This window comes from Parasteatoda tepidariorum, chromosome 5 (assembly GCF_982258835.1).
Source record: "Parasteatoda tepidariorum strain Cologne lab strain chromosome 5, Ptep-v5.0, whole genome shotgun sequence".
Lineage (NCBI taxonomy): Eukaryota > Metazoa > Arthropoda > Arachnida > Araneae > Theridiidae > Parasteatoda > Parasteatoda tepidariorum.
This window is the reverse complement of record NC_141759.1, coordinates 75,375,245-75,439,289: the sequence shown is the minus strand read 5'-3', so window position 1 is coordinate 75,439,289 and position 64,045 is coordinate 75,375,245. Positions and strand designations below refer to the sequence as shown.

The window sequence follows — 64,045 nt, the reverse complement described above, 5'->3', positions numbered from 1 at the left end:
TTATGAATTTTTACTCAAATTAATATTTTTAAACTTAAAAAACTTCCATTTTGGATTTAATTGCTTTTATAAGTAAATTAATTAGATAATTTGTTTTATGTTTTGTCTAAATTCGTTCCGTGATTTGGGGCTAGTGTGGACAAAAAATAACAATTTTTTGAAAAAAAGATCATTAAAAAGGTATATATCCAAATAAGCTACTGTATCATTCAACGTTTAATAAAAAAAACTACTAGATATGTTCAAAACTGTATAGTAAAAGATATTTTGGCTGATCGTATGTCCATACTAGCTCCTCTTTCCTGTAATAATCAGATTTATTAAAAAAAAATTTTTTTTGAAGCACTTTCTTAAAACATTTATATTCACTATGTTTTTGTAAAACTATATTATCAAAGTCTGTATATAAACTCAGAGTCAGAGGTAAATTTGAAAAAAATATTTATGTAAAGTGGGAACTGGCATACGGATGCACTTCATCTTAAATTTTGTTCCATTTCTTGGAAGAGAAGTTCACTTCTTCCTACTTTCTTAAATTGATCTTCACGATGATAAATCCATTTTCTAACTATTCAGCGCACATAAATAATCATTCGGACACATAAAATCAATCCCTATTTATTATCATTGTTACAACAAGTTTCTTTAAATAGTGAATGTTTATTAAAAGCGACAATTAGGTATGCAACAATTCTTTTTATTTCTTCTATTTCTAATTATTTATTTTTCATTTATTTCATTCATTTTCCTCTTTTCATATGATTTTTTTTTGCATCTTAAATCTTTAAAAGTTTTATTTTTAAACTTTTTCTGTTTTCTTCTCTAATCCTTGTTTTTTGTGTTTTATCTTTTTCTTTGTGAATTTATTTTACTATTAATAATAATAATACTAATAATACATATACTTATATTTTATATAAAAGTATAAAATCTGTCGAGTCTCAAGTGCTCCATGTTCCCATAGTGTTTTTAGTTTAGTTGAATCTTTGTCTCAACGTACAAGTTTATAAAGAACGTATAGATTTATATAGATACATATATATATCTACCTCTTTGAAAATAACGAAGACTAAATACACATGACCTTAAACATAGCATTCCACACAGAAATGTATTATCGCCTACTTCCTACCACTCCCCACATAACAGAGAATCAGGAGACCTTTGTATTTGCCCGAGGGAATTGAATTTTTAAAAAACTAGAGGGCTCCGCCCCCTGCTCGCTGACGCTCGCCAACCCCCGGAGAATTGCTTCGCAATTCTTGCTTGGTTTGCTTCGCAAAACCAAGAATGCTTTGATTTCATATATTTCAATATTAAACTGAATATTAACTGTTATCATCGAAAAGAATTAATTTTCTTAAATGCAGAATAAGCAGTGTGTCAATATCAATGTCACTTTTTTTCGTTGACTACAGTTCCTTCTATGTCCTATTTGTTCTCTAAATGAGCCAAAATTGTCAGAAATTAACATCAATGTGCAGATATAATCTTAATATGAAACTTGTTTAAAAAAAATGATAATCACAATAATACAGACTTTGTCCCAAAGAAATGAATATATTTTTAACACATTTAATTCAATATATATATATATATATATATATATATATATATATATATATATATATATATATATATATATATATATATATATGCAAACACTATAATATTTTTCAATAAGCAATATTGTTAAGAACAGGGTAATTTTTAAAAAAATATTTTTAGGCATTACTTGTAAATAAACAAATCGAATTAAGATTTAAAACCAGATTAAACTTACGAATTAACGTTTTAGAAAACAAATAATCAGATTAATCAACATATCAATACGAAATAAGTTGAGATGTTGTAAAACTGAAGAATGAAATTCTAACTATTTTGTGATTGGTTGCATCTCTGAAAAAGAAAATTCAGACTTGTAAATCGCTTTTTTAAGCTTGCCGTTTTCAGACATGTGATTGGCTGTTGTGAACGGCGGTTATTCTTCATTATTAACTGCAAAATCGTGCTTTAAAACTAAAATAAATAAAAATTTAAAATTATGTAAAAGATTTGAATGCCCTAAATGTCTTCCCTGAAAGATTCTGAATGAATTGATTCCTTAATCTTAGATTTTCATCACGTAGTTAAAAAGTTTTTCAGGGGACAAAATTAACTGCAAAAACTTTTTTTTAGAATAGAGAGAAAAATCCTGGTTAGGAATGCATTTTCATAAAAACTGAAGAAAAACCGATTGCAGATTTGAAATCAGCGACGCAAAAATGTCTAAAATCTGTTCAAAGAACTCATGCAACAGAAAAAAGATAGAATTTGTTACCCGGTGTAGCCCTTGTGTCTCCCATAGAAATAAAAAATACAGATTGTTTTGCAAGAGAAAACTAAATACCAAGAAACCAACATATACGAATTATTGTGCAAAAAAATTAGAAATATAAAATAAGAACTAAAAGTTTACTCAAATTGACTGAAAAGGAAATAATTACTTCATTTTTTTTCATTTCTGATACAGAAAAATATTAAGAGCAACACTTTTGAAAGGCGTTTTTAATTTTGGTGGTTCACTGTTGGTTTTTTTTTCGTGTTTTGGTGCATCTTCTTTTTTCTTCTTTGCTTACAAAAAAAAAATCCTTTTATCTTTTTTAGACTACTAAAACAAAAGTTGCTAATTTCATTTTTGTTCTGTTTTATTGCATTTTCTTTTTAATGTCGTGTTTGCTACTCCCGAAAATTGTAGAAATTCCAATTGACAATTAATTCAATTTGACGATGAAATGAAGTTTTAAAGTCTTCCTTTAGGTATAAAACATTAAATGATAGAAACTTGAATTGTCGGGAAGCAAAGAGCTCCAGTTCAGTTTTAAATACTCTAGCTAGTCTAAAAGTGGTCAATATCTTATGAATTTTATTTGCAACACGAAACAAAGACTGATGCTTGTATTTTATGTAGATACAGTAGATACAGAGCTTAGGTGGAGATTTAGTTTGTCGGTGTGTCAAGTTTGATTGCAAGATAACCCCACCACAGACACGTATATATATATATATATATATATATATATATATATATATATATATATGCATTTTACAACAACTTCATAATAAACTTCTGTTGTGCGTCTGAATGCTGATATTTAGAACAAAATTAAGGTTTAGAATTGCCTCGGAGAAATTTGAATTTTTAACAATGACTTAAACAAAAAGTTTTATTTTAACTGACAAATACTATACTATAATTTTAACTTTTTCTATGACTATACTCATTTTCTTACTCATTTCTTTGTTTTTTATACATTTTATATTTTTGTGATAAAATAAAAAACTTATAGTTGTTCTGCTTCTGAACACTGATGAAAACACAAAATGATGGACTTCATCAACAATCAAAAATATATACATTTATTTTGCAAATTCCATATTATTAGGGTGGCGCCCTTCCGAGAATTATAAATACAAAATTATCTTTATCGAAGCCGATGCTTTACATCCGGCGTTCAGTGGCAGACTACTATTTCATATTGTTTCACAACACATGGCTTTAGCCCTCTGGTGGGAAAGACTTTAAAACAAAACTTATAACAGTTACTTTTCTCAGCAACTGAAATTTAGAATTGTGTGATTAAGCAAAATATGTGAACTGTTTCCAATTTCAAATTAATATTGAAATGTACAGGTTTAGAATTTTCCACAGTGAAAAGTTTTCGGAACTCCAGTATTCAAAAAAGTATACAAAAGCTAGACGTTAAGAACGTAACCAATGAGCGAGCATTGGATTGCGAAGCAATCCGAAATGAACTGCGAAAGCAGTTCCGGGGGTTGGCGAGCACCAGCGAGCAGGGGGTGAAGCCTCCTAGTTACTGTATATTTGCTTAAAAATATGTACTTAAATTTATTAATGTACTTAATCATACATTATATGTAATAATTTATGTAATCACACATTATATGTACTTCAGTTCAATCAAAAAATTTTAATTCTAACGAAATTACTTTCTTAATGTAGTTATAATCTATTATGCAACAGTAATGAAAGTGCCTAATTAAATGTGTCACTACAGTTTTAGAAAAATAAACACGAGTCGTCATTAACAAGGTAAAAAAAGAGCATTGATTTTAATAATACGTATCTTATTAAATGGATATAAATATAGCTATTATTCAATTCATGTCTCACTTGTAGCCTTGAAGCTGCAAATTATCAACTTACTTGACCAAAGAGAAATCTTACCCGATCCGGTTTTGATATTTTATTTAGCTTGGAATTACCCCAGAACATGAATTACTTTCTTCTCTGAAGTATGTTCTTTATTAAACCATCTCGTTCGTAAATTGGAATTGGATACGCTTCAAACACTAAACTATGCTCTTTTACTTTGAATCTAATTAAAGGTATGTTTAAAGCTCATTATTTTTATAGTGAAACAATTTATGTCAAATTAAAAATCAGGAATCGCATGTACCTCAGAAAAATTATATAATGTTAACAAAAAGTAGGCAATACTCGATCATTTAATTATCTTTTGATCAACACGATATGTCTTTCTGTAAAGCAAATATATCTTTAAAAGAACTTGGCCAAATCATACCTCTAAATTTTGTGGCAATATCTTAACCCTTTCGCGCCGACTGTCACAAACACGTGCCAGCATAAAACCGTATCAATCAGGGTAAAAAGATAAAACTGGTAATCAAAGTAATTCTTTAGCAGTTTATTTGTGGGCGGAGGTATAATTGTTTGATTTATTTAATTCACCATTACTTTGTTCAAAATAAAACTATTTAGTTATACTTTGAATTAACATTGATTATATATATATATGACTAAACTAACAATAATTAAAGTAAAAGCAAATTAAGTTTATAAAATTAGCAACTACTACATTTAAGTTACCGTTTTTTATTTAATTACATCCTGATTCTGATTTTGTACGAATACTTTTCTGAATCACCCGTCCCCAAGGGGTTAAAGAACAAATTGTGACTAATGTTTATGTTTTACTTCTATTAAATAGTTTCATTAAAAGCTCTAGTTCTAATGTTTATGTTTTACTACTATTAAATTTGCCCCAATACTGTGGGGAGGTTAAAATTCAATTGTGCAGTAGTGGCTCTGGAAGATTAATAAATAAAATTGCAAGAGTAGTAAATTAGTATACTATTGGTTCGTTCGGAAAGTTATTGCATTTTTTTCCCAACGGAGGACATCATTGTATTTCTTCACAACCAACTTCACACTTAAGTAATAAAATCAATAAAAAAAATTTTAAGCTGATGTAGGAAGGGTTTCGGCATATTTTATATATTTTACGATCGAAAAGTTAAAAATATTGTTCAATCAAGAAAAACATTATCCGATCTGTATGGAGAGGATGCATTGATACCATATATGGCAACGTTGCTTTTAAAAAGTAACGAGTAAAAGTACAAGTATTTTTAAAAAAAGTAACGAGTAAAAAGTAAAAAGTTCTTATTTTAAAAAGTAGCGAGTAAAAAGTGCAAGTAAAAGTACAAGTACTAAAAAAAAAAGTAACGATTTAAAAGTACATTTCTAGGAAATCGAAAATTCAAAGTATCCTAAAATTTTATTGAATAATATTCTTATGTTCTTTAATGTTTTCGCAAAATTGCTGTTATTTATTTAATTATTTTTAATTTTGAAAGTTATGAACATCAATTTATTTTTAAATTCGGAAGCATATTATAATATAATTTTATATTATAATCGTATAATATTATAATTTTAAAATCAAATATAATTTTAATATCAAACTCTTTATGGATTTGCACGAAAAAAATTTTTTATCTATTGATTTTAATTTTTAGTTATTTAAATTACCATTGATTTAAAATTGTTTTACTCTATAGAAACGTGTTTTAAAAGCACAAACATGAACAAAGCAAACACTTTCAGATAGCTTTGTGATTTTTGAGCTAATAAAAAATAATTGAATTAGCAGTGTAAGTTGAAACAGAAGGTATTTGAACACGAAGTTAGCTGTGAATGCATATATATTGCACATTAATCTTATAAATTAAAAAAATATAAGGATTTTTTTTTAATAAATTTTTTTTTAGAAAGCTTACCGAGCTTTAGAAAAAAGTAACGATTTCATTCGACATTTCCGTTACAAATACTTGAACTTTTTCCCTAAAAAAGTAACGAAAGTACAAGTAAAAGTACTAAATTTAAAAAGTAACGAAGTACAAGTAAAAGTACTAAATTTAAAAAGTAACGAAGTACAAGTAAAAGTACGTACTTTTTACTTGTACTGGCGGTACAAGTAACGAAAGTAAAAGTACTGCCATATATGATTGATACTAAGTAAGTGCCAACACCGGTTTACGAACAAAGCATTGAACATTGGTGGCCGTAAACTCAAAATTGGGTTCAACGAAGGTTATAAGAAATGAGGTCAAAAATCAAACTCGATTAGTTTTTTGCCAGTAAAGAACACAAATGTTTTAACCAAGAGAATACTGCCAGAAGGTTGGGAAAAGATATTGAACCAGAATGGATAATTTAAAATTCAATAAAATAATCATTCACCATAAGAAAATCGCATTTAATTTTCATAAAAAAAGAAAAAAATTCCGAAGAACCCAAAATCCCATATTACAGCCGTACCCAGGATTAGTAAGCTTTGTTGACGACAAAAGAAATTAAAATGCAACAAAACTAATTAAAACTTGTTAAAGATATTATTAAATTATTTGTTAAAATTATTGTTGAAATGTTATTAATATAATTAAAAATATTATTAAATAACTTGTTGAAATTATTGTTGAAATGTTATTAATATAATTAAAAATATTATTAAATAACTTGTTGAAATTATTGTTAAAATATTATAATTATAATTAAACACATTATTAAAACTTGTTTTTAATATTATTTTTACACTAAACCGCCAGAATAATATGATGGTGACCAACACAAATACCATTTCAACACTCAAAAAAATTAAAAAAATTCAACATTTTTTTATTTTTCATTAAAATAACCAGAAATTAAGATAATTTTCTTTTACATTAATTAAATTATATTTTTCTAATCACAATTTTGTGAAATGAGTTTTTAATTTTATAACTGGAATATATTTTTAAGAGAAACTTTCCAGTTTAATTCTTCATATGCTTTTACAATTTCAAAATTTCCTGATGTTCAAAAAACAATTTTACTAGTTGTATCAAATATTTTTAAAATTAGATTTAAAAGTATTTTCTCCACCATAACATATAAGTTTTAATAGATAATGAAAGGGAGAATTTTTGTTTTAACTGTACATCATTGATTATGCAAAACTTGTTGGTAGTTACAAATGAATGGTTAAATAAAAGAATGATAGTCTAGATTAGGCTTCTACTATGATTTTTTTTCTTGCATAGTGAGCAAAATTAAAAAAAAAATACGCTGGATAACTTTTGATTTAATGGTCGGATGTTGACGTTCTAGGGCTTAATTTTAATGATTCGAGGGTATGACCTCATATATGCTAATTAATTAGTGCAGACCTTACTTAAGTTACGAAAAATGACACAAAAACGTACTTTCTCTGAATAAACATGCCTTTTTTTAGACGAATTAGGATTTCGGACCCCCAAAATAATGGGGTATTCGCAAACTGAAAAATATGGTTCTAAAAGTTTGTTCAGGAGAGCAATCCAAAGTTAGAAATACAATAAGGGGTATTGTTAATTTTACTTTTTGCGAATTTCGTCATATCTCAATTTTCTTTAAAGCGAATTGGAAACATTTTACGCACCATTATAAAATACGTTTATATAAAGATAATTCCACACAAAAAGTAAATTTCAATAAATATTTATTATTTTTATTTATATAATATTTATTTATATAATAAATATTTTATTTATATAATATATAAATATTTATAATAGTCGATGAAATTTTGAATTATAAGGTATCCAATTTTTACATCATTTTAAGCCATTTTTTACATTACAATAGTTCCTGAGAAATCGAATTTTAAAAAAGTCGTATATTTAAAATTCGATTTCTCAGGGACTATTCAACCGATTTCGCTCAAATTTTGTATTTTGACACGCGAAATTAGATATTTGCTTACGTTCAAATTGCATACCTCCCAATTCAATTATTAAATAAAATATTTAATTATTAAATAACTATTATTAAATGAAATAAAAAATTTTCTCCGCAAATTATTTTCAGCGTGGATTTGTTTTTGTAGAAGCGAATTTTTTAATTGAGTGCTAAAATTTTCCATTTCTTTTAAAAACATTTCTCGAGATATGATAAAATACACATAAAATAAAATTAACATTAAGGGCTCAAAACTTTGTATTGCTCTCCGGACCAAAATTATCGGACCATATTTCTCAGATTGCGAATACCCCTATATTTTGGGGGTGGGAAATCCAAATTCGTCGAAAGAAAAAGGCATGTTTATTCAGAGAAAGTACGTTTTTGTGTCTGATTTCGTAACTTAAAACATCGTCTGCGCTAATTAATTGAGGTCACCCATCGAACCATAAAGATGGAGTTCTAGAACATGAAGATCCGATCACTAGAAAAGTTATTCGAGGTGATCCTTTTTTTTTTCCGTCGCATTATGCGTATCATCACCATATATGGCAGTACTTTTACTTTCGTTACTTGTAAAAGTACGTACTTTTACTTGTACTTCGTTACTTTTTAAATTTAGTACTTTTACTTGTACTTTTTTAAGAAAAAAATACAAGTATTTGTAAAGGAAATGTCGAATGAAATCGTTACTTTTTTCTAAAACTCGGTAAGCTTTCTAAAAGAAAAAAAATGCGTTCAAAATGCTATTATTTTGCAAAATGAATAAAAATATTAATTAGCAAGTTATTTTCATTCATTTTCGAGTTTATGCATTTGTTTAACACATTTTAAATAAAAAATGTTGAATTTTGTTATTACGCTTTTCAATTTTCTTTTTGAACTCACTAATAATACATTTTTGTCTAATACATTTTTACCTAGTACATTTTTTACTAAAATTATGTTTATGCCCGACCTTGTCAAACAACGCCCAGTCAAATCTCTAAAAACTTCAGAACTATTTGTGCTATAGAAAACAATTATAATTACTATTTTAACTCTTGAAAATTCGAAGGTACTAATTTAGCTGCTGATACTAAAATTCGTACACAAATTTTAATTATTCCGTTAGGCAGAAATGTTCGGAAAATGATTTTCTCGCATGACTTCAGCATTAGCCATTGTTACAAATAAAACTGTAGACTGTTCTGTTTCAACTTATACTGCACATTCAATTATCTTTTACTAGCTCAAAGATCAGAAAGCTATCTGAAACCCCGTGTGTGGTTTGTTTATGTTTGTGCTTTTAAAACGCGTTTCTATTGAGTAAAACAATTTTAAATCAATGGTAATTTAAATAAATAAAAATAATGAACTAAAAATTAAAATCAATAGATAAAATTTCTTTTGCGTGCGAATCCATATACTATTTCATTTCAAAATTATATTATACGAATATATTATATAATTATATTATAATATTCATCCGAATTTAAAAATAAATTAATGTCCATAACTTTCAAAATTAAGAATAATTAAATAAATAACAAAAATTTTGCAAAAACATTAAAGAACATAAGAATATTATTCAATAAAATTTTAGGTTACTTTGAATTTTCGATTTCTTAGAAATGTACTTTTAAATCGTTGCTTTTTTTGTTTAGTACTTGTACTTTTACTTGTACTTTTTACTCGTTACTTTTTAAAATTAGAAATTTTTACTCGTTACTTTTTTAAAAAATACTTGTACTTTTACTCGTTACTTTTTAAAAGTAACGTTGCCATATATGATCATCACTGATATACTTAAAATGTTACAGAAAGCCTTCGTTAATATCAAATGTAAAATTATTTTCGGCGCCCCAACTTTGCTTCAAAATTAACTGTAAACAAAAATATTATTAAAATTTAGTGGCAGTCAAAATTTCTTATTCCTTAATAATTAGTAACTACATTATTTTAAGAATTTAAAATATATATAAAAAGGGTATTATATTTTTTTAGTGTTTCTTTTAGTTCAAAATAATTAATTGAAATGCAAAGGGACATAATCTAACCAACACTTAAAAACAGGCTTATTGAATATATGTTTAAATTATTTAAATATAATGATAATTCAAATCATTTCAATCAGCATTTATCTAAACAAGAATAAAGAGTGAAAATTTAAATTTAGCTTCTATACAATGCATGAAAATAAAATCTTCCGGAAAATAAAGAAAAGTCCAGAATTGGCAGGTATGATGCTAAATAACATAAAAAACAGGATATACTTGAAATGCGTATAAGTTGACATTAAATTGCTGTTAGCATTACAAATGCAATGGAAACAAAAGATTATATTAACAGTAACTACAATTTGAATCTTACGTGGCTCCCAAATTTTGGCTGAAGTACTTTGTACAACTAAATAAAATTCTTTTCACAACAGTTAAATATTTACTTTATTTTCTTCATTCATAGAGAAAACAGTCGGCAAAGGATTCCGTTAGGTTAAAAAACATTTCGCTAAAAAAATAACGAATTCTAAAAGAAATAAAAATAAACAACTTAAAAAATAAAAATGCTGTTGCCAGCCATAGAATTTTTTGAAAATTAGCATAGCAGCATAAATCAAAATGACATAGAAGCGCAACTAGATCAAAATTATGATACCTGAGCGCTTGACGTAACAAATCCTTAAATTCTAAAAGTGTTGTATCGCCAAATGCCCAAATTAACAATTGTGTTCTTAAAGAAATTCTATAAAAAGTTTTAAATAAAAAACCTACTTCTACAACTGCTACCTGAAGAACTTGGCTCATTGATTAAAAATATTGTTTTAATTTTACAGTACTAACTTTACTTCCACTTTCATTACTGCTATGACCCTCTTTCAATACATTTTACAACTTCATGCTAAATTTGAGAACTTTAAGTTGTTTTGTGGTTGAATACTGACATTTAGAAATGTGTACATAAAAAAATAATATTTAGAGGTTAAGAGTTGCCTCAGAAAAATTTGAATTGTTGACATTGAACTTAACAATGGAAACAATCGTTTTTGTGAAAAATTGAATTGTATTGTACATCAAAACTAAAAATATTGTGTTTCAACTTAACAATACTACCTTAATTTATACTTTAGAATTGCCTCGGAGAAATTTGAATCGTTAGCAATGACTTAAACAAAAAGTTTTAGTTTAACTAACAAATACTATATTATAATTTTAACTTTTTCTATGACCATACTCATTTTCTTACTCTTTTCTTTGTTTTTTATACATTTTATTTTTTTGTGATAAAATAAAAAACTTATAGTTGTTCTGCTTCTGAACACTGATGAAAACACAAAATGATGGGCTTCATCAACAATCAAAAATATATACATTTATTTTACAAATTCCATATTATTAAGGTGGCGCCCTTCAGAGAATTAAAATACAAAATTATCTTCATCAAAGCCGATGCTTTACATCCGGCGTTCAGTGGCAGACTACTATTTTATATTGTTTTGCAACACATGGCTTTAGCCCTCTGGTGGGAAAGACTTTAAAACAAAACTTACAACAGTTACTTTTCTCAACAACTGAAATTTAGAATAGTGTGATTAAGAAAAATATCTCAACTGTTTGCAATTTCAAATTAATATTGAAATGCACAGGTTTAGAATTTTCTGCAGTGAAAAGTTTTCGAAACTTCAGTATTCAAAAAAGTATACAAAACTAGACGTTAAGAACGTATCCAATAAGCGAGCAAAGCGAGCATTGGATTGCGAAGCAATCCGAAATGAACTGTGAAAGCAGTTCCGGGGGTTGGTGAGCGCCAGCGAGCAGGGGGCGAAGCCTCCTAGTATATATATATATATATATATATATATATATATATATATATATATATATATATATATATATATATATATATATATATATATATATATATATATATACTAGAGGGCTCTGCCCCCTGCTCGCTACCTCTCGCCAACCTCCAATAATTACTACGCAATTGCATTTTTGGTCGCTTCGCGAACGAACTTAAAGTCGAAGATGTCGAAGATGAATACTTAAAGAAAGATGAAAAAACTATAAAATATGGCAAACAAATTATGATGTGTAATGTTAATAAATTGATGCTAAGTCAGCGATTCTCAACCTGTGGGGCGCGCCCCCCTAGGAGGGCGCGAGCACACCAGAGGGGTGGCGCGAGAATATTCAAGAGAAAATATTATTAAAAAAAATTGATTAATTGGATGAAAGGAAGGCACACATATACATAGAAAACAAAATACATTTTGACATATTTAATAACTTATTAAAGTGAAACAACTTATTAAATCAAATTTTAAGGTGGGGAGCCAAGAGTGGCTTGGTCTTAAGGATTTTTTTATAATTTTCTGATTAAGTCTGTGTATCTGAATTTTTTCTGTAACATCTTACACCTATCTCTAATATATATCACGTATACTTTTAATTGTAAAATAAAATTTCATTTATTTTATAGCACAATTTTAAAATTTTAGCTTCTGCACCTAAGGTTTCGCACAGATTCCAAAGGTGAACCTTGTTTTGAAATCACTTTTTCACTTACACAAATTATCTTTAGAAAAAACACTTCGACTGGCAAACTTCTTTTAAAAAGGCACTTTAAGTGTCTTGCTGGTAGGAACAAGTTTCCCGACTTTAAAAAAGTTATTTGTTTTCAGAGTGTATAATTTGTTTATTGATTTTACTTTGATAATTCTTGTGTGAAGTCACTAGCGATTCTTTTGAGTTCACTCATTGGAATTAATCAAGAATTATTGAGTTAATTTTTTCAGAAGGATTAGCCAACAAGTAAGAGTTAAATAACCATACTAGAGTTAGCTAACTAAACCCATAACTAATCTGAAAATACCCAAATTTGCAAGAAAATACCAGAATCGAAAACAAAAACACTCATAACTACCACAAAAATAAAAAAATACCTGAAAAATGACTTTAAAATGCAAACAAAAATGACGTGCAGAGAACGTCAAAATATTATAAAAATTTAAAAAATACCAAAGTTCCACATTTGCTTAAAATGAAATAAATCAATTGGCATTTAATTCAAGCATTCCTTTTTGAGAAATAATATGCTACGTAATGATTTATAAATAACTCTTTTATAGATTTCACGTTTGCTTTCGAAGGTGACCCGAGTGTCGCGCCACTTGGGAACATACATAAAGTCTCTCTTACCACTTGCACGGCATAAAACTATTAATCTGATAGATTAATTCGAATTAAAGTAATGTGGTTAAATAAAAAGAAATACACTTTCAGAAAACATATTATAACTCAAAGTTTTAAGAATTTAAACATATTATCTTCTCACCTGGAAATTAGAACGACTACTGCAAATAGTTAAATCACTTCATACAATGGAGGCCATTCAAGGAAATATCTTCCAATTCAGCCTCGTACACCTCAGATACAAAATTTACAATGCAGAAGGGACATCTTATGATTCAAAATAAATTTCATTTTACTTTGGGGGGGGGGCTACGTTAGGAGCACTGGCCACCTTTGGCTTACCCACCTTACTTAAACAAACATAATCAGTTTTTAAAAAAAATTAATAATTTTTAGTGACTTCCTTGGGCATGTCCTGCAGAGCAAAGTTTTTTTGAGGTGAGCCTTAATATTAGAAATAGCCATTTTCAGTCCTGTTTCTATATTTAGCCGTGATCTATATTTTGTCTTCAAAGAAGCCACAGCAGAAAATCCAGTTTCACAAAGGTAGGATATTGAAAACGGTAATAGAATGCGAAATGCCCTTTGTTTCAGTGCAGAAAAATCCTCCTCCTGCCAAAATTCAAATAGTGATTTATTACTAAATTGCATTTCAGTTTCGCCACTTGTCGTGAAGGCTATGAATTTTTCTTCCTCATCAATTGAGAGTCCTTCGGGAGTCTTATGAAATGGATTCCTAACCCACTCGTATCTTGCTAGCAGTTTGTCATGAGCAGGAAAATGCTTTTTAAAATTCTTTGCCAGCATGGCTAAATGATTTTCAATGGTTACAAACGTAACTTTCATATATTCTTCTTCAGCCTTATAAGTTTTAGTACAATTATCCACATTTACAAACATTGTTAGGTTTTTTTGCTTTAAATTTCTGCCCCACAATTCTAATTTTCTACAAAAAGCATTAACTTCATCACTCGTATCCAACGTATATGTATTTGCTCCTTGGAGTTTAAGATTCAAGTTATTTAATTTCTCTAATATGACGACCAAGTATCTCAATTTCATCACAAATAAACAATAGTGTAAATTCCCGGTTATCTTCTAAGAAAATGACGATTTCTTCTCTTAATTCATGAGCACGTTGCAAAAATTTCTCACGTGATAAACATCTTGCCTCACATTTAAATAGTAACTCTGAATGTACTGAACCCATGTCATTACAAAGAGCAGAAAAGATTCTCGATCTCAGGGTTCTCATTTTTATATAATTTGAAATGGTTACAACCGCAGTTAATACAATATTTAAACCAGGACGTATTTCTTTCGAACCCAAAGCTTCTCTGTGGATCATGCAATGTGTCCAGACGCATTGAGGCGATTTTTGTTTTACTAGTGCTTGTATACTTTCGAACCTTCCGGATATTGAACAAGCATATTCCAGTGCATATTCCGATGCAATTTTTGCATTCTGTGTTTGCATCATTCATAACATCATTTAAAATAGCAAATAATATTAGCGCTGTTGTTTTGAGTTCTATTGATTTGCAGAAAAGTAGTTCTACTACTGACATATTATCACAAAATCAAACATAGGCAATGAAATGGGCATCTTTATTAATATCTCTTGCTTCAAAGTTTATTGAAAACATTTTGTCACGCAACATCGAGAAAAGCTGACACTACATTTTCAGCTGTATCACCAATTCGACGAGCAACAGTATCATTTGAAAGAGGTATGGACTGTAATTGTTTTGAAAAATTAACTCCAAACATAGTTTCTACAATCTCAATTGCTGCTGATTTTTACTTTACTTTTGTTTTGGTAGTTAGTTAAAAATAATTTAAAGACAGAATTTAAAATACTCAATATACATTATTGTTGTATACATTTTACTGCAAGTGGGGGGCGCGATGAAAATTATGATTGAAAACTGGGCCGCGAATACTGAAAGGTTGAGAAACGCTGTGCTAAGTAATATTTCAAAAGCAAATACCATTGCAAGTAATGGCCCAATTAACTTCAACACTGTTAAATACTGATATTTTAGTTTCTATCAGACAAAAAGCAAATTACATAATAAAAACATATGTAACTGAAATTCGACAAATTAAATTAAGCAATTTAATTTTTTGGGTAGACTATATTTGAGGGTGCCTCTTGATTCTCGTCAAGTTGTGATCGCGGTTGATCGCCAAGCTGGGCGATGTTGAAAGCCAATCGTGATTCTGATTGGTTTAGATTTTAGCGTTATTTTTAAATGTTCAACAATATATGCAATCTCAGAGGTTCTTTAGTTCTACGTTGGATACCGGCTGGTAAGGTTACTTTTGCTTCTAGTCAATAAGATCGAAGGTATGTGGGCAATCATAAAAAGGGACTTTAGAAAAAATTGTCACCACCAGTCCGGTACCACAAACACCTTTTTCGATTCGTATTTCGCCGAAGTTATGTGGCGTGGAGGTACACATGATAAATGTCTACTCTATTCATGATAAATTTAGACAGTATCAAACTGCCATTAGAGAATCCTGTGCACCTAAATCTGCGGATATTCAAGCTTAATGAAGAAGTGAGTTGTTTTTTTCCTTTTCTTTTTGTGATTATTCCATTAATTTTTGTTTCGATTCAAAATGCATTTTATTGGGTTTATTAATTTTGTTTATATTGGGTTCATTGCAGTTTTATAAAGTTTTGGCTAATGTTTTGTTAAAATTTTCCAATGTTTTATAGAAATTACATTATGTTTTGGCAGACATTCCTGTTACCACGGTGTTCCACGCAAACAGGAATGGCGCCAAACATAAGTCGCCAATTTCGCCAAAGGGCACCCTCAAGTATATTTATACCATACTTTTGTCAGAATTGTTATAAAAAAAATGAGGTGAAAACAATAAAATTAAAAACTATTTACAATAGATCTCTGAATATTCCCAAAACCTAGCTTTGTACATTTTTCATTAATTTTTCTTTTTGCATCATTTTGTGTATGAATAATTTGCACTTTTATGCATTATTTAAGAAATATCTCAAACAAATATGAACTGTTAATTAATATTTCTGGCTGAACATTTTTTGTAAAGTAAGGAGAAAACAATTGAAAGTAAGTAAAATATATTTAAGTCTAAGATATTCATGAAGATCCATTTTATGTAACAGAGATATGAGTATTTTAAAGTAAACTCTGATCAATATATTTCTCACATTCGATACAAATAAAAATCGCAACAAGCTTCAGCTGGTAAGTTTAGTTGTAGCATTTCTGCAGGTAGCATTATTAAAAATTATTACCTTTTCACACACATGCGTTCTCAATTTTGATTGGCTATGTGTTATCATTCCATTCTCTTCTTATATATATATATATATATTATTATTATTATTATTATTATTATTATTATTATTATTAACAAAAATTTATATTTATAATTTTATTTCTTTCCCTTCCAGATGAAACCAATCCTGCAGTTTCAATTGAAAACATTTTCAATCATAGTTATGATAGTTTTGTCCGGGTCTTTCAAAAGATTGGAATGTTGGGGCACCACATTTTCAGATGTCACATACGAAGAAATCAATGCATTAAATGCAACATGCGGTGGTTTAGACTCCTGTGAACTACCGAGAGATCCCGATTCTCTTGGACACTGCAGCTGTGACAGGTTCTGCAGTTTGTTGGGAACATGCTGCATAGACTCTAGATACAGAGACACATATCCTGAACCTTTGAAAAACGTCGAATGTTTCTACATCCATTTTAGAAAAATGCACCATAATATACCTATGATAAGAAGTTGTGATCCGGATGTGGAAACTGATGAAGCTACCGAGAAACTTTGCAATAGCGATGGTAGAGAATCAAGTGATCCCTTTTTGAGAATACCCGTTACTGATCCAATAACTGGTATTTCATATAAGAACTACTATTGCTTTGCCTGCAACAAAAACTATGGTGGAGAAGAGCCAATACCATGGAATATAGAACTAGTCTCTAAAGCTGTACCATTAGACGATTCCTCAATGCAAAAACTGCAATACGACCGAAAAAGGCTATTATTTGTTCTGAAGGTTACTAATTCAACATCTGTTCCAAGTCTGACTTATGATAATACCCGTGAAACTTGGGTTATGGATCACAATCAGGAGAATGCAACCGATGTCAGATTGCATGCATCTCTTCCGGAAAAGTTGAAAAACGTTACACCTGTTTGTTACAGAATGGTTAAATCGATTGTTTCGGAATGTGCATCGAATTGGACAGATGACACTGTGAAAAAGAAGTGTATGGCTTATATGGCTGTGATTTCCGTCCCGGAAAAAGATAGCTTTCCTCCTACCTACAGACACTATCAAAACCCACATTGCGCCCTTTGCAATTATGAGAGTATGGATGAGCTGAGCTGTTACGTAAATGAATATAGAATCTTTTTTTTTCTGGATCATAAAAGAGTTTATTTACTTAGATTATTTTCTCTCCAAGACAGAACAACAAAAACTTGTGCAGACTTTATGGTGTATGATCATTTTTCAAACAAGTGCAGAAGGTTATATAGATCAAAGAGGGGCACTTAAATCATAAATACTGGATGTTCTCCAACTACAACATTTAACCATCACCTCCTAAATCAGAAAGTCTCCACACGGCATTTTATAAGTAGTCTGCGCAGATTTTTTAAAAAGTGAACCAATTGTGTGCATGAACCCAAATTCTATTTTAAAATTAATTGAGAGCAATTTATCATATATATTTGAGAATTGAGTCTGTAGTGGTTGGCAAGTCAATAAGACAAACCAATCATATTGGCAAATTAAAATTTTTTTATTCAAATATTCGCTACCACTTTTCAATTTTAATAGATTTTTTTATTAAAAGGCTCTTTCGTAAAGTAGTTTATCGTCATAGGGGTTTAATCAGACTACCAATTAAAAACCGTTTAGAGGTTTGCAGACACGGGAGGCGTTGATTTGAGCCAACGCCTTCTATAATTGAAAGGAAACAAGTTTATTCTATTGCTAATTAATGTGTTTTTAAACTTGAACGATTGAAACAGCTTGAATTGTTGTCCAAACTATTCTAATCACATCTATTAAATATAAATATCACGACGCATTCTGATTTTAAATATATTTTATATCTTTACTTCCTGAAATAAAAATGTGAAATCAGAATAAAAAGTACTTGTTACTCTGTTTTCACTTACTTTCACTCATGAATGTTTTGGGCAGTACATTTATTTTTAGTTATATATTCATCTACAAACATAACACAAATTTTGAAGTTTTACATGTGGCATTGTCTTCAGACACAAAGATTAAATAGAAATTTGAGTGCATTAGCTAGTTATTTCGATTGCAAAGATTCTAGGTTAGCAGACCAAAAGCAAGTAAATAAGAACTTAGTAAAAATAAGATCTTTAACTCTTATTTTCAAAAATACTACTTAACTAAGTTCTTCTAAGTTTATCAATTATGAATTCATTATTACTTTCAGAAATAATGTGAGATCAAGATATTCTTAGTGCCATTGTTTTAAAATACACGCATGAATTTTATTAACCATCAAACAAAAGATTTTTACAAAATAAATAACTACTACATTTTACTGATAGATATTATTGCTTGAAAAACAAAGCTGTTTTTTTTTAATTGACACCTTACTTTTGCGAAATCTATTAGCTTGATTTGATGTCTGATCATCTAATTTCACCAACTACAAATCAAGTAGGTTAGAGATCCATCTCAATGAATATAGATTTCAATATTCATATACCAAAATATCTTTGCAATATCTTTTCTAAATTTGTTCTAAAAATGCTTTCTACATTTAAAATAATTTTTCCGAATTTAAACTTCAATTGTATTTTTTTCCTCAAGCAAAAAAGTAGCAGACTACAAAATACCTTGAAATAGTAAGATGCAAACGATTTGAATGAAATGAAACACGTGATTATGTATTTTTAAATCGCATCTAATGAGACTTTTCCGTCAAATTATACTTTTCATGAAAACCGGAAGCGATTACATGGATGAGAATGGCACAGCTTACAAAGATTCAATTTACTCAAATTTTTAGAATAATCATTGTAATAGCTCTTTAAAAACATATCTTCTTGCAGCCTTGAAAGTAAACTATCTGTCAATGTAATGTGTTTATAATTAAGACTAAAAAAAGTACCCTGTTCGGTTTTAGCAGTTCTATCTTTTCTTCTCCAGTTTTAGGTTCTCTTCAGGTACATTTACGATTTGAGTCGCATTGTGAACATTGTAATATTGAGCGACCTGTTCTGAAAAAAAAAGAAGGAAAGATAAGGGGCAACTATATGGATACATCTTAGTGTAAATTTCGCTAATCAAAGTAAGTTAAAAATTCTTTTACTTAGTCATTATTCTTAGAATAAATGTCAACTTCAAGTGATTAACAAAAGTCAGGAATGTTTATTTAAACGGCTTTTATCACCTGTAACACATGGGAATAATTTTTTGTTGCATTTATACAAATACTTTAATAGCTAATTTGGGCATCTGAAATTTATTTTGCCTCTAATGCTACAGATTTTTTTGCATGATATTTTTATTCTATTTTCTGTCCAAATATTCAAGATTAAAATTATACACCACAGGGGGTCGCACAAAAGGTGTGGCAAACTTTTAGGAGAGTTAAATCGCATGGATTCCTATGCAATTTCGATCCGGATAAAGAAGACCTCTAGACATTTGTTGTAACATTTAAGTGAATATCGCTCGAATTAATCGAATATATTTATATATATCTTTTATAAATTTGTAAACTTTGAAAAGAAATGGACGAAAAACGTCATTCAATTTTAAAAAATTTTTTGGCGAGAGCATTACCGATTTCTGATTTAAAAACAGAGATGTGAATAGATCTGATATCCTTTAAAACATTTTATGCCATAAAAAAATACTTGTTCCGGCGTGTAATTAATTGAACAATTAACGATGAACATTATAAATTTTTCACGCAATATAAATTAACTGTACAGTTAATGTATTACCAATTCTCGATTATTTTCAATTACAAATGAAAGGTAAAGTGTTTATAATTGACGAATTATATATTGACGTTGTTTTATTAACGAGAACTCTTAAAGATAATAAAATAAACATGTCTTAATCTTTGCATCAACTCTACAAGTTGATGAAAGATAAAATAATTACTTTTTTAATATTTTTTGCAATCGATATAAACTTTAAGAGTGAAAAGGTAAAGAATGCTTATGTTTACATCTATTAATGATTTTAATCAATTTATTAATTTCCAACTCATATATTAATAGTTTAATTTAACACTTTACCTAATTATATATATTATGAATTCAGGGCTTCTGTTAATTATAATCTTTTTATCCTTAAAATATATAACATAATAGAAGTTCTTTGAGCAGCAATATTTAAAATAAGCATCAATTCCTCAAAGAGGAATGAGACTAAAAACATAATCACGTTTAAACATTTTGGAATAAGTATCAACTTTTTTGAAACAAGCACGTGAAGCAAGTATTCATTATATTTCCTAGAAATATTAATTTATAAACTATCAATTTATATTATCATGATTAATAGCAAATAGTTTTGAATGCTGCAGCAAATTGCATCTTTATTTCTGTTATTAGGAATAAGATTTAAGTAACTGTATTTTATTTTTCGAAGAATTATGAACTTCAGCAGTAAAATAGTTTTGATCAATTTAGGATACATGAAGAGTTTAGGGGGAAAACTGGCTAAGTAACACTTTAGTGAATTGGAGTAATTGAGCGTTCAAGTATTATGCGTTCCACCTTTTTTTTCGCTCTGTCTTAATGTCATTAATATGCTTGTGACGACAAAACTCACAAAATTTTTCGGGGTTTATTAAATGGTTTTAGTGCATAGAATTTGCTTGTTTATATGGATGATTTTTAATGTTTTTCATCAAATATAATTTTCTTTGAAAAAATAATATATATATATATTCTGGCTTACATTCATAGAATGCCGACCGGCCTGTGTAGGGGGCAGGGAACTGTCCTTGCATCAGAAAGGTTCTGGGTTCGAATCCCGGGTAAGGCATGGATGTTTCTATCTCTCTGTGTTCCATGTCCTTTCTCCTTTGTGTGTGATTGTGTGAATGTGACCCGCCCTATAAACGGGTTTGTGTTTGCGTGACGTGTGCGACGCTGCTCCATCGCCGTGGTTTCGCCACACAGGTGCCCAGTGGGTAACGAGAAGAGAGTAGCAGTTCTGGCACTCCTGGCCAATGGGACAATACATCCCAAGTAATCGTCATTAAAAAAAAGAAGGTGGAGTTCCTTTGCGCGGAAGAAGTTAAACTTCGTAACGTGCGACGTTAAGTGTTGAAGAATCAGCAGTCGTAGCAAGATCACTAGTTCTATTCAACGACTCTTTTTCCTGCTCCGCTCGCTTCCGTGCTCTGTAATAACGGTAATATTATGCATTTTTCCCTCTTGAACCAGTGGAAGTGCTTGTGGTTGCCTCATCGTCTCGCCCTGGAAAATGTTTTTGTATTAATAATGTATGTGAATGCGTCATAATGTAATTTCAAAAGAGAAAACCTAACAATCAATTGATATTCACAAGAGACGTACCTTGACATAACCTTAAATCCGTCACATTGTCCGTGGGATTGTTTACACTCATTTTTTACAATTGTTATCCACTATATTTGAAAATAAAAAATTGTACCCTATTAAATTATATGTGTATCAAATCAAAATAAATTTTTTACTGAAAAACAATTCGCGATCGCAACGCTCGAGTACGCCATCTATCGTGAGCCTGTAAATATCAGACATTAATTTATCACGTTTTCATTTAGTTTCATCCAAATCATCGGCCATGACGGACGCCATTTTCTTAGCAGCAAATAAAAATCAAAATTTCCCTAAGGAACAGTTGAAGAACTTGGAAAAACTAACCAGAACATGCCAAACATTGAAGCAGAACGCGCCAAGCATTTGAAGAACAATTTCTCAATAATTTTAACCTTTCTATTATCAACAACATAACTTACAATTTCGTGATCACTTGCTGTTACAGATGTGTATATTACGGTAAAATAATTTTTTCTGTCTTCAATTCATTACAAATCATAATGAAGTCAACATTGCTTTCGTCATTCCAATAAAGAAATGTGAATTCAGAATGTCAAGAATTGCAATAGTTATAGAATTCTTCTTTATAGAACAGTATATATTTCTGTATCTATATAATTCGGAAAACAACAATAAAGGATCAACCAAATTACTTGAAATAGTGTCATTTGTGCTGATGATTGATAAATTTTTTTATCGTTTTCTTGGTAAGTATTTCTTAGTTTTGAAAGAAGAGATAATTTCAACTAGAATTCAGCTGTTCTGTTTTTAAGCTACATATTCAAATTCATATCGAGATCTTACAATTATAAAATTTTGATGTGTGGTATGTTATCTAAAAGTAATAAAGGGATAATCTATGCACATATTATTTGAAAATAAAACTTTCAAACGAAGAACATTTCATTTGGAACTCTACGGATTTATAAAGAAGGTAAGTGTTATGATTTTTATAATAAAAAAATTAGCTTGTAAAACTTTTTTTTTCTCATTTGATGATAGTTCTCTACAGAATGGTTTCTTACGTCTGATTAGGAAGTATAAGAAAAGAAACTATATGAAAGTTTTTATTTCAATGTAAAGAATTCTTAAAATCGTTTTTTATCCTAAGAATTCTTTATTTTCCGTTTTATAGTTTATAATTTTTTGATAAAAATTGTTGTCAAAATACTTTTTTTGAAAACATAAATGGTATAACATTATGTGTTTATGTATACTTCTTGCATATTCTAATGTTTCAAGTAATATCATTCAGAAAAGCATGAATAAAAATTCGGTACTTATATATTAACGCCACAACAGCTACAGATTTGGCTGTTTTTAAGTGCCGCCAATCTACACCTAAAATTTTTGTGACAAATCATAAAACGAAACACTTTATTTAAAATCAAAGTAGTTTATCGGATTTCGGTGGACAATGGGCAAAATATTTCGCTCCAGAAAAAATAAAATTGCATCTTGTTCTAATCCCAAAGACGCATTTTCGTAGCACTAAAAAATGGTAACAAAAATTGAAGAACAAATCATTTTGGAATTCTTCTGATTTATAAAGCAGGTAAGTGTTAATTTTTATAAAATAAAAAAATTTACTTTTAAGTAGTATTTTTCTTGATGATAGTTTTCTATGGAATGGTTTTCTACTTACGATTATGAATTAAAAAAGAAAAAACATGAAAGTCGTTTATTTTAATATAATAAATTTTTAGAATTTTTTTTTTTTTTTGTTTTGTATCGTAAGCATTCTTTACTTTACGTTTTTCAGTTTCTAAATAATGATTTTTATTAAAACTTAAAATGTTTTGATAAAATTACTTGTCAAAAAACTTTATTTACAAAATTAAATTACATAAAATTGTGAAGCTTATGTATACTTTTTGCTTATTTTAATGTTTGAAGTAATATAATTCTTAAAACTATGGAATGTAAAGTTTAAATAAGCCTTTCAGGTTATATCATTAAATTTAGTCAGGCATTAGGTTTTAACTCTAATAAGAAGATACATATTTTTTTCTGTTTATTTACAAATATTTTTCAGATGTGTTTTGGATGTTCCTTCTTTAAAAAAAAAGATACCATCTTGTTTTCGGTTGTATAAGAAAGGATATCAAACATTTTTCTTTTTTAAATTTAATAAGCCACATTAAAGAAGGAACGATACAATGCTACACGCTACATTAAAGACGTCTGCAGAGTAACTGAATGACGGTTCATATAGAAATCGCAGGTATGCGTCTCATACAACAACGCCCCCTATAGTTCGTTGCGATCGCGAATACTTTTATGACTTTTATTATTTTTATGCTAGTGAGAACCAAAACAATATGCAAATGAATGAGGGAAAACTGGATCCTACCACGTTATTTCCCGGCCAATAAGAATGTAGCGTTAAACGTTTAACGCAACCTTATTGGAAGTCGCATAAGAAGTATAACTTTAAAAAAATCATAGAATAAACTTTTAGCTACCTAAATTTGGAACAAACTGGTATCAAGTTTTATCTAGCCTCGATGGTCCGAAATTCGATCAAGGACAATTCAAAGGCAGAGTGAGCTGTTTTTTCGCAGAGTAGATGTTTTACCCGTATGCATCGCGTAAATTGGCGAGAATTTGGTAATTTTTGATTTTAAAAATATATCCTATTAAATAGTGTTGATTGTGCTTAAAATGTTATGCAGTTTTGATGCATCTGAAGGTATTTTTGCAAGTATTTTTATTAGTTTTAAAACAAAAAATGTCTAGGTATAGTTCTCAAGAAACGCATAAATTATTTTTAATTTTTCGTTTAAAATTTGAAATTTCACGCCAAAAATGATTCATTTTAACATATAAAAGTGATTAAAATATTTCAGATATTTTTTCTTTCGCTGTAAGCTATGCGATCATGATTAGTTACGTGACTTTCGTTTTGCTTTATAATTTATGTTAACACTTCACGGATATCCGCGGTTGAACATCAGTCAGAATTTGTGCAAAATGGAGGTAGAAACTACGAACACATCTCGTGTTTAGCCCGATGTAAATATAGCTCTGATATGTTTCTACCAAATATTAATTCACACCAGCACAGCAATTTCTGCGGGAAGATAGCATAATAAAGTTAACTATGTATTTATTTCCATAATTCGTTCATATGTAATTACAATCTATCTCCGCTCAGCTGATTTTCATGAAAAGTTTTGCCAATTACATAAGTACACATGTCATTTCGGATTTAGCACTTAATATTTTAAGTGTGAGTTCACATCTGAAAGATAATTGATGAGCCCTTTTCTTATTTTCAATTTAAAAACAATAATCCAAAAAATAGTAAATTTTTACTTATAGGTATTTCTAATACAATGGAACCTGTCTAAATTGACCATCCTCGGGACCAAGTCAAATGGTCACTATATAGAGATAGTCAAATAAAACTTTATATATATATATATATATATATATATATATATATATATATATATATATATATATATATATATATATATATATATATATATATATATATATATATATATATATATATATATATATATATATATATATATATATATATATACGAAGGTCACTCTGAAATTTTTGAGATACAACTAGGTTTTAAAAGATACACTTACAAAATTTTAGGTGTGTTCAAAATAGTTTCTTACAGCATCGAAGCACTTTTGTAGTCGAATTTTACACAGATTGATAGATACCTCAAGCCATTTATTTCTTGGAATAGGTGAAAAAATGCATTTATAGCCACATCAATCTCTTCTTCTGAATGAAAACGACGTCCACGTAAGTTCTTTTTTAGTTTGAAAATAACCAAGAGTCACACGTGGCTAGATCAGGTGAATACGACGGATGTTCTATCACTTTAATTTGTTTTTGTTTAAGAAACTCAACTGTTAATCCGGCTGTATGTGAAGATGCATTGCCATGGTGAAGCTTTAGTCCCCTAGCATTCACTACTTGTAGAATTTCTGGAAGATATTTAGTGATATACCAGTTTGCTGTTACTGTCTTCTGGCTTTCCAACCTGAGAGCTTTGACCAAACCCGTACTTCTAAAGAAAGCGGCATACATCACTTTTTTCAGTTTGCGTTGTCTTTTCACCGTTGTCGGAGTGGGACCATCTTCAAAGATCCATACTTTGCTTTCTTAACGCGTTGGAACGTCAAAAAACGGTATGTACGTTTCATCACCCGTTAAAATTTTGGAAACGATGCGGTGGCCACCATCTGGCAATTTAAGAGTTTCTTTACTGATTCTGACACGCTCCTCTTTTTGGTGCTCAGTTAGATTCTGAGGATCCCAACGACAATCTACTTTTTTCATATGCAATTCTTCATGAATAATTTCGTATATGGTTGCGGATCCAATGTTAAATTCCTTCTGTATATTTTGATAGGTTCAGCGATTATCATCCTTTAACATTTTTCGTATGGCAGACACATTATCCGGGATTACTGCCGGCGGTGGCCATCCTGTGTATTCTTCATCCTGAAGAAAATTGCGACCTCTGCTAAATTCTTTAAACCATCTGAATACAGTAGCGTGAACTGGAGATTCATCACCAAATGCTAATTACAACCGTTGAACGTATTCTTCTTGATTTAATCCTGCTTTAAAATTATAGAAGATCATAGCCCGAAAATGCTCTCGCGAATGAAACTCCATTTTCTCTTCTGTTTAAAATTTATTCTACGCTAAACAAGTTGAAGTAACTCAGTAAGAAACCGTCTGCTGTGTTAAACTACTTTGTATTTTAAAGTCAAACCGTTATTTTTATTTTGTAAATTCTTGTCTGAGCGTCTTTCCTCAAATATTTCAGAGTGACCCTCGTATATATATATATATATATATATATATATATATATATATATATATATATATATATATATATATATATATATATATATATATATATATATATATATATATATATATATATATATATATATATATATATATATATATATATATATAAACGTATAACGTATAATATACGTATAAACGTAAAGGTGGTGATTAACAAAAAGTAAAATAATTTAAAGTTTTGTTACCTTTCTCTTCATAATAATTTTTTCTTTCAGTTTAGTATTAAAAATGAATGAAAGGGAGATTTTTTGAGATTTTAAAAATTTGTTATCTTATTCTTTATAATAATTTTCTCTTTCAGTTTATTATTAAAAATGAATGAGAGGGAGACTTTTTGTTTTAACTGTACATCATTGATTATGCAATACTTGTTGGTAGTTACAGACAGGGGCGGAAGCAAGGGGGGGTTTAGGGGTTTAAACCCCCCCCCCTTGAGCTCAGACAAAGTGAATTTACAAAATACAGACAAAAATAAAAATTTTAGTAGAAATTATGCGGGTTATTATTTTTTAAGACTATATATTTTTATTTGCCTTATGCCTACTTTTTTTTTCTCACGGTATTTCTCAGAATACTGATAAAACATTTACTATAATAGGGTTGTATTTTTGAAACCAAATTCACGTGATACTGTTACGGGCGAGCGTCGATCACTGGTTCCTTTCTGACCTGCCAGTCGCGATAGTTTTCGAGACTGGCTGGTATTCGCGAGGTCTGGAATCCTAGACGTTCTGTCGTCTTTGAGACAATTCGAGAATTTTGTAGATGCGGTTAAAAAAATTATATGAAAGGGGGTTACATTTATTTTCGATTTTAGTCAGACTAAGAGTTATCTCTGCCGCTTGTCCTTCGGAGCTTGTTTCTAAATCTGTTTTGTTTTGGAGACTCTGTGCTCGTTGAAGTTATTCATTCCAGCTCGAAACTTTGAGATCGTAGCTTAGTGGATATTTCTGTGCCAATATATATGTATATATTTTTGCTGTTCTTGGATCTTTAAGGTGTCTAAACGCAAGAATTTAACAATTTTTAATTACTTTGAGAAAAAATCACGACCTGAAATTAGTGAGGTGACAGCATCTAGTACCAATGTAAGTTTTTCTGTTGAACAGAAATGTGATACTTCCCTTGAAGAAAACGTTTCTAGCGTAACAGAATCTGATGAATGTGAAAGCGGCCCTCAAAGTGTTACTTCCCACCCATATGACATTGGACTTTTTTCAGAAGATAATACATGCGAGGATAAAAAACTGGATATACTTAAAAATGTTTGGGAACCCAATCCAGCATTTGTTTTTCCTGAAAAAGGAAAAAGAAAATTGAAATTTCAGTACAAATGGCTTTATCGCTGGAAATGGCTTGCATATTCAGAGGTTAAGGGTGGTGCTTTTAGCAAATTTTGTGTACTTTTCGCCCCAAGTGGTGCCGGTTCTGGAAAGCAACCTTTAGGCCAATTGTGCAATGCAAAATTTGACAGCTGGAAAAATGCTGTAGAGCGATTTTCTGAACACGAGAAATGTCTTTATCACAAAAAATCGATCGAAACTGCTGGGACATTAAACGATATTTTATTTGGAAAGATGAAACCTGTGGATGAACAAGTTGACAGTGCAGCAAGCAGAAGAAAATTTTAAAATAGAAAAAACATTACTCCAATCATTGAAACCATCCTATTTTGTGGAAATCTAGGTCTCGCTCTAAGAGGACATAAGGATTCGGGAATAATTGCTGAACAACCAGGTGAAGAGAATGACGGAAATTTTCGGGCATTGCTTCGTTTCCGGAGTAAGAACGATTCGACTCTTAAGAACATTTTAGAGTCAAGCAGAAAAAATGCTCAGTATACCAGCCCTCGATTTCAGAACGAAGTTATTGAGGTTTGCAATATTTTAATTCTGCAAAAACTAGTCAGCAAGATTAATGATGCAACTTGCTTTCCATTCTTGCAGATGAAACAACTGATATTGCAGGTATAAAGCAATTATCGTTATGCGTTCAATATGTCGATAAAGAAAATTTTAACATCACCGAACAGTTTTTGCAATTCATTCCGGTGCATGACTTAACCGGAAAAGCAATAGCAACAACAATATTAGACCAATTACAGTCTATGAAAGTTGATATAAAAAAGTTACGTGGACAGGGGTACGATGGTGCTGCATCAATGAGTGGAAAAATTAATGGTGTACAAGCCCACGTAAGAAGTATTGTCCCATCAGCACTCTATGTACATTGCTCTGCTCATAGCCTCAATTTGGCTGTATCAAATGCATGCGAAATAACTGGCATTAGAAATTGCTTAGGGACAATTAAAACATTATACGACTTTTTAAATACGCCGAAAAGACAGTATGTCCTATCTTCAGCAATAGAGGAGATGGAAACCAGCTCTAAGAGGGAGAATATTAAACAGCTATGTGCAACCCGTTGGATGGAAAGATACGACTCAGTAACCGCTGTGGTGGAACTTTTCGAGCCTATCGCCGAAACACTACAAAAAATATCAGAATGGAAGGATGAGGAATCAGCTACCCAGGCTAATTCTTTACTGTGCACAGTATCTAATTGCCAGTTCGTAATATCTCTTTTGTGCATTTACAAAGTTTTCACCATAACAATCCATCTCTGTAGATACCTACAAAAAACAAGCATAGATTTGATAGAGGCAGTGAGTCTTGCAGAAGATGTCATTAAAGATCTAAAATTAATGCGTGAAAATGCCACTGAAACATTCTCTGAAATATTCAGCTCTTCTTCTCTTATGCTAACAAGCATTGGATCTTCCACTTCCATGTTCCATGCAAATCCGTAGAATAACAGGAAGACAGAAAAATCGCGATAATTTTCCCTCATCGACACCGGAAACATATTTCAGAGTTAGTGTTTTTATTCCATTTATAGAAAATTTTATAACACAATTAAACTTAAGATTTGTATCGCATCGTGATATTTTGAAAGGATTTCAGTGTCTTCTACCTGCTGATCCTTTCATTTGCCAACCTTCAAACATAAAGGCTTTTGAAGTATTAGTGGAATTTTACGCTGGAGATTTGGATACCTGTAAAGAAAGCCTTAAGTCTGAACTAAAACTCTGGTATAAAAGATTAAAAAGGATTAGTGAAGACGGAGGTAGTGTTCCAAAAACTGCGGCGGATGCTCTTGGAATGTGCAATAAAGATATAACACCAAACATTTTCAAACTCCTAGAAATATTGGTTGTTCTACCTGTTTCAACGAGTGCAAACGAAAAATCCTTTTCGACTTTGCGCCGTTTGAAGACTTATTTACGCAACTCAACGGGAAATAATAGAATGAATGGATTGGCGCTCTTAAGCATTCATAGAAATTTTACCCCAGCTGTCGAAGACATTTTAAACGATCTTACAAAAAAACCCCGTCGTTTGGATATTACAGTATAAATCAATAAATTTTTAGCGTGTTTGTATACTGGTTTAATTCCCTATTTGTTGGTAAGTCATTTTTTAGTTAAATTCATTGGTTTTCTATGGAATATTCACATTTATATGGTTATTATTTAGGTAGCTGTTACAGTATGAGTATTTTTTTCTGGCTTGATTTATTCCTACTTTTTAATAAAAATAAAATATTTTACCTCTTATTATAAAAAAAATTATATTCTTAAACTTAAAAAATAAAAACAAAATTTAACTAAACAATGTTGTCGAAATAAAAAGACAAAATTGTCTAGCTGTCTAAATTAGGGACCCAACAAGCACACAACTTTTGGGCTAGTGAAGGGACAATGCCGGCTCACCTAAAGTGCCATTACGGCGGGCTTTTCATTGCCGTATCGGTTCCGTTAATAAAGTGAAATCTGGGCCAGAATGAGGGCCAGTGCATGGCATTTCAGGCAAACTTCTGGCAATCGTTGAAGGACCGGGACTATTTTGTTGCCTCTGGATTGCTTTGCCATTTTTGCCTGTTAAATACCGGGGAAATTTTTTTTTTCACAGAATAAAGAGAAAATTGCCGTAAAGGCTTTTATTGAACCTTTATGATGTCTTTTTTGCCTTTTTATCAAAAGCTGAATACGTTCACTGGCATACGTCGTTGCCTCGCTTGCCGTTAAGGCACCTTAACTGTAAACTGATTAGAAAACGTCTATGCCGTTTTCGCCCATATCGCACCTTTATTTCAGGTGTTTAGGCGAACTTCTTTGCCTTATTTACCAATACACCACCCTTAACTCACCTCAAACTCGGTTCAATAGAGTTTTAATGGCGTCCTTGCCGGTATCACACCTTTATTTCAGATGCTTAGGTGAACTTCTTTGCCTTATTTGCTGATAAACCACCCTTAACTCACCTCCCACTTGGTTCAATAGAAAACTTTAATGCCGTCCTTGCCGGTATCACACCTTTATTTTAAGTGTCTCGGCATTTTTTTTATTTTTTATTATTAGAACTTAGCTTTTAATTTCAAAGGCTTCTTGCTGCATTTTGTTACAATTCTTATTTAGGGAACATAAATTGTCACGAGTGTGTGTTCTACTCGGCTGATATCAGTGATAGTAATTTATTGATTCTTAGCTTTTTATATTGTAATATAACAACAACTGTCATTACATGCATACTGTTTTATGAAAATATAAAAAACAAAATGGTGTAAAACAATTATTTAATTTATAACCAAATGTCCAATGAATCTTCGTACAATAAAATAGACTTTTTTTTATTTCATTTTAAACAATTATAAGCGCTATCATTTAAAGTAGAAGCATATAAAAAAAAATCTTTTTGAATTGAGTATTTAAATTTTTTAAGCATTTTGAGATAGAGGAAATTAAGTACAAATTTTTATTCTAAAATAAAACACAATGCAACTCAATAAATAAGTTATTTAAGTTTTTAAAATAATGCTTATATATTTAAAACCTACATCTAGCTTTTATTGATAGAAACTTACACACAAAAGTTTATTTATCCTATAATTTTGTGTATATTCATCAAGTCATTAATTTTATTAAATATTAGATAAACAGTATATATCATAAATAGTTTTTTCAAAAAAAAATATTTTGTACTAGTAAATAATACACCATTTTAGTAATTTTAAATATATAAAAGCAGGAATTTTAACAACAATAAAGCTTAAAATAAACCATGAAGGAGTTTTATTTCCTTGTAACAAATCAATACATCTGTATACACTATTTACATATGGACAAATATATTTTCTTTATCCCATTCCAGAAGCTTTATTTCAATGAGCCTTTTTCCTGCAAAAAATAAAGCAATTTATTTTACTATAGATATATTAAATGTTCACAGAAAAAAAAATATCATTGATTTAAATCAACTGATTTTTTAAAAGCCATGGATTAAGACAAGCTGATTATTTTTACAAAAAATTATTAATTTAATTATAAAAATATGATATTGAATTTAGTTAATAAATATGCATTCTTTAGGTTGCATTTAAAAAAAACAACTAAGATCTGATTTCAGAGATAATGATAGTATTTCACTAAGAAATAATAAAAGAGATATGTATGTAAATTATTATAGTCATACATCCCTTTAATGATTATACTTAAGAAAAGTATTGATTTAAAGAAATAGATTTGAAAAAAATCAATTACTTAAATAAACTTATCATTTAACTATTATAATTATAAATACTTTTTATACTATGTAACTAATAAAAACATTATTTATAGTATGTTTAATTCAAGTCTTTTTTTTTTCATTAATAAGGTTATTTACTAAGAAATGGTGAAAGGGATATGCAAGCAAATTATTATTTTTTAAAATAGATCAACTGCCAAACATATTAAAATTATTCACATTTCATTTTTTAATTATTTAAATGCAGTTCATATATATGTAGCTCATAGATATCAAGACTTATTCTACCCAAAGTAATTTAAAAAAGTTTTTTCAGCAATGCAATCTGATCTAAACTAATTTAATCTGCTTTAGATATCTAATTGAAAAATAGTATCACAAACTTTAACATTCATTAGCAAATTGAGAATGAAAAACATAATTATAATTCTATTTATTCAATTAGTTTTGTAATAATTAAATAATTTTAACCATCTTAGTTAGAAATGTTAACTATTGTAGCTATAATAATATTTTAAAGTAATGTTAAGTGTTATGAAAACAATTCATTCAATGTTTTGAATGGTAAACGTAGAAAAAAAAATTTTTTTTTAAATGATTTTCTCAAACCCAACAATTTATTAACAATATTCATGTTATATTTAATTTTATTTAATGCGACATTATATTAATAACCAAATTGCTGGTACATTATACATTTATCAGTTAACTGTAAAAAAAAATTAACAAAAAAGTATAATTTGCTCTAAATATAAATTTTTTAATTCCAGAAACAAAGCTTGAATAATTTTTTTAATTCTATTAATGAGCGATTCGTAACAGTTTGAGATTGATAATTAGGAAATGTTAATAGTACTTCTGTAACCAGTATCAATTATTTAATATTATTTCATACCAATATTTATTTAAAATCTGCAATTAAATTCGTGACATCCTTAATAAATTACTTTTAAGTGGAGTTTCAATTATTTTGAAAGGAAGGCAAAGTAAATATATGTGTCTTGGCATTTATATATATATATATATATGTATATATATATTACATCAGAAATACAAATCTTTTGATTATTCAAACTGATAGTTTTAGGAACTGCATTAGTATTTGTAGAATATGTGATGTTCTGAACACAGACATTGTCAGAAATCAGAGCAAAAAGCTAAAAAAACATGAGAATAAAGTTGTTTTTTTTTCTTTATCAGGAATTCAGAAATTTCAGGACTATGAACTCGGATATTATTTAACTTATTAAATAAACTATTATGCTAAAATAAATGGAGAGAAATTTTATACTTTATTATTAAACTATTAGTATAAAAACTTACTTTTATTATATCTTTCCTTATCAATTTTGTATCTTTTTTATAAAATAATTATAATGCACCATATAAGAAAACACTTTTTAATTATCATTCATATAAAATATATATGATATATTGCCTTAAATATATAAAAATTTATATTATGTTAATGGATTAAAAAATAATTATGTTCCATGAAATTTAATTACATACTAATATCATAAATTATACACATCTAAATAATAACATTAATTAAACAATATTGAAATATAGCATTTCTATATTACGGGCAAGCAAGGTAGAGAATCATTCTTTATGGTATCACTAAAATCAAATTTAAATGCTGAATGTTTATTTTGCTTGCTAAATAAAGCTGCATACTTAAATATTTAGTTCTTTCCTTTTTTATTAGATATTTTGTTAATATATTTAAAGAAAAGAGTGGATATTTTTAGTTGTTTATTGAAAATATTAATTAATAGTTAAAGGAATTGTTAATTGCTATGAAAGACCTTGAATTGGCTCGGTTAATTTCAATTGGCTTAAAATAATGTCCCACAAATTGTTTTAAAAAAACACAAAACCCCCAGTTTAAACAAAAAAAACTGGTTTCTTTTCAACCATATGGTAACCTAAGGTAAAATATAAATTTATTTCTTACCATCCTTTTTGTTGATTTTTAAATTTTGAGTTTTATCTTCATTGTTGATCTTCCATCCTGACTCCCTATGAAAGAAAAAAAAAACTATAATTAGAATATGATAGTTGTAAAATTAGTTAAAACAAAAACAACAAAATCGAAACATTAAAAAAAAAAAACTGTTTCTAAAATCATGTATGAAGATTAATGTAAATATTTTTATTTCAGTTATGGAATATGACAATAAGTTCATTGTTTATCATTTATCTTGTTTATACTCTAAGCATGTGGTGTGTTAGAGGAACTAAATGTGAATTGGTAAATTCAATAAAACTTAGCACGAGCTTGTAGGGGAATACTTTTAGCCTTTCAGCCCAAATTTAATGTGGACAAAGTTTTTAATTTTTTCATGTATTTTTTTTAAGTAAAAAATATTTGCTAAAATAATTGCTTTAATACGAATATTATATGCTGGTGAAACTTATGGAAAAATGAAATGTTATATAATATTATCATTTCAAATAAAATAACGAAAAATATTTCGTTATTCATTCATAACTTTACGTAGTTATTTTAACAGTAAAAATAATTTCTTTTAAAATTTTGTTTTCTAACTAATTAAAAAAATAGAATGATAAAAAAATGTTATAACAGGCATGAAAACAGAGAAAACAAATACTAAAATATCGTAATGATATAAAATTGTCAGCACATCTTTTCACCTAATTTATACATTCATAAAGTGCATTTTTCATTTATTACGAAACCTTATTAAGAAATTATTAAATAAGAATATTGCAAAAATATAAATATAAAAGCTTATATGAGTAATAAAAACACTTGTTATTAATAAAGACTGTGTTAGAGAAATACATAAAGTGAACTTAATTTTGATAAGCACAATAATTATTAATTAAAAAAATCAAAATTCTTTTGCAAATCAAAAATATGTGATTTAATTGAAAAAAATATTAATATTTAATGTTTCACTATGTTCTTACCTTATTTTGCTGTTGATGGCTGTTGATCGCTGGATTAGCATTTCTTGGATCGTTCGCCCTGTGTTTCCATAAAAGAAAAGGAATAAATTAGAGTATGATCGTCATAAAAACAGTTAAAAATCAACAAAATCAAAACTGTTTCTAACTAATTAAATTTTATAATTTTTGTTAAAAACAATTTTTTGATTTAAATGAAATTAATTTTGATTTAAAGGAAAGAGAAGGATCATATATTAAAATTACAGCGAATATTTATATTTTTGGTAACTGACGATAAGTTGAATGTTTACCAAATTTTACCTTACCAAATTTTCTCTTAAAATTTTTTTGATTCTAATTTAGAAAAAGAACTAGTCTTTTAGCCAATTAGAATTAAAATAAATAGATAAATTAGAATTAAAATAAATAGATAAATTAGAATTAAAATAAATAGACAAATTCTAAATAAAGCTTTTGTTAGTTAGGGCTCCCTCTCAATTTTAAAAATAAAATTTCCTGAATTTTTGAGGAATAGTTTCCAACAATTTTTAGATTATATATTTCCACTACACAGTTATCATCATAAATTTTAATTAAACAGTTAATAAAAATTCTTTTTTGTAGAAAATGTATACACTTTCTTAAACACAAAATTGTCAAAGGTGAAGGCTGAACAGGTATATTTTAGAATTAACAACCATTTAAAAACTCAAAATAGTAAATTAAGAAGAAGATAAATTACATGAGATAAATTATAGATTTTGCACAATAACTGGAAAAAAAGAATTAGTAATCGTCTTTATAGCATTGAGGACCAACAATATTTAATACAAAAAGCTTTATTTCATGAAAAAAAATATTATACAGAAAATATTATTATACTTATGAATAAATTTTAAAAATAATAACCATGAAATAATATTCTAATTTCTATTAAAAAAAATTGAACGTAATTTTAAATTAAATTTGCTTTATAACAAATTCAGTTTTACAACATAATAATTTTATAACGAATTAATTCATTTTAAAACAAATTTAATCGTAAAATTAAACTTAATATAAAGATTTGAAATGTTCTTATACCTCTACAGCAATTCATTAAATGCAAAAGAAGTATAAAAACAACAAAATAAAAATTAGAAATACTGTCCTTCTATTTAATATGTCATTTTGTTATTTATTTATTTAGAACAAAGAATATATTATATTGAGTATCAAAACAAATATTTAAATTGTTTAAAAATATATTCTGAAAATACTCAAAAAAACTTTAAAAGTGGAAGTGTTTAGTGGAACAATTTTTACATGTTTACCAACGTTATTATTATTTTTTTTAATTTAAAAAAGTCAAAGCAGAAAAATATCAAAATTAAAGTATAATTTAAATATAAAGTAACTAATTAGAGATGAGAAAATTTAAACTCTTACTAATTATTTATTTATTTTATGGTGGTTCAAAAAATATTTCTTATTATATCTAATCAAAATTATTATTTGAAACAATAAGTGACACCCGCGGTTTAGATAATTCAAATAATGTTTTTTAACAATCCTTCAGAGAAAAAATATGGCTACCGAAATGAAGTAAATTATTAAATTAATCAATGCTTCCGAAAAATGAAAGAAGCATTTTTAATTAATGCATAAGAAATCATAAATTTTTCTTTTATTAGATAGAGTTAATTGAACTTTTATTTATTAAAAAAATCGTCTAATTCATTTTAAAACTAAACTAGCAGCTTAAACTAAACAACAGGAAAGCATAAGATAAAATAGCCAACTGAAGTATTATAGTTATAAAACATAATTTCTAAAAACTTAGCAAATAAAATCAAAGCGAATTAAACTAATTTTAAAAAGCTATTTAATAAATAAGTTAAAAAATTTTTTAAATTACATGAACTAAAGAGAAAAAACTTGTTACTTACTTGCTCTCAAGTGGCGCCATTTCTATTTTTCGAAGAAAGAAGAAAACTAGGGGCTACCTTTAGAAACTAGGGGCTACGTTTATCTCCTTCTTTTTACACCCTTTTCGCCAAATGAATCTTTTAGCTTGTTCTATACAAGTAATCAACGACCACCTACTGAGCAGCTTTTCCGTACTTGAAAGGAATGTTTCTTAGAATTGGGGGTAGGGGACAAAATGTGCTTCCCCACATTCTTTTTAGTTCAAGGACTTCAAACATACTTATCTGGTGATTTCAAACCGTAATGAATATCTATTTTGAATTCTTAAAGACAATTTCTGGTCCTCATAATAAAAAATTAATCTGCACTAAAATATTTTATTAACTATTAGCGATAAGCAAGCTTACTAAATTAAAAAATTATTGAAGTCAAAATTCATTTGAGTACTTTTCGTAAGAAAAATTTTTAATACATATAAACTGGGAAATAATGCTTACATATATATTTTGATTTGCGGAGTAGTAAATTAGAATATCGTTTCTTTATAATGAACAGTAAAGATTCCATAATTAAGGACGTTTAAGTAAATAAACCATTTTTTAGGTTTCATCAGCTTTTTAACAATTTTAGTACATAAAAACACGTTCTACTTTTGTGAAATATTTTTTATAAATAATTAAATAACTTTAATTGGGCAAATTTATTTACATTAGCAAACTGGCTGTGTAAAATATAATATTAGCACTACAAAATTATAAATTTTTAAAAAAATATATATATATTTTCGTCTAAAAGTCTTTATAAATCACTCCCCGAGTTAAGAATTTTTTTGTTTTTGTTTATGAATGAATGCATGACGACTGGTTTTTTTTATATCATTCAATTACATTACTAAAAAATAATTATATTTTTGGTTGAAAGCTAATGATCAGAAAGATTTAAAATCCTAAATAACCAACTGCAACAAATTCATTACCTTGGATACTTAAAGCAAAAATTTGAGGTTACTTTATTTTTCTACTAAATACTTACTTCTTTTAACTATCTTTATAAGGATAATGATGTTCTTTTAACTTTCTTACAGATGATATTCATACGATGAAATTCTATTTAGCTATGCATATTTATACTTTCTATGGCATTAAAATTCAGGATTTTTAAATTCTTTAACATAAAAATCGTAACTTTAACTTTAAAACTTTATTTTATTTACGTTTAAGCAACAACATTGATTTTAGAAATCCATTATTAGTTTTAAAACAGTTTTATTTAGTTTATATTTTAAATTTATACTTTAAAACACACTTATATACACGCAGTTTATATTTCAAAACATGCATCGAAATTTTTTGAAGTAACATCAGTTTTTATTTTGCTATTATTTGCATAGCTATAACACATGAAAAACGTTATTTTTTATTTTATCATTTGAAACTTGAAATATTTCATTAAATGCATAGTTAAAAATTACCTGTCTATTTTTTGTTTAAAAATCATTTCATTTATACAAAAATAAAAAATAGCAGGCTTTACCCTTTTCTTACTCCGCTCACTCCCGTAATTGCTTATCGTTCATTCATCATTGATTTTTTTTCTTTATATATACTTCCTTAAGCTGCAATATTTTTCACTTTTCGCAAAACACATAACATTTTATTTTCAAAATATACAAGTATTGCAGCTTTATGTAAGAACATTTTGCTAAGCATAATGAAATAAAGGATTTAATAAATTTGAAAAATAATTATCTGTACTTGAAAGAAAAAAAAAACTTAAGGAATTTAGATTGTGTAACTCAACTGGAAAAAAAAATGAGAAGTAATACTACTCGTTAACAAGACTTATTGAAGTTTAAACAGGGAACGGTTTTAGCGTTATTTATTAAGTTTATTGTTTTTAAAAATGTCAATATAATTATTAAGAGTGATATTAGGCAACAAACAAATCTCTCTCTCTGGCTGTCTTTCGCTACTTTTTATTGACAACAACTTGAGCGCATGTTTATAAAATAAATTTTTTATGACAATGGATAAATAGTCAATATTTAAAGCAAAAAAACTTAAAGAAAGATATAACGAATGGGTATTTAAATTTTCAATTGCTTTCAAACATATTGGAATTTCAAAACAAAATTCTTGTTAAGTTCACACATAAATCCGCCCTTTCAGCAAATTAAATTTTAACCAAGTTACCTTTCAGCCAACTACGCGAAGAAAAAGTTTTTCTTAAATTACCGCATTCTATGATAATAACATTTTTTCAAAACAAAACCATAGCTCTGTTAATAAAACCAAGTATTTAAACCATTTATTTGGTAATTTTTTTGTTAAAATGATAGCAGTTAACCGGATACTCTAGCTTTCAAAATTATAGCTCTTTTAACCTCACATTTAGTAAAAAATATAAAACTGAATAGTAAATTTTTCTGAACAAATGGTTTTTATACAGTGCTCTAAACTATCATGGTAAAATTATAAAATTTTACCACGTTTTTCGCATTTCAACTCTTATTATAAAATCTAAATTTTTTATTACTTTACCGAAAACATTACTAAACCACTTCGTTAAAAAATACTGAGCTTTTTGGTTTTTCCCTATAGCCGGAAATAAAGTAAGTTTTACAATATTTTGGTAGTTTTGATTAAATTTTCTTTTCTAGTAAACATATCAACCAATCGCAGTATTTTTTTTATTAACAATTAGTGATTTTTAAGTTAACAATCGAAATCGAAATTTTCTCTACAACTCATCATGAGAACAATCACGTGAAAAGAAAAAGAAGAAGAAAAAAGGTGCGTAAAAGGCAATAATAAAATTGCAATAAATTTTCGAACATATTTGAATACCGGTATTAATTTCAAGATCAAAATTAGCCTTTACAGAGCGCACAATTTCTAATTAGTATTTGCATTTCTGTGTTCTACAAAGCAGCCAGTACAGTATTTTTTTACACCAGATTTTGCAGATAACAATTTCCAAACTAATTATAGAATAGTCATTTTCATTTTCATCGCACTCTCTGTTCATTTTTCTGTAATCCTTTGTAATTTTATTTTATAACTGTTGTTGAACAGCCAACCCGAATTTGATCTCATGGTTACCAGTGTTCAACTTTATATCATTGTAATTTTGAATCTAAACCAAGAAATAAGAGAACTCCTGTACAAAAGTATCGGGAACGAATAGCCTTCGTGGAGAACTTTTTCATGGTGAGATAAACCACGAAAACCTCCCGTGATTAGCAAGACGAAGATGGGACTCTAATAATCCACGATGCGTCTATCACTTGGAATATTTTATGTCAGCCGGGTACGAAATTCGTATCAACCAGCAATTCTTAAGATTCAAATCCTCAAAACTCATTAGTTGGCTAGCGTTCCTTCCCCTGAGCCTCCACCGCTTATCCTTCGTAATTTGAAACTTCTAAATCTTATACTTTTTGTACAGCAAAGCAAAATGTAAAGTTAAAATAAACACCCAAAAATAGCGGAGGGGACTTCGCTCCTTAGGACTTTTTTATTCAGAGGGAAATGTATTATAGTAAATATTTCTTTCAGGATTCGGCTCAATAATTTAGTAGTTTTCCTGCCACTGTTTATGAATTTTTTCATATAAAAATTAAATAAAAATACAATATATTGATAATTTTTTGCAGAATATTTTTCTAATTAAAAAGATGAAATCCAGTTTAGAAGTATCTGAGTTAACTCCTCAAAGTAAATATACTAAAAAATAGACATTTAAGTGCATGAATTATAACAGATCCAACATTTTACGCATTTGTGTCTAGTTGAATAGTACTAATTTTTGAAGTTGCGAAATAAGAAGACTTAACAATTTTATTACCATTAATTTTCTTCCTTTTTTTAATAATTTATTAATAGTGTCTAACTTGTGCTTGAAAAAAAATATTAAACATTTCTTTAATTAGTAAAACAAATTCTAACAAGAAATTTTAAAATAATCCTACTTAAAAGTTATTACTATAATGGGGAAAAAATTACTATGATGCTTCTTCAGAGTTTCATAACAGTTAAACTTCTGTTTGCGCATTTGTTTAAGAAATATAATGTGCTTACGTTGTAAAAAAAAACCAAGATATTCAAGAAATATCGCAGTGATGCATGAACACGAAGCTTATTACAAATTTATCAGATAAATTACTCAAATTTTTGAGGGTTAAAAGAATCTAATTTCTTGTTTTTTAATGTTCTTTTTTTACCTGCACAAAAATATATATGTGTTTATATTTGAAGCATTTAAAGAAACTTGATTAATTTGTATCATGGCGTACTATAAACGTACTATATTATCTCAATAGTTGTGAAAGACTCAAATAGTCGTTCACCATGATTTAAATAATTTACAAACTTTCGACTGCTTAGATAAAGAGATGAAAGATAAAGAAAAGAACGAAAAATGATGTTGTGTAGTCTGAACATTTTAGCCAATTTAATAAATGAAATACGGTTAGAAGTTTCCACCTTAACTCATAAAAATTAGGACATTAAAAAATTAAAATGTATGAATTACAAAAGATCTAACTTTTATTGCATTTGTGTCCAGATGAGAGAAAAATTTGATTTTACTAATTTATGAAGATGCGAAATAAGAAGATTTAACAATTTCGTTACCGTTAATTTTTCGTTTATAGTTTTCTTTTTATATTTTAGCTTTCTTTATTAGTGCACGAACCACGAGATATAGCTAATTAAGTAAGCTACCGATTTATTATATCAATTGTTAAAATTAAGGAAGGTTGAAACTGATTTCTCGCTTTATAATGTTTTTTTTTCCTACAAACAAATATATCTGCTTATAATTTTAAAACACATGAATGAGAATGAATTTGATTTATTTGAATCATTTACAAACTCTTGACTGTTCAGATACAAGGGGCTTAAAAATCCAAAAAAGTGCAAAAAATTATGATGCTTAGTTGTACCCATAAATCATAAAAAGCGAGACTCTCTCCATTTTTAACAAGTTATATTACTAATCAAATAAGACTTTAATATTGAATCAAAAAATATTTTTAAAAAGTTAGAGTTTATTTATGTATTTATTTTTTTATTTACTTTTACAATTTCCCATATCCGGTTGAAAGATTTTTGTTAGATGCATAAGAAATAGAATTTTGATCTGTAAAAGATTTTTACTGTGTATTGCTTTTCGCAATCTATGAAATATGAGAATTTTGCGTTTTTCTGTTATACATTTGCTTATTTATTTTTTTAGAAAAAATAAATAGTTCAATTAAAAGCATATTGCAAACAATTGAAAACAAAATTGGTTTTATGAAAATGTTAAATAATAATAATCATCAGCAATATAAGGAAATAAATAAAAACTGAAATTTTAGTGAAGAAAAAAAAAAAATTGGAAAAGTCTAAAGTTCCTCAAGAACTCTGACCCCCAACAGGGTGGGATGCGAGAAGCGCATAACCGGACGTCGTTAACTTCTCAATTTACCATACACTAATAACAAAGAGAGGAAAAGGATCTTATTTTGAAACAGCTACATTCCATTACTCGTCCCCCTCAAAGCAAACTGTAACTAATTCTAAAATAAAGGTCTTTACTTCTTTTTGCAACAAATATTTTAATATCATGAAGGGCACACAAATACATTTACAAACTCCTTTTTATTCCTGAAATTCTATTGCATAAAATTAATTGACCATTAAAATTCTTATGATTCTCTTTTTGATATAGACTTTACATTTAATATATACAGTAAAAAATCGCTAGTTCTTACCACGTACAAAAGTGCTTGCATTACAAACTACTAATTTTAGTGCAATAATTACCAATAATACAAATTATTATAATTTTATCGAAAACTATTTAAAACAGCACTAATTCGAGGAATTAATTATCATGATGGGTCGTGTAAAGAAGGGACAGTGAGTAAACTTTGTTTTTACGAAAATAATTCAAAATAATATTTTCATTTAATATCTGTCATAGTAGCGTAAAGATTAAAGTGTTAAAATTCTGAGTAGGAAACTAAACTCCTTTAATTTTCTATTAAGATATGTATACTGAACTGCTCTAAATTGATTTTATGGGGATATTTATTTGAGCTAAGTCAAATAAAGAATAAATAAGTTAATGCGGCAAAAGAATTACGCAGCGTAAATTACTCAACGTTATGTTGAATTACAAGTTCTTCAAAATAAATATTCTACAAAAAATATGCATATCAAATAATTTTTTTTTTTTTTTTACAAAATAAAGAGTAAAAATTTAACTTAACTATGTCGTATTTGTTAAACTTCTTTATTCTTACTATAATTGCGAAATTTATTATATTTAACTGTAAATAAACTAAGAATAAGTTACTAGATATCAGATATTATTTATATAAAATTTTATTGAAAGATTGGTTTGAACTGTTTTCTAAAAACAGAATCAATTCAAAAAAAGATTACTAAAATAAAAAATTAAAAAAAAGTATGTGTTATTAAGAGAAAGAATATACAATTACAATTTTATTCGTTAATAAAATGATTAATGGAAGTTACAGAATACTATTTGTTTAATAACATGAGAGAATTGTAATTGCACTATTCCAATCACTGGATACCCATTAATCATTTGTTTTTTTGGATAGATTTTTTTTAAGGTCGTCATTAATTACAGAAGGTGTCTAAATTAATTTTTGTCCTTTTGTCAGTCAATGGGCTAAATTGATTTTTAATTCCAGCCAATATACGTTTCGCAGAAAATTCTTTTCTTTCTTCAGTATTAATATTTATATAATAATTGCTGCCAAAAAGAAGAACAATAGTTGTGTATAAGTTAATTATAAAACGAATATAAAATTGCTTTAAAGTAATTTAATGTAACACTATTAAAATTACCCTCTGGTGAAAGTAAAAAGAAAAAGGTCAGTCTGTAAAACAATGAATTCCAAGAATTTCAAAAATTATCTTCTTTATTTTTAATTATATCATTTCGAGATGCTTTTTGATTTTCGAGATGCTATCATGATTTTTTTCATGACTCTTAGAATTCTTTACTTAAGATAATAGTGTTGAAGTTAATCTAATCGATTAAATTGGTCTAATCGAAAAGTGCGAACGCATGAGAACCTAGAATAATAGCATTAACACTGACCATTCCTGAAAATTCTTTTTATATGAAGTTGGAAAAATAAACTGCATTGTTAAATTAACGTGAAACGAGCAGATATTAATAAATTTCCTTCTCTGTCAGAAAACTGAATAAATTTCCTTCTCTGTCAGAAAACTGAAAAGGTCACTGATACCGCCACTGTTTTGGGGTTTTCAACTTAACGTTACATTTTATCAAACACTGTTTGATTTAGAAACTTCAAATTACGTTAATATGTAGGAAATTGAACGGAGATTACAATGGAATTAAAAAATAATTCTAAAATTAAGTCAAGATTATTTTTACTCTTATACTTGTTAGAAAAATAACATGCGGGCCGCTCTGTGACCGCAAGAATTCAGCTGCGGAAGTTAAATTTGGTATGCTGAAAGAGCCAAATTTGTTTTTAACCGTAACATAGAGTCTTTATTTCCTTTTAGAAACTCTTATTTGTTTGAAAGTTATTACAATTTAAAAGTTTTTTTTTTTCATTTTTTCTTTAGCTAATAATTATTTATTGATTGTTGTGGAAAAAGTTTTCATTTACGCGATTTTCATAATATCCCTCTTGACTTAATATTAAAAATAATGAAAATAAAGAAAAAAATATTATATAGAAAAAGGCTAGGTGTTGCCAAATATAAAACTTCGACATTTTATACCGACATTTGAAAATATGTGTAGAATAAAGAGAAATAAGAATTGTTTCTTATATGATCGGTTAACAAGAAAAAATTACTTCTAATTTATAAATTCTTTTCATTGTGTCGCACACTCTGCCTTTCTAAAATGTAATTTTTTTAAGCGCAGTTATTTATCATTCAAATCCAGCTATCCTTTTTATTTTGTCAAAATTAACAAGTTAATATGAACTTAAATAAAAGTATAATAATTTTACATTAAGCAAATAATTTTTAATCGACTTTTCAGGAAAAAAAAACTTTTAAGAACATTGTTAAGAACAGTTTGTGCCAAATACCTCTAGTTCTGAGAGAATAAAAAAACGAATTTGCGCGCGGGCATAAACTGCTTTTTCCATAGAACATCTTCAATGCGTAATAACTCTCGGCGAGACCGTTTTTCCTTCTTCTTCATTTGTCAAAACTTAGGAATCCTTAAAATGCAACTGCTGGCAATCCAATCGTAATTTTTACTTAAAAAAGTGGAAGAAAACAATTTGTACTTGATCTTCAATTATTTCAAACTTGATGAATGAGATTCAACTACAGGGATTATCGAGCGTAGCGAACAGGTGACGGTGCCTCCATGTAGAAAACAAGGATACATAAAAATAAATTGTGTCGAACAACTATTATCAGTAAGCGTATGATTAATATTTAAAATTGTCTCTAAAAAAGGACTGTAGAAGCTGATCAATTGATAAAAATTTATCTGCTGCAGTCAAGGTATAAATTATCGTCACTATCTGAAAAACATTTAATATATTTAAATATTAGCATGTTTACGAATTATGACCTGTTTTTGAATTTTTTTTAAATTAACGTCAAACTTTAACCGGATTTCAATAAATTAGTTCAAAAAGAACTGCACTCTTTAAAAAGGAGGTATGAAAATGATTCATTGGATTCGTTTTGTACTAAGAAAATTGCCAAGTCGATTCGGCAGCATGAAATACTATTTCATTTTTCACCAGTTTATGGTTAAAAGAGCTCCACTTAGTTCTAATTACATAATCATTCAATTTCGTCTAAATAGTTATGCCTTTTCTGAAATATTGATTTGCAAATTTACCGTAAATTTAAAACTATACCTACAGTTTAATGGGACAAACAGATAAAATTTCGGTTCTCTTACCGTTATTTTAATATTTCAGCCATATTTCTGTTATTAGTTCCTAAGATTTAAAACATAGCACAATTTTAAAATTTGTTAACCCAAAACCCCTTGTGAGAAAAAAACAATGTTTTTAATTCATGTATAGGAAACATTTTGCAAATGACATTTGAAAATGATTAAATGTATGTTTATTATTTTGTATTGTTATGTTTCTTTCATTTTTCTACAACTAGGGAACATTACTGGAAAATGAGTAATTTTTCACACAATGCATTTTTATTTAAATCTTATATCGACTTCGTAGAAGAAAAAATCGGTGACTTTTTTTCAATCCTGCTGTAACTTTTGTATTTTTTCCAGCTTTAAATACAATGCTATTTTTATTAACACTTGAATTGAAGTATGTGACGAATGTAGTGTAAAGAAAGATTGAAACAGAGAAATTTAATGTTTAATTTTGTCTAATTTGCTATTTAAAGAATTTAGTTTCAAAATAAAACTCAATAACGCAATTATGGTTTTAAATAACTACTCCGCTATTTAATTGGTTAAGGCAATATGCAGTAGAACATTTCTTTATTTATGTCACATTTTATGCTAGAATAAATAGTGCAGACCCTTGCCACACATGAATGATAAATTTGCTTGACTATAGTAAGCAGAAGGGAGAGGGGGGGGGGATATTGTCTCCGCAGTGTCCTCAATTGGTTATGCCTGGACAAAAGCCGTACCGACTGTCATTCTGAGTAAATTGGCGAAATTCTATCAAAGTTAAAAGAAAGGCAACCCTACAAGACCCTACACTTTATATTTTCTGCCATCTATCCGCAGGACTCGAAAACACGTCTAAAGTAAAAAATAAAAAACAGCGCCATCTATGTATTGCATTCAAAACAGTTTTTTTTTCCTTAATGTATATAAACTATTTTAAAAATAAATTAATGCTGCATGAAAAAATATTTTTGTAATGCAAATAGTTTTGAAAGTATAATTTTAATTTTTATTTATATTCTGTATTATAAGTTTTTTAAAAAAATTATTTGCTTAATATTTTGAAGTTTAATTAATAAAAATATCCAAATGTATTTTTATTACTTAAAAACGTATATTTAAGAATAAAATTTCCTAAACAATTATTATTTTCAAGTATTGCTTAAAAGTTTAGGGGAAAAAAAGTTATTTACTTTATTAGACTAGACATTTGCTATAAACAGTCAGAAAATTTAAACACGATTTTTTTAAAATTCAAAATTCTTAAGACCATTTAAACTATTTTGAATCCAGTTTTTAAGAAGTAAGTGATTAAACTAAGATATTAAATTTGAAATGAACATTAAAATAAAAATAAAATAAAAAACAATTTATATAAATAAAACGTTTACTATTATAAATGGTATACATTCATTATTACAAAACACTTAAATTGTAATAAAAGTTAGTAAATTAATGTAATAAAAAAGCCCATCTCATTAAAAATCCTTGCTCTAAATTCAAGATATTTATAATTTCTAGGAGGATTTAAGCAATTTACAATATTTTTTTATTCATTTATTTTCTATAAATAGATTTTTTTATTTACATGAATTTTAAACTTACCTATTCATTTTTGTTTTAGAGAAGGTTTAAAAAAGGAGTCATAGTCTGGAAAAAATTTATGTTAATTTCATTTGGGGCTTACAGTAATAATTTTCAAGCGACCAAAACATAAACAATGGGAAAAGTTTTCATATCGCTTCTTCCTAAAATGACAAAAAATAGACAATGACGGACCTTTAGCCTTTTACTGCTATCATATAAATTATACTAGATTTTTTTTTTTACCATGAATTACAAAAATGATGGATTTTTTATTGAATCCTTTAACGTTAAAAATAAATGTATCGCTTATTCAATAAAAAAATAATAATAAGTCTTCAATAAGAAAAAGTCTTCAATAAGTATTCAATTCAATAAGTCTTTCTTAAGTACATGTTTAATACAATAAATTTAACAAAATTTTATAATAAACAATCGAAAAAATAAAAACTTTTTCTCAATGAACAAAGGAATTGTTCTAGTTAAAAGTATTAATATTTATTCTTATTTTTAAGGGAATATGTATTAAATATTTCTAGAAAGAAAGAATATATTATATTTCGAGTTAAAAATTATACTTCAGAAAATGATTTCAAAAAGAAAAAATAAATAATTATATATATTTATTTAAAAATTTTAATAAAATTTAAAATGATTATTTTTTAATTAAAATATTTTTTTTAAAAATATAATAGGTAATACCACATAAAGTATATTTAGATTATAGTAAAATAATAAAATTCAAGTTTTTAATATTCTATGTAAAAAATTAGCAGTTTTCAAAGAATAATAAAAGTTGTTTTTTTCCTCTCAAAAATACGGTTAACGTTTTATGGATTTTTTCCATTCTCTCCTGATTTTTTTCAAATTTTTGAGTTAAAAGCACATTTTTTACCAACTCTGCATCTATTCATTATTAATCTATTGTAACATTACACTTAATTAACGGTATACAATAAAGGTCCTGTAACTAATTAAGTGTAAGAGGCCAAACAACGGTATACAATAAAGGTCCAGTAACTAATTAAGTGTAAGAGGCCAAACAACGGTTTTATTAGAGAAGTTATTCCGCTGAGTTTGAAGAGTTATTCCGCCTCTTCCTGAAATGCCTCAAAACAAACGATAAAGGACCCTATTGTACTTGCCTTTTGCCGTTACCCTACCTAGAATGCCAGCTTACGGCCTTACGTTTGCCGTGAGGTGTGTGCTTACTGGGGAAGTAATAGTGCTTTATTACATACTCGAATTTCTTTTAGTAATTTCTGAAAATTATGAACTTAATATGAGAATTATGAACCCCTTGAAAAAATTCTGCGTACGTCACTGGTTACAGATGAATGGTTAAATAAAAGAATGATATTCTAGATTAGTTTTCTAAAATGAATTTTTTTTTTCTTGTACAGTGAGAAAGAAAAATACGCTGGATAACTTTTGATTTAATGGTCGGATGTTCACGTACTAGGGCTTAATTTTAATGATTCGAGGCCTTACTTAAGTTGCGAAATAAGACGCAAAAACGTACTTTCTCTGAATAAACATGCCTTTTTTTAGACGAATTAGGATTTCGGACCCCCAAAATAATGGGGTATTCGCAATCTGAAAAATATGGTTCTAAAAGTTTGTTCAGGAGAGCAATCGAAAGTTAGAAATACAATAAGGGGTATTGTTAATTTTACTTTTTGCGAATTTCGTCATATCTCAAATTTTTTTTAAAAGAATTGGAAACATTTTACGCACCATTATAAAATACACTTATCCAAAGACAATTCCACACAAAACGTAAATTTCAATAAATATTTATTATTTTTTATTTTTTTTAATTTAATAATAGTCGATGAAATTTTGAATTATAAGGTATCCAATTTTTACATCATTTCAAGCCATTTTTTACATTACAATAGTTCCCGAGAAAGCGAATTTTAAAAAAGTCGTATATTTAAAATTCGATTTCTCAGGAACTATTCAACCGATTTCGCTCAAATTCTGTATTTTGACACGTGAAATTAGATATTTGCTTACATTCAAATTGCGTACCTTGCAATTCAATTATTAAATAAAATGTTTAATTATTAAATAACTATTATTAAATAAAATAATAAATTTTCTCCGCAAATTATTTTTTGCGTGGATTTGTTTTTGTATAGAAACGAATTTTTTAATTGTGTGCAAAAATTTTCCATTTCTTTAAAAAATATTTCTCGAGATATGATAAAATACACATAAAATAAAATTAACATTAAGGGCTCAAAACTTTGGATTGCTCTCCGGACCAAAATTGTAGGACCATATTTCTCAGATTGCGAATACCCCTATATTTTGGGGGTGGGAAATCCAAATTCGTCGAAAAAAGAAGGTATGTTTATTCAGAGAAAGTACGTTTTTGTGCCTGATTTCGTAACTTAAAACATCGTATGCGCTAATTGAGGTCACCCGTCGAACCATAAAGATGGAGTTCTAGAACGTGAAGATCCGATCACTAGAAAAGTTATTCAAGGTGATCCTTTTTTTCAGGGCTCGAAAAACCGCCCGTCCTCGGCGGTCAAAAATACACCGCGGTCAACAAATTTCTCGAATCCAACGTCCGCGCGGACGGCCATTTTCCCGTTAATGTTCGTGATATGTTTTCAATTTTTGTTATCTTGCAAGAGTCTAGCTCCTCACTTCTAAAATGACCCTCTAATTTCGAAATACTGCAACATACTGCGCATGGTGGAATTGTGGTTTCTCTGTCTTGGAGTACTGCAGCGGTTGAAAGGGGCTTTTGAGCAATGAACATAAAAAAAATTAAAAAAAACACATTACGTACTTAAACAACAAGCGTCAACCGCAATTATGAACATCTACCTAAATGGAAGACCTCTTTCAGATTTCTGTGCGGAAACCTCTGTAAATCATTGGCTTGATTGTGGAACTGGCAAACGTCATATTTGATTCATTTAAAAAACGCCGTACCATCGGATAAATTGACATGATAATTGACAGATAACTTGACCTTTGTTATTTAAATTATTTCATTAAAGAAATAAATTATTTCATTAAAGAAATACTAGGTTTTACTATTAGTAACCTATCATTTATTTTATTACTGTATAATGTTATCCTAGTATTTGTAATCCTAGTAACTAGTAATTCATTGTGTAATTTATATAAATGTTAGTAATAAATAAGAGAAAACTATATTTTTATTTATTTAGAAGGGACGAGTAAAGTTTCAAAGGAGGACGGGTACATTGTTGGACAAGCCGTCCTCGGGGACGGGTAAAATTTTTGAGTTTTTTCGAGCCCTGCTTTTTTTTCCTTTTTTTTCCGTCGCATTATACGTATCATCACTGATATACTTAAAATGTAACAGAAAGACTTCGTTAACATCAAATGTAAAATTATTTCCGTCGACTCAACTTTGCTTCTAAATTAACTTTAAACAAAAATATTATTAAAATTTAGTGGCAGTCGGAAGTTATCTTTCACCTGCAAAATAAATTCTTATTCTGAAACACATATTCTATTAATATTTTCTTTTTCTTTTTTAATAAAAAAAGTAAAAGAGAACGTTCTTTTTACCGAATTGGACCTCAATGTCTTCTTAAAAGAACAGCTCATTTAAACCCATTAGTGAGCAGGAAATTTTATTTTTTTGGAAAGAAGTAACGCGTAAAACCAATGATCGTTTAAAAAAGCAAAACGATAAATAATCCAGATAATATAAATATTCTTCTTCTTTATTTAAATTCTCTATCCCATTCATCATAAAATTACATACAGTAAGATAAAATACATTGAATTGGCAGACATTGTGGTAGCCATAAAAAAAAATCAAGCCGTTTGCTTGTGAAATAAAACAATGAAAAAATTCAATACCACAAATTGACGTCTTTTGCATAACATTAGAAATATTAATTGTAGATTAAAAATTAGATAAAACATGATTTGATATGTACAATGATTTTCGAAAAATGAAAGACATAATTGATGAAAATAGATTAATCATACCTTGATACATGATAAAATAACATATTTGGAGAAAATGCAGTAAATATATTTTATCGGAGAAATATTGCTCATTAACTACAATAAAATTTGCAAAAGAATTTAACGAGCATAAGTTGATAAATATATATGCATAAATTGGCTATATCAGAAAATAAATTGGAATATAATTTAATTTAAGTAAAACTCTGCTTCAAAAAAAAGTTCAGTGAGTTTAACTTAAGAGTCTTAAAAATAAAAACCGAACTCACTGAGATTAAGATGTTTCCCCGATGATCTCCCGCAGAAGACGGAGCACTTCTTCATTTTTGAGCAATTCCTGTAATTCTTTGATTAATGACACTAATCGGCGAGCAAGTTTAGGCGTCGAATTTGAGATAATATAAATATAGACACATAGCTGCCAACTTGTACAGTCGTTGAGAAAATTTTCTTAGTGGTACCAACATTATAGCGTTTTAACGTATTAAATAATCAACTTAAACTTTCAAGAAGAAAAAACAAATTAGACCTACAATGACAAATCAGTTTTTAAAAAATATGATGATTCCAACGTTGATTTACTATCACTTTGTATAATCCTTCAGCGACTGTACAAATTGGCATGTATGTAAACAGTTTTATTAGGAATTTTACACCTATGATAAAGTATTTTAATATATTTTGATTTTCTTGTTGTAATTTCGTCCTAGTCTTTTGATTTTATTGGGCACCAGGGCAGCGAAGCGACCCTCCTATAATTTCGTAAACCTTCATCTATCATAATCATTGATTTATTTATATATGGTGTTGGTAAAAACAGTTGTTAACTAAATTTATAGTTCCAAAAAAGAAATAGTAAGTTTAAATTTCGAAAATTATAGATACCAAACAACATATACTCTCTGCAAAAATGTTTTTTCCCATTTGTGGATAAATTCCAACTCAATCGAGATTGTAAGTTGATGTAACCTTAAACGAACAGAATTCTGATGTCTCCTATGAGTCACCATCATATATGGCACTACTTTTACTTTCGTTACTTGAATCGCCGGTACAGGTAAAAAGTACGTACTTTTACTTGTACTTCGTTACTTTTTAAATTTAGTACTTTTATTTGTACTTTAGTTACTTTTTTAGGGAAAAAGTACAAGTATTTGTAACGGAAATGTCGAATGAAATCGTTACTTTTTTCTAAAACTTGGTAAGCTTTCTTAAAAAAAAATTAAATTAAAAAAAGTTTGCTGCGGGTCTTGTACCTTGCATCAAATTCAATTGGTTGGAAAAAAAAAGCTAGGGAGGAGGCTACAAAAAAATTGGAAAGAATTGTCCAAGCTGAACACCCTGCTATAACTGATAACGTAACAGGAAAAAAACCGGGGATTTTAAATTTTCTGAAACTGAAAATATCATGCCAATCACCAGCGACAGAAGAATTTATGGTATCCATGAGCTCAAAAGTAGAAACGGAAAGCATATCAATTTTTAATCGATATCCAATCGTAAAAAAAATTCTATGTGAAATATAATACTACAGTACCTTCTAGTGCTGCCGTGGAGCGCTTATTCAGTGTGACTAAGCACGTTCTGAGAAATTCTCGCAGCAGACTCAGTGACACCACTTTCGAAAAGCAATTATTTTGCAAAATGAATAAAAATATTAATTAGCAAGTTATTTTCATTCATTTTCGAGTTTTATGCATTTTTTTTAATACTTTTTAAATAAAAAATGTTGGATTTTGTTATTACGTTTTTCAATTTTCTTTTTGAACTTACTAATAATACATTTTTGTCTCAATACATTTTTTACTAAATACATTTTTACCTAGTTAATTTTTTACTAAAATTATGTTTATGCCCGACCTTGTCAAACAACGCCCAGTCAAATCTCTAAGAACTTCAGAACTATTTGTGCTATTGAAAACTATTAAAATTACTATTTTAACTCTTGAAAACTCGAAGGTATTAATTTAGCCGCTGATACTAAAATTCGTTTACAAATTTAAATTATTCCGTTAGGCAGAAATGTTCGGAAAATGATTTTCTTCCATGACTTCAGCATTAGTTATTGTTACAAATAAAACTGTAGACTGTTCTGTTTCGACTTATACTGCACATTCAATTATTTTTTACTAGCTCAAAGATCACAAAGCTATCTGAAACCCCGTGTTTGCTTTGTTTATGTTTGTGCTTTTAAAAGGCGTTTTTATAGAGTAAAACAATTTTAAATCAATGGTAATTTAAATAAATAAAAATAATAAACTAAAAATTAAAATTAATAGATAAAATTTCTTTTTCTTGCAAATCCATAAAAAGTTTGATATTAGAATTATATTTGATTTTAAAATTATATTATACGATTATATTATAAAATTATATTATAAAATTATATTATAATATTCTTCCGAATTTAAAAATAAATTAATGACCATAACTTTCAAAATTAAAAATAATTAACAACAATTTTGCAAAAACATTAAAGAACATAATAATATTATTCAATAAAATTTTAGCTTACATTGAATTTTCGATTTCCTAGAAATGTACTTTTAAATCGTTACTTTTTTTGTTTAGTACTTGCACTTTTACTTGTACTTTTCACTCGTTACTTTTTGAAAGAAGAACTTTTTACTCGTTACTTTTTAAAAGTAACGTTTCCATACATGGTCACCATCAACAGTCACCACTATAAAGTTGAAAATTTTTTTATACCTCAATAATTAGTAACTAAATTATTTTAAGAATTTAAAATATATATAAAAAAGGGTATTATATTCTTTTAGTGTTTCTTTTAGTTCAAAATAAGTAATTGAAATGCAAAGAGTCGTAATCTAACCAACACTTAAAAACAGGCTTATTAAATATATGTTTAAATTATTTAAATATCATGATAATCCAAATCATTTCAATCAGCATTTATCTAAGCGAGAATAAAGAGTGAAAATTTAAATTTAGCTTCTATACAATGTATGAAAATAAAATCTTCCGGAAAATAAAGAAAAGTTCAGAATTGGCAGGTATGATGCTAAATAACATAAAAAACAGGATATACTTGAAATGCGTATAAGTTGACATTAAATTGCTGTTAGCATTACAAATGCAGTGGAAACAAAAGATAAATTAACAATACTAGTAAAAAGGCCATGTTAAGCATATATATATATATATATATATATATATATATATATATATATATATATATATATATATATATATATATATATTATTATTATTATTATTATTGTTATTAACAAAAATTTATATTTATAAGTTTATTTCTATTCTTTCTAGATGAAACCAATCATGCAGTTTCAATTGAAAACATTTTCAATCATGGTTATGATAGTTTTGTCCGGGTCTTTCAAAAAATTGGAATGTTGGGGCAACTCATTCGTAGATGTCACATACGAAGACATCGATGCATTAAATGCAACATGCGGTGGTTTAGACTCTTGTGAACTGCCGAGAGATCCCTATTCTCTTGGACACTGCAGCTGTGACAGGTTCTGCAGTTTGTTGGGAACATGCTGCATAGACTCTAGATATAGAGACACATATCCTGAACCTTTGAAACACATCGAATGTTTCTACATCCATTTTAGAAAAATGCACCATAATATACCTATGATAAGAAGTTGTGATCCGGATGTGGAAACTGATGAAGCTACCGAGAAACTTTGCAATAGCGATGGCGAAGAAACAAGTGATCCCTTTTTGGAAATACCTGTTACTGATCCAATAACTGGTATTTCATATAAGAATTACTATTGCTTTGCTTGCAACAAAAACTATGGTGGAGAAGAGCCAATACTATGGAATATAGAACTAGACACTAAAGCTGTACCATTAGTAGGTTCCTCAACACGAAACCTGCAATACGACCAATCCAGGCTATTATGGGTTCTGAAGGTTACTAATTCAACATCTGTTCCAAGTCTGAGTTATGATAATACCCGAAAAACTTGGGTTATGGATCACAACCAGGAGAATACCACCGACGTCTATTTTACTGCATCTCTTCCGGAAGAGTTAAAAAACGTTACACCTGTTTGTTACGATATGGTTGACCCGATTATTTCGGAATGTGCATCGAATTGGACAGATGACAATGTGAAAAAGAAGTGCATGGCTTATATGGCTGTGATTTCCATCCCGGTACATGATCCTAACTTCAAACGCTCTCCTCCTACCTACAAACACTATCATAATCCACATTGCGCCCTTTGCAATTATGAGAGTATGGATGACCTGAGCTGTCACGTAGAGGAATTTAGAATCTATTATGCTCTGGATCATTCCCAAGTTTATTTACTTAGATTATTCTCTCTCCAAGACAGAACAACAAAAACTTGTGCAGACTTTATGGTGTATGATCATTTTTCAAACAAGTGCAGAAGAGTATATAGATCAAAGAGGCGCACTTAAATCATAAATACAGGGTGCTCTCTGACTACAGCATTTAACCATCACTTCCTAAATCAGAAAGTCTCCAAACTGCATTTTATAAGTAGACTACGCAGATTATTTTAAAAATGAACCAGTTTGAGCGCATGATCCCAAATTCTATTTTAAAATTAATTGATAGCAATTTAACATATATATTTGAGAATTGAGTCTGTAATGTTTTTACAAGTCAATAAGAGATACCAATCATATTCACAAATTTGAAAAAAAAATTTAGTCAAATATTTGCAACCACTTTCTAACTTTTAATAGATTTGCTATTAAAAGGCTGTTTCGTAAACTAGTTTATCTGCATAGTGATCTAATCGGATTACCTACAAAAAACCGCGTGGAGGCTTTCAGATATAGGAGGCGTTGATTTAATACGCAAGGAAACTGAGCCAACGCCTTCTATAATTGAAAGTTTCCACTTTTTATAAGTCCGATCAGACCACTATGAAGGTAGACAAGTTAACGAAAGAGCCATTTAATTAAAAATCTAGTAAAAATAAGGAAGTGGTAGCAAATCTAAAAATCTGTTTAATTTTTGAAAATGATAGGTCTGTCTTATTTACTTGTCAACCTCTATAGACTCAATTCTTAAATATATATGATAAATTTCTCTCAATTACTTTTGAAAAAGAATTGGGATTCAAGCGCACAACTGGTTTACTTTTTAAATAATCTGCACAGACTATTTATAAAATACAGTGTTGTGGCTTTCTGATGTAGGAGGTAATGACTGAGCTCAGCAAATATGAAAGTTTACTGGGGTTACAGTACTTTAATGTCACGAGGACAACAAAGACCACTAAACTCTTTTCCCAATACTAATTTTAGTTTCCAAGGGTCACATTTTAAGCGTGTATAAAGTAGAATTTAAATAAGAAATCCTTTAGAAAAATGAAATTATTTCTGATTTATCGGAGGCGTTAAATACTTATGTTTGATTTTGATCTTCTTTACCTTGACCGGCAAAATTAATTTGAAATTTTAAACATTCTTTAACAAATAAATATATTTTGCTTAATGTTAACCAATTTTTTTTTAAATTGCCTTAACGTCCTATACCAGAAAATTCTAAATTTACTATAATAAATTTCATCTGGTCATCTTCAACTGTATTCTCCTTGTAAAATATTCCCTTTTCTGTTTCAATAAACGAGTAAGTCAGAAAATTGGCCTCCAAAACCGTAAGATTTTTTCGAGAAACTTCCATGACCTTCCGCAGGCCAACAGGGCGATAGGATCTTGGAACTAGTTCCCCTTTTTTTTTAAATTTTTGAAGTTATACTTCTTATGCGACTTCCAACGAGGTTGCGTTAAACGTTTAACGCAACATTTTTATTGGCCGGGAAATCACGTGGTAGGATCCAGTTTTCCCTCATTCATTTCCATATTGTTCTGGTTCTCACTAGCATAAAAATAATAAAAGTCATAAAAGTATTGTTTTTGTATAAATATTTTTTTTAGTTTGTTTTGATACACATATAATTTAATAGGGTAGTATTTTTTATTTTCAAATTTAGTGGATAACAATTGTAAAAAATGAGTGAAAACAACTCCACGAACGATGAGACGGATTTAAGGTTATGTCAAGGATGTCTCTTGTGAATATCAATCGATTGTTAGGTTTTCTCTTCTGAAATTACATTATAACGCATTTACATACATTATTAATACAAATACATTTTCCAGGGCAATACGATGAGGCAACCACAGGCACTTCCACTGTTTCAAGAGGTCCACAAGGGAAAAATGCACAATATTACCGTGATTACAGAGCACGGAAGCGAGCGGAGCAGGAAAAAGAGTCGTTGAATAGAACTAGTGATCCTTCTACGACTGCTGATTCCTCTACAATTAACGTTGCGAAGTTTAACTTCTTCCGCGCGGAGGGACTCCACGCACTATTTTTTTTCACTTTTATCATCTTTTAGATCTTTCTCCAAATTATCCCATGTTTCTTTAGAAATTTCAATTACTTCATGTAAATATTTTCCACGTTCAGAAATCTCATCTTGTTAGGTACAAAAATTTTTCTTCCGGGGATAAACACAATTGTATAGAAAAGTAAATTAATGCAGTTCCAGTATAATAAATTTAGTCTTTAATATTGATATCTATAAGAATTACAAATCAGGAAACAAGTTTATTCTATTTCTAATTATTATTTTTTACCCTGAATGGTTGAAATAGTTTGAATTGTTGCTTAAACTATTCTAATCACATATATTAAATCTCAAGATCGCGACACACTGTGATTTTAAACATACTTTACTTCCTGAAATAAAAATGCAAAATCAGAATAAAATGTATTATCCTGTTTTCTCTTACTTTCACTCATAAATGTTTTGAGCAGTGCATTTATTTTAGCCTTTAGTTATAATATCACTACTAATATAAACCAAATATTGAAATTTTTCATCTGGCATTGACATCAGACACGAAGCTAAAATAGAAATTTGAATGCATTGGCTAGTAATTTCGATTAAAAGATTCTAGGTTAGCTGACCAAAATCAAGCAAAAAAAACTTAGTAAAATAAGATCTTAAAAACCCTCATTTTCTAAAATACTACTTACAACTTTCCTTAACTTAGTTCTCCTAAGTTCTTCAATTATGGATTCACTATTACTTTCAGAAATAATGTGAAATTAAAACATTCTTGGTACCATTGTTTTATAATAAAAGCATGAATCTCTCAACCATCAAACAAAAGATTTTTTTACAAAATAAATATCTACTAGATTTTATTGCTTGATTATCTACTAGATATTATTGTTTAAAAAACAAAGCTGTTTTTCCTTTAATTGACACCTTACTTTTGCGAAATCTATTAGCTGGATTGGATTTCTGGTCATCTAATTTCACCTACTACAAATCAAGTAGGTTAGAGATTCCGCGCAATAAATATAGTTTTCAATATTCATATACCAAAATATCTTTCCAATATCTTTGTTAAATTTGTTCCAAAAAAGTATTTTTCTTTTAAAATTATTCCGATTATAAACTTTAATAAACATTTTTCCCTCAAACAAAAAAGTAGCAGACAACAAAATACCTTGAAATAATAAGATGCAAACGATTTGAATGAAATAAAACACGTGATTATGTATTTTTAAATCGCATCTAATGAGACTTTCCGTCAAATTATTTATATTCTTTTTCCTTGAAAACCGGAAGCTATTACTGAGATGAGAATGGCACAGTTAACAAAGATTCAATTTACTCAAATTATTACTATAATCATCGTAATAGTTCTTTAAAAACCTATCTTTGTAGCCTTGAAAGTAAACTATCTATCAATGTAATGTATTTATAATTAAGAATAAAAAAGATACAATGTCCGGTTTTAGATGTGCCAGGTTTACATGTCTTTGACGATAATCGAACCCAGATACCGTCGGAATTCTCGAAACCGAGCTCGTTTACATTGTCTTAAATATTACTGAAATTCGCATTGCGCCATTTGTAATTATGAGTATATGGATGACATGGTTTGCTATGGACATGAAGGTTCAAAACAAACCAGGAGACCTCAGAATTATTTTTCTTTGGGTTATTTTCTCTTCATGACAAAACAAGTTAATACTATGACTATGACTATAACTATGACTACATTCTTAATAAAGCGTTTCAATATATATTCTGGTCCATTTAATTACATATCATCATAGATTATTTGAATACATTCTGGATAGTTTAAATAAATTCGAAAGCATTTGAATACATTCATCATAAGATCATTTGACTATATTTCGATTTCTTCTTGTTATTATTCTTAAATATTTTTTATTTGTTTGGAATGAAAAAATAAATAAGGTGCTATTTCGATTATTTAGTGAGAGGTGGATGTTTAAAAACAATATAACAAAAAATTTAAAATATGCTCAAAAAAAATTTTAATTTTGAATTAATTTATTTCAAATTTTGAACAAATCTTTCAAATTTCAAGAAAAGACAAATCTGTAGGGTTTTTTCTGTTTATAATGTTAAATGAGGACAGAAGCCATTTCTTCCACAAATTTTCCAAATAAGCTTACTAGCCATTATTTTAAACATATTTAGTATCTCATTTTCATTAAAATTTAAACATTTTTCTTCATTATGAATGCCAGATTAACTAATTTAGAAAAATGTTGTTTTTTATTGGAATTTTTTTGTGCACTCTAGGGCCTAGTTATGTGTCTTGAGAGTTCATCAACAAATCTTGAAACTTATTTAATCCGCAGAAGCTTTCAAAAAAAGCTAGTCAACTTAAAATGTAACTAATTTTAGTTCAAAAATACAGTTTTGAGTAAATATTCTTAAAAATACTTATAGTAATTACTGTCTAAGACCAAAAACAGATGGAGCTAGGTGATGTTTCGATTTTTCATTCTATATTGATATTTCTTTAGATAATCACGATAACGATATTAAATTACATTCTCATGATGATACATTGTGAATACAGTAAATATCGACTTACGAAAAATATCAACAGATGATTAACATTAATGCATGATAAATACAGAATAATGTGGAAATACGATAAATATCGAAAATGTCATGACCCAATGAATAAAATCCACTACTGTGAGAAAAAAAAATCCTTTCCTTTATTGTAGTGTATCCTAATTTTAAGATATTAGCGACTATGCTGCCAAGCCCTGCTTTGCTTGGCGCTATTTCTTTTGTTTGAGTGGCGATATAATAAATGCATTGGCGAATATATCTGTTCCTAAATATTTTTCAACTGAAGCAAAGAAATTCGTCTTTTCATAATGAATCTTTGAAAACGAGTGAAAAAAAAGCCCTCTTTAAAACAAGTTAGCAAACCAAGGAAAAAAAGAGTTTAAAATGGCAATCAAAAAGCGGAATACGAATTTACATTTCTACTATAAAATTATTCTATATTAGATAATTAAAGCGTTGTGTCTTGTAACTACTTATGAAAATGTAGCACAGTTTGGACAATCATCCAAAATTTGCAAATTATTGTCGAGTGATTAAAAAAAGAAGTATTCCCTTTGCCTGCACTGATCCCTCTCTCTTGGAATTTTTATTTAACAGTTTTCATTCATAATCAGACTTGTTATTGGGTAAAAACAAATTGATCCTATAATGAACTCATTCACTTTATTTTTGAATGTAAGCCTTGCATATGTGGGAAATTTCAACGTTAATTTTCAAAGAAAAAACTTTAAAAAAAAAAAAAAATTTTCTGTTCATGACAATATAATTGACTAATCTGACCAGATGAAAATCCTTGTCAGACTTTTCGTTTGCTGTATGAGAATCTACATTCCATCACTAATCAGGTAATTAATCTCATGGATTGCTCCGAAGAAAATGATAACACTCGAGAAAAAAAAAATTTGTAGCATTTATACATATACAGTCAAACCTGTTTTTGAGCATTTTTTACTTGTGTGATTTTTTTTAATGCTGTATATGAAGATTTCCACCGAATTGAAACATAAATGATGAAGTTATAAAAAAATAATAAATTAGTATGTTTTATCGCCCATTTAGTTTTTTCGATATTTGATATGTAGGTATGGCATCACTTTTCATAAGCATTGTGTCAGTCAATTACATTACATATGTATTAAATTCTATTATCGCTAGAATAAATAATATAACGGATTCGAGTCCCAGAGATGGTTGGTCGATACGACTTCCTCATCCGGCTTGCACCGACCACAGTGCTGACGTAAAATATTCTCAGTGGTAGATGGATCATGGGTTAGAGTCTCCTTACCGTCAGGCTGACCGTGGGAGGTTCTCGTTGTCTTCCTCATCTGAACGAAAATGCGGGTTAGTTCCATCAAAAAGTCTTGCAAGAAGACAAATTCCTCCCAATACTTGATACAGGAGTTCCATTGTCTTCTGGATTGGGTTCAAAATAACAAGGGTACGTAGTTGAACATTATCAGACGTAAATCTCAAAAATGCGTCGACTGAAATATGCCGGTAAAAGTTTTCAACGACGGTAATAAAATATCAGTTTTATTCCAAAAGTTATAAATTTGCTTTGAAATAATGTTTTTAGATTAGTTTAATCTTTGTCTCAATGTACAAGTATACAAAGAGAGTTTAGATTTATGTACATACATATACACATGTCTGCTTCTTCGAAAATAACGCTTAAGACAAAATACATATGACCTTAATTATCGCATCACAGATGGAAACGTATTTTCGCCAACTTCCTACCACTTCCCACGTACCAGAGAATCAGAGCACTTAGTATTCACACGAGGAAATTGAATTTTAAAAAGTCCTGGGTATGAAAACTTTAAATTGAGTAAAAACTGAACCTTGTGGAGAAAAACCAATTGCAGATCTGAAATCAGCGAAGCAAAAATATGTAAGATCCCTTAAAAGATCTCATTCAACAGAAAATGAAAGAATTTGTTCCTCAGAGTAACCCTTGTGTTTCCCATATAAGTAAAAAATAAAGTTTGTTTTGCAAGAGAGAACTAAATACCAAAAAACTAAAATATGCGAATTATTGTGTAAAAAAAATGCTTAAAATAAAATAAAAACTAAATAGCTAAAACTAGCGAGTTAATGAAAGCAAAGTATACATTTTCTAATCTCATAAACACGAAAGTGAGTTAATAACAGTGCAGCAACACGATCTCCCTTTCACATTAACAAAAAAGTGTCAATGAAAACAAAGCATCAAGATCTCGCCCTCATAAACAAGAAAGTTAAAATTTGAAACTTAATTACAGTATTCCTACCTCCCTGGCACGAAACGAAAGCGAGTTAATGAAAACAAAGTATCAATTTTCCGCCATCATAAACACGAAAGTGAGTTAATAAAAACGCAGTAACACGATCTCCCTTTCACATTAACAAAAAAGAGTCAATGAGAACAAAGCATCAAGATCTCGCCCTCATAATCATGAAAGTGAAAATTTGAAACTTAATTGCAGTATTCCTACCTCCCTGGCACGAAACGAAAGCGAGTTAATGAAACAAAGTATCAGTTTTCCGCCCTCATAAACACGAAAGTGAGTTAATAAAAACTCAGTAACACGATCTCTCTTTCACATTAACAAAAAAGAGTCAATGAAAACAAAGCATCAAAATCTCGCCCTCATAAACATGAAAGTGAAAATTTGAAACTTAATTACAGTACTCCTACCTCCCTGGTACGAAACGAAAGCGAGTTAATAAAAACAAAGTATCAATTTTCCGCCCTCATAAACACGAAATTAAGTTAATAAAAACGCAGTAACACGATCTCCCTTTCACATTAACAAAAAAGAGTCAATGAAAACAAAGCATCAAGATCTCGCCCTCTTAAACATGAAAGTGAAAATTTGAAACTTAATTACAGTATTCCTACCTCCCTGGTACGAAACGAAAGCGAGTTAATGAAAACAAAGTATCAATTTTCCGCCCTCATAAACTCGAAAGTGAGTCAAGAAAAACGCAGTAACACGATCTCCCTTTCACATTAACAAAAAAGAGTCAATGAAAACAAAGCATCAAGATCTCGCCCTCTTAAACATGAAAGTGAAAATTTGAAACTTAATTACAGTACTCCTACCTCCCTGGTACGAAACGAAAGCGAGTTAATAAAAACAAAGTATCAATTTTCCGCCCTCATAAACACGAAATTAAGTTAATAAAAACGCAGTAACACGATCTCCCTTTCACATTAACAAAAAAGAGTCAATGAAAACAAAGCATCAAGATCTCGCCCTCTTAAACATGAAAGTGAAAATTTGAAACTTAATTACAGTATTCCTACCTCCCTGGTACGAAACGAAAGCGAGTTAATGAAAACAAAGTATCAATTTTCCGCCCTCATAAACACGAAATTAAGTTAATAAAAACGCAGTAACACGATCTCCCTTTCACATTAACAAAAAAGAGTCAATGAAAACAAAGCATCAAAATCTCGCCCTCATAAACATGAAAGTGAAAATTTGAAACTTAATTACATTACTCCTACCTCCCTGGTACGAAACGAAAGCGAGTTAATGAAAACAAAGTATCAATTTTCCGCCCTCATAAACACGAAAT

At 28.6% G+C, this 64,045-nt stretch overlaps 1 protein-coding gene across 3 annotated transcripts; it reads left to right on the top strand.

The window, feature by feature from the left end:
- The first annotated feature begins 4,177 nt into the window (after positions 1-4,177).
- LOC147809523 (uncharacterized) lies at positions 4,178-58,344 on the top strand. 3 transcript variants are annotated; one of them, XM_087164256.1, is made up of 2 exons: positions 4,178-4,389; positions 16,685-18,445. In XM_087164256.1, exon 2 carries the CDS (start codon positions 16,685-16,687, stop codon positions 17,804-17,806), a length of 1,122 nt encoding a protein of 373 aa, XP_087020382.1. In that variant the 5' UTR covers positions 4,178-4,389; the 3' UTR covers positions 17,807-18,445. The 3 variants fall into 3 exon arrangements, with proteins under 3 accessions (XP_087020382.1, XP_087020380.1, XP_087020381.1); XM_087164254.1 differs by lacking the exon at positions 16,685-18,445 and adding an exon at positions 54,864-58,344 and having other exon boundaries at positions 4,182-4,389; XM_087164255.1 differs by lacking the exons at positions 4,178-4,389; positions 16,685-18,445 and adding exons at positions 19,320-19,589; positions 54,864-58,344.
- Positions 58,345-64,045: the final 5,701 nt, after the last annotated feature.

What these genes read in the sequence shown, in the direction of transcription:
- LOC147809523 (XM_087164254.1), top strand. Translation starts at nt 54,864, where the DNA reads ATGAAACCAATCATGCAGTTTCAATTGAAAACATTTTCAATCATGGTT.